This window comes from Astyanax mexicanus, chromosome 21, assembly GCF_023375975.1.
Source record: "Astyanax mexicanus isolate ESR-SI-001 chromosome 21, AstMex3_surface, whole genome shotgun sequence".
NCBI lineage: Eukaryota > Metazoa > Chordata > Actinopteri > Characiformes > Acestrorhamphidae > Astyanax > Astyanax mexicanus.
This window is the reverse complement of record NC_064428.1, coordinates 29,777,574-29,849,662: the sequence shown is the minus strand read 5'-3', so window position 1 is coordinate 29,849,662 and position 72,089 is coordinate 29,777,574.

Here is a 72,089-nt window from a genome sequence, read left to right as displayed (position 1 = left end):
AAGTCAGATTAGTGTGAGGGAAGTTCACTGACAGTTGAAGCTTATGCTGGATTTGGTGTTTGCTGGGAGTTTATTGACTCACATATTTGTCAGGGTTTTAGTATTGACTGCAGGAGTTCTGACCATACACCCTGTTTACTGCCTCGTACACACACACACACACACACAAAAAATACAAACATAAATAAATACACCCACACAAATACATACAAGTATACAGTGGCATGAAAAAGTATTTGCACCCCTACATATTTTTTTTGTTTTTGCATTTTGGTCTTGCAACCATTTTGCAGATTATCAAACTGTAAAACATAAATATAAAAAGCACTTTTTAAATGATGATTTAATTTATTAAAGGATAAAACTATTCGAACCAACTTAGCCATTTGTGAAAAGTGTTTACAGAATGGTTTTAATTCAGCCACAATAAAAAGGTTTTCAAGCATCAACGGCCTGTTTAAGATCAGCCACAGCATCTCATTTTTAAGCCATTCAGAGCTGGTCTTGTTTCTGTGCTTAGGGTCATTGTCCTGCTGCAGAACCCAAGTACACCTGAGCTTGAGGTCACTAACAAATGGCTGCACATTCTCCTTCAGGATTGTCTGGTAAACAGCAGAATTCCTGGTTTTATCTATTACAGCAGTTTGTCCAGACCCTTAAGCAGAAAAGCAGCCCTAGACCATCATCATACTACCACCACCATGTTTTACATTCAGTATGATGCTCTTTTACTGAAATGATGTGTTAGTTTTAGGCCAGATGTAAAAAGAAGTTCCCCTTTTTTTCACATCAGTCTAAAGAATATTTACCCAAAGTCCCGGAGATCATCAAAATGTTTTTTTGGTAAATGTGAAATAGGCTGTTGTGTTGTTTTTGATCAGCAGTGTTTTTGACTTGAAACTCTCCTATAGAGACCATTTTCACCCAGTCTCTTCCTTATTATTGAATCATTAACACTGATCTTAACTGAGGTGAGTGAGACCTGCCGTTCTTTAAATTTTTAAATGTTGTTCTGGGTTCTTTTGTGACCTCCTGGATGAGTTGTTCATGCCCTTTCGGAGTAATTTCGGTTCGCCGGACACTCCTAGGAAGGTTCACCAGTGTTCTATGTTTTGTCCATTAGTGAATAATAGCTCTCACTGTGGTGGAGAGCTGGAGTCCCAAAGCTTTAGAAAGCCTTCATGTTGTCAGACAGGTTCTATTTAAGTGATTTCTTGATTCTACAGATCTGGCAGTAATCAGGTCTGACTGTGGTTAGTAATGAAATTAAACTCAGCTTTCCAAAAAGTGTAATTAATCACGATTAAAATCACGTCCACATTCAATGCTGGAGGCCCCCACACACACATAACCCACGGTTCAGAACATGGCAAAGTTCATGGAATGTTAGGAATACTAGATTCTGTCCCTTGACTTTTGTCATTTCAGTGTACATACAGTACACCTACTATAAAACCTTTAAAAAGATACAAATTTACATACAGTGCAATTCAGTACACACAAATACTGACACAGTTTCATACTTTCAAGCCTGGACGCTAGTAATATATTGAAAAAAAACAAAACAAAAAACAAATAAGTATCAGAAATTAAATAAAATGATTTAAAACAAGAAATGATTTAAATCAACATTATATTAAAATTGATACTTCTTGTTTCTGAGCTTCACCTGCAATTGAGAAGTGGACTCGTTCCAAATGCTTTGAGACACTTCTAAAGAAGAACACACACTTTACACATGCATTTCTGGACAAGCTGAGAGATACAGAGATATAGAAAAAAAAAAAACTAACTCAAACAAACAGTACCAGTCACCTTGTATTTCAATGGTTTTATTACTAAAGTCATCCAGACTATGAAGGAACACATAAGGAATCTTGTAGTAACTTAAAAAGGTTAAACAAGCCAAAATTTGTATTTTAGCATTTTAGCATTTAAGTGCTCTTATCTGGGGAGATGTTCACTTTTAGTGGTTTCTGAGACTGGTAACTCATAACTGATTAACTTAACTTTTGCTCTTCCATTCCTGGGGTGGTTCTGATGAGTGCCAGTTTCATCATAACGTTTCGGATGGTTATTGCAAATGCACTTGAGGATACTTTCGAAGTTCTTAAGATTTTCCGTATTCGTATTTGGATTGACTGACCTTCATTTTTTAAAGTCATTTTAGACCACCTCACAACTGCTGAAGCTGAAGATACTGAAGATACTGCATCTGTTTTAAACAATTTAATTAATTATTATAATAATTAATTATATTAAACTGACGTTATTTTTTATTTTATTAGATATGTTAATGCTGACTGATGGACAAGACAAAGTAAGATGCCCTTTCTATTAACGTAACTGCATAATAATGGTTTTACAATCCAGTTAGTAGCCAATAATAAACCCTTATTTATAAACACTTTATAAACTCTTTATAAGGGAGCCTTATTTTAAAGTGGTACTTAGAGCCATACAACAACTGTCAACTTATATAACCCCTACACAGCAAAAACAGGAGAGTTGAAATTTCAGAGTTAAACAGCTGAAAGTTGATTTTCACTCTCAAAGAGTAATTTTACCTCTTTCAGTGTTAAATGGTGTTCAGTGTTTGAGTTATTTGACAGAGTTGAATATTTCAGTGTTAATCCCACTAAACCCAATAAATACTGGCCAACTCCACAGAGATGTAAATAAACCCCGCCCAGTTAAACACGTTATTTGCATAATGGGCGTGTCCCCCAGATCCTAACTTACCATCAGTGTGAAATCTTGCCCACCAGGGCTACCTTCCATTGGGTATTGTGTTATATTTTGTTTAACGGTTGTTTGTCTAGCCAATATATTGTAGGCTATAAGAGCAAGTTACCATGCTTTGTACAGTAAATTGTGATAAATTGTTGGTAATGCACTAAGAAATACAATGGAAAATTACACGTTAACCTGTCCTGAATAATAATTAAATAATAAAAAGTCATATAAATAGATTAATCTTCTTTTCATTTATAATTTTTTTTAACTCTTTCCAGTGTTAGTGTAACAATTTAGGAAGTTAAAGAAATACAAACGTGAGTTATAAAAGAAGCTTAAATTTCAACAGTTAAATCAACACTTTCAAAATATTTAGACATTTAACACCTTGCCAAAGAGTGTGGAGCTATATAAACCCTGAAAAAGAGTTCAAATCAACTCTGTGGGAGTTAAATTAATGCTTGCCTTTTTTTTCTGTGTAAGATTAATACAAAAAAAAATGTTTTAAAAAATACAGTTTTCTGGCAGATTATCAAAAAATACTATTTTTCGACTGCTCAAGCTGAAGAAGCTGAGTGCATCTGTTTTAAACAATGATTAGCATATGCAGGCTCCTCTCTTCTCATCCCTTCTTTCTCTCTTCTTTCTCTCGTCCTGATTGGCTCTTGTCAAGCCACGCTGTTCTTCATTTCTGTTTATTTTGAAGAAGCGTGGCGGCTCCTCTGTTTCTATGGGGAACTATATTTGTCCGTGCTCAGATGCTCCCGCTGCCAGGACCCTTTCATTGGAGAAGGCTCTCATTATACAGAGAGAGTCCGCATTAGCGTAGCGGCTACGTCGCACTGTTTGTGACATCTGGCTCCCAATGCCTCTCTAATTGCCCCATGAGAAATGCGAAGCTCATTCTGCATCTGCGCTCTCGTCATTACCGCCGCGCCGGCTGCATGTATCACCAGCCATTCAGCAGCCATTCTCTCTCCACATGTTCCAGGACACACAGATAGATACACTCGCCGGAATCCGCTCCTCTTTTCTTCATGATACAAAAGCCCATATTTTAAAGCTCCAGTCCTTCAGATTGTCGGGTAACACCTATGACCTATGAGTTATGAATACATTTATAGGACACAATAGGCTATTCACCAGCTACCACTTTAACCCCTTGAGCATTTCTATTTAAGAATTACCTAAAAAGCTTTCATGTTTGATAAGAAACTTTACTGAAAATCTTTATTGAAATATACAATATATGCAATATATCCAATGAACGTCTCCTCGCTTTGCCAAACATTCACACAAAGCAATCCAGACTGTTCTCATACAGAGTTCCCCAATGGTGGAACAAACTACCTTCTACTACCAGATCAGGAGAATCTCTCACTATCTTTAATAAACTCTTGAAGACAGAGCTCTTCAAAGAGCACTTACTCTCCTAACACCTCTAACACACTAACTACCTTCCTCTACCAGATCAGGAGAATCTCTCACTATCTTTAATAAACTCCTGAAGACAGAGCTCTTCAAAGAGCACTTACTCTCCTAACACCTCTAACTAACTACCTTCTACTACCAGATCAGGAGAATCTCTCACTATCTTTAATAAACTCCTGAAGACAGAGCTCTTCAACGAGCACTTACTCTCCTAACACCTCTAACAAACTAACTAATTCTAACCTCATTTCCTTCTTCCTCTTCTCTACTCCTCTATCCCATTATTTCCCTCTGACCTCCTTAAGGCCCTATCTATAGATTCTTTAATTTTAACTTCTATTATTTTTGTACTTAACCTCTTGTATTATTTGCACTTCAATATTTTAAGTCGCTTTGGACAAAAGCGTCTGCCAAATGTAATGTAATGTAATGTAATGTAATATCAATGAACACATGTGTTAGGAACATATATGTTATCAATTTCAACAATTTAGCTACCCAGATTAATTCATATTTATCTAGTAATCATAATGTGATGTATACACACATACTAACATATTACATTTAATTTAATTAAGTTTAATTGTATTAAACTGACTTTCTATATTATTTTATTAGGTATGGTAATACTGACTGATGGACAAGACAAAGTAAGATAAGCATCCAATCACTCCAACTGCCAGAAAATATACATTTTTCAACAGAGATTTATTTTGTCTGTCAGAAATAATATAGATAAATAACAGTGTTTTTTTTAATACATGAATTACATGTCTACATTGTTTTTATTATTGTTTTAAATGTAAAATAACTCTAAATTCATTTGATTTCATTGTTTACAATAAAACTTTAAACTGCAAAATCCTTACATTAAAGATAATTACATTTGTATGCACACTACTATAGGTCTCACTATAAAAAAAAAATATATATTAAAATGATCTTAGTATTGATCTTAGTACTGTCATGGTGGGGACGGAATACAGACACTCGCGGAACCAGTAATGAGATTTTATTAAAAACTCACAGGGACAGCAATGAGCAAATAACGCCAGAAAACAGATACCTGGAGGCTAAGACCATACCAGAGTGGTGAGGCAGTCCAGAGTTCATACATGAAGTAGCCAGTGTAAGAGGTCAAACATATAACAGTCCAGGTCAAACATATATAATCCACCGTGAGGGCAGAGGCAAAAATCGAGAAACAAAGAGCAAGGTCATACACAAGAAAACAATCACAGAGAATAACGCTTTGTAATGTGGGCGAAACCAGGCAATACGCGCAACAGGTGTGTGTGCGAGCTGTCCCAAACTAACCCCACAGCATCATTCATGCAATGCTTTATTGTGACAAAACTTTAAAATGACAAAAATTTACATTTTTAACTGACATAAAATGCATGTAAAAAAACAGTAACTGTTTTGCATTTTTTGCTCTAAAAAACAGTATTTTGACAGTGATATATCTGCACAGGAACAATATTCATTTTGCAAAATTACAAAAAACTAAACCCCCAGGTCCAAAAAATCACAGTGTTTTCTCCAGTATAAAAAGACTTGTTTTGAGTTTGGAGTGTCAGTAAAGGACAAGCTGAAAACAGAAGAGTAGAAATTTCAGTAATTGATGGTTGAAACCTGCTTCCTTTTGTGATCGTATTGATTGTGTCATTCTGGAAATGGTTCTTGGTCAATAGAGGGTTTTCTTTCCATTGACTGGAAAAACTGTCTCCAATTATGATCAACCCAGACTGGAGGTCCTGGAGGGAGACAGAGATATGAACTCTCAGCAGGACAGACTCAGAGACACACAGACTGAAGACAATATTTAACCCCTTAAAACACAAGATTCAGAACTGAGTTATTCATCTAAAGATGTATTATTTATAGAGACCATAAAAATGATTCTACAGTAGAATGTATGTTAAACTGTTTTAATTAATAATGAAGATTTTGTAAAATATTAACAATGTAATAACAAAAGCAATGATGCAATTTTAAAACTCCAATAACATAGCAATTATAAACATGGTAATAACAAAATAGCAATTACATTTTATTACTCAATAACAAAGAAATTAAAAATGTAGTAATAACAATAATAATAATAATAATAATGATCGTAATAGCACAGAAAACAGACTGTTAATAACACAGCAATAACCATAGTGATAATAACAGTAATATATGGTTATAAAACATAGTGATAAATGTTAATTACCTCATATTAACAACACAGGACCAATACCACAGTATTAACCTTATAAGATATTAACACTGTAATAAGATTGTAATAACAAAAGTAATAACAATGGAATTACAAAACTCTAATAACATAGCAATAACTAAACAGTGATGACACTGCAATAACACAAAAGTAATAACATGGTAGTAACACAATACGCAATTACATTCTATTACTCAATAACAAAGAACCTAAAAGGCATTACACTAACATTGTAATAACATGGTAAAACACATAGTAGTTATATGATAGTAATAGCCTAAAAACACAAAAAACATTATTAATATATAAACAAAAATAACTAAATTATTAAAACCAGTAAAATAACCATATAACCAATAACATTGTAATAATATGGTAATAATCCATAGTGATAAATGCTTATTACCTTATATTAATAACACAGGACTAACACCACAGTATTAACCTTATAAGATATTAACACTGTAATATGACTGCAATAAACAGAACTCTGATAACACATCAATAACACAATAATAATAATAACATTGCAGTAATACAAAAGCAATAACACAGTAATAATACAATAGCAATTACTTTCTATTGCTCAGTAACAAAGAATCTAAAAACATAGTAATAACACTGTCATGATATGGTAATAACACCATCACACTAACACTGTAATAACATGGTAAAACACATAGTAATACTTTGATAGTAATAGACTAAATACACAATATTAATAACAGTAATATAAGCATATAACCAATAATATTGTGATACTATGGTAGTAATCAATAATGATAAATGCTAATTACCCTATATTAATAACATAGGAATAACACCATAGTAATAACATTGTGATAATATGGTAATAAGACATAGTAATAAATGGTAATTGCCTTATATTAAAAACACAGGAATAACACCATAGTAATAATATTGTACTGATATAATAACACAATATCTGCATAATTGCATCACTATAATAATGTGGTAATAATATAATAGTAATTACATGGTAATAACACAGTAAATAACAATAGCAGAGCTTTAGCAGACCTCCCCCAAGGGGAATGAATGAGTATACAGTGATGGTGAATAAAGGGGGGCATGTCCAGTATGCAAACAGATGTTGCCAAATATCACTGCACTGCACAAATTCTGCGCATTAATTCCTCATCATGCCCTGGAAAGGTACTTTCTAGCCCCAAATTGTCATTGGCCAATAAAATGCCAGATCATATTTTGTGGACACAAGTTAATTGAACTGTTTAGTCTCATTAATTTGGGTTGAAACAACATTATGAATTTATTTTTGGGTTCATAATGTGTGTTTTCCTCATATTTTCTATACATAAAAACAACGACCATTCAAAAAATAAAAATAATAATTCTGTGCAGCTGCATTCCAAGTTTGTCACTGTTTGAAATATTTCTACAAAATTAATGACAATGAGGATGCTGTGAGAAGACGTCTTGGCGTTGGCATTGTAGAGTTGTAGAGGTTCCTAATGGTATCCTGCCATAATCCATCCAATGCAGCTTGAAAATTCACACAGTTCCTTCAAATTTGTGGTTGGTGTGGAGCAGTGGATAACACCACTACTTACTAGTGAGCTACGACATAATGACGGAGACAGGGGTTCAATTCCTGTCCACTGGTTGCACGACCTTATTAATGCAACATTGGAATATCAGAGTGCCTGTATTAAAAAAAACAAAGACCTGTAGGTGACGAATCTGGCATCGTTCAAAATTGCACCTTTTTACTGCATCATTAAAGTGCCATAAATTCTAGCAATATAATTCATCCATGAATTAATATTCATTCAGAAACATCTGAATTAAGTTGATACTGAGTGTAAAAGCTCAAAGCCAGTGAGTGACAGATCCTCAGCCACGGTCATAAACAAAACCAGCGCCAGAACACCAGCAGCAGCAGCAGCAGCAGCACACACACTTCCTCCAGCTCCAGAGCTCCAGCACGGTTTGGGCATTAGCCAGCACAGACGCTTCCCACATATGGGTGATGATTCTGGGCTGTGCCTCAGGTCCTGCCTCCCTGAGCTCCAGACCAGTGCTCATCTCCCTTCGCACACCACACACTGCTAAGCCCCAATCTGCCGCCACCACCGCGACAGCTTGAGCACATGTCGGTGGCTTGTTAACGAATGCTACGATGAAGAGAAAATAGAGGATGAGACAGGCATGCAAGGGTTTAATGGTCAGAATTTCTGGCCCACAAGTAGGAGGAGGGGATTATCAGCCAATCATATTGACGAGGGGTCCGGGAGAACACACCTGGGGTCTTTTACAATGCCAGATTTCTCAGATAAGCAGATCAATTAGGCCACAAATTCAACGTTTGGCCAAGAACAGAGATATGGTATTTATGGTGGCGTGAAAAAAGTATTTCCCCCCAATGGGTTTCTTCTGTTTTAGTCATACTGAAATTTTCCGGATTATCAAAAAACTTTAATATCAGACAAAGATAACCTGAGTAAATTTAAAAAAGCACTTTTAAAATGATCGGAATTTTATATACTAAAGAAAAAAACCTTGGTAGCAACAACTGCAATCAAGCTTAACTGATATCTGGCAACAAGTCTTTCACATCTCTGTGGAGGAATTTGGTTCCACTCTTCTTTACAGAACTGTTTTAATTCAGACACATTTAAGAGTTTTTCAGCAAGAACCACTTGTTGAAGATCATCCACAGCATCTCAATCAGACTTTGACTTTGAGTCCACTCCGAAACCTTCATTTTTTAAAGCCATTTATAGGTGGACTTTACCTATGTATTTGTGTGCTTTGGGTCATTGTCCTGCTGCAGTTTTTTGAGTGTTGGTCGGTTTTAAGCTAGAAAAAAAGTTTAAACATAGTGCTTATGATGAATAGGCCTAAGTATTGGCTAATTACAATACCATTAATGATGCTACAATACCAGTACATACGATATATTGTATATCATTTTCAGCTTTAGTCTCCATTCTTTTCTTTTCCCACCAAAAACCCTGAATCAGTACCAGCAGACTACTCCATCCCTGTGGCCTTGAGGCGGAGGGCCAGCACATGCTGAACACACACACACACACACACACGGGAGTGCGATTCCTATGTGAAAACATTCTGCTGCAGTGCTGGCAGGTAGAGCAGCCGCTGTGCACACACACCTCTCTCCGCTAAATGAGCATGCTAATTGCTTTCTCGCAATCCACTGTTGTTTTTCGTTGCAGGCGATTTTGTGCCGTGCCTTGCTCAGCGTCTGCGCTGTGTGTGTTTGTGTGTGTGTGTGTGTGTTTGTGTGTGTACAAATGTATGTGTGAGAGAATAAATTTGCATTATTGTTTAAATCTTCATCAGTAAGAAATACATTAGCAAACAGATATTTGTTGAATAAATTGTGCTCCCAGATGCTCATATATCCAGTTTTAAGTTTTTTTTTTAGTTTATTTAATTTTAAATTAGATAACTTACTCAGTAAGTGGATACAAATGTAAACTAACTGGTTGACTTGCAGAGTTGGGGAAATTCTAGGTATGAGCTAACAAGTGATACAGAACTGTCACTGTCATAAAACAGAACTAAAACAGAATTAAAATATCACTATGAAAACAACAAAAAAAAAAATTATAAAAAAAAAAAACAAAAAAAAAAAATCATTATTGCCTAAGTATGCAATTTAGCTTTATGTATAAATATCTATTTGTCTTTTTCTTATCTTTGCAAAGTATTGCCAACTGTTCCTATTGCACACAGTATGTAGCATTTCTATAATTATCTAGTTTATGTCCTGATTTTCTATTGTCCAGTTTTGTACTCTTTTGTACTCGTTTGCTATTTGACTCTGTGGTCTGTTCATAATCATGGATTCTGATTGGCCCACATCTGTTTTTTTGTGACTTTTTTTGTTGCTCGCCCTTTTATTAACTGACTTTTAACATTGCACTCATTTCATCCTTTTTATCGGCAAATGTCTGATTACTGTGAGCGAACATCAGTAAGATGTTATTTTCACATTTGTGCCATTCAACGAAATATACTTCCTTACATTTTTTATTTATTTGTAATTTTTACCCATTTTCTTCCTTTTTTTTCTGGCCAATTGTTCCACCCATTCAGCTGATGGTCAGCTGTTTATCCCCTATCACTAGTGACCAGGAAGGTGAAGACTATCACCCTAGGAGTGATATGGGGAAAGATCAATATCTACCCACGCAGGGACAATTGTGCTCTCTCAGGGCTCCGACAGCTGATGCCAAGATGCATCACTGGGATTTAAACCAGCGACCTTCTGATCATATTGGCAACACTAGGTTGGTTTTTCCAACTTTTATTAGAGCAATTCGATAGCAAAAAAGGTGCACCATGCCGCTATAATGCCCATTAAAGAGTTAACTTCAGATGTGTGTCTATATATGTATGTGTGTCTGTATCTATGTGTATGTGTGTTTGTAACATCTGATCAGCATCAAGTTTCACTCTAGCATGTTCCAGGCCATTCACTCTGACTCATGTAAAATATACAGCACTGGTGTACAATTAGACCCGTACTGCTTCCCCACGAAGCTCCAGCATGAATCAATAGTCATTCCCAGCCTTGATTATACAAAAGCCCATCTATCTGCTTTGCAATTCCAGCAGCATCGCTCCACTGGGCCTGTGTCCCTTTCCTCTGCCCCCAACATGATGGGGCCATAACCGTAGAACATCGATGACCACCACAGACACGCCACATTCCTCTCTATCTGTAATTGTGAGGTACCAGAGAACGGGACACAAACTCATGCATTTCTGCTTTTGATTAAAATATGATTGTAAAATGTATAGGTTTTATTTGAACTAACCAACCAACCAACCAACCAACCAACTAACCAAACAACCCAACAAGCAACCAACCAACCAACCAACCAACCAACCAACCAACTAACCAAACAACCCAACAAGCAACCAACCAACCAACCAACCAACCAACCAACCAACCAACCAACCAACCAACCATCCAACCAACTAACTAACTAACTAACTAACTAACTAACTAACTAACTAACTAACTAACTAACTAACTAACTAACTAACTAACCAACTAACTTACTAACCAACTAACAACCAACTAACTAACTAACTAACTAACCAACCAACCAATCAACCAACCAACCAATCAACCAACCAACCAACCAACCAACCAACCAACTAACCAGCCACCCAACCAACTAACTAACTAACTAACTAACTAACTAACTAACTAACTAACTAACTAACTAACTAACTAACTAACTAACTGACTAACTAACTAACAACCATTAACCAGACAGATTTAAGCCAAAAAAAACATGCCCTGCAATCCATAACTCACTGACATACCCTCTTCTTCTGCAGCCATGCTATTATAATGTGTGCAGCATGTGGTTTAGCATCATCCTGCTGATGCATGAATTCAAAATGATGAGTTTCTTTGATTTTACAGAATTGAAAACCTCTGGAATATAATAAAGAGGAAGATGGATGATCACAAGCCATCAAACCAAGCTGAACTGCATGATTTTGTGCACCAGGAGTGGCAAAATGTTATCTAAAAATAGTGTGTAAGAATGGTGGAGGAGAACATGATGCCAAGATGCATGAAAACTGTGATTAAAAACCAGGGTTATTCCAACAAATATTGATTTCTGAATTCTTAAAACTTTATGAATATGAACTTGTTTTCTTGTTATGGACAAATCTCACCCTGGACACCATTTTTTGAGTTGTTACCATCAGGCAGATGGTAAAGAACTATCAAAACCAGAACAAATTGACTCAAAAATATATATATTTTAATTTACCGCAGTAGGAACACTAAATATCACTGATATATATATATATATTTATTTTACATCTATTTACATGCTGTGAAATATTTTGATATTTTATTAGATGCACTATTTTATTGTTTATAAGAGCAATGTGCAGTTTAATCACAGGTTTGTACCTGGTTTGTTTGTGTGTTACTGTTCTGTATTTTTTGTAAATCTTTTCAAATGTTTGCATATTATATATTTGAATTCCTTGTCATTTATTTAGTAAAATTATAGTTTCAAATAGCACTGAAGAGGATTGTATCTTTATTAATATCTTTATATCTGGTATAGCAAGATTTACAGATATATTTAGATTCGGTAACACTTTACAATAAGGGTCACTAACAACAGAACTTTTACAGTAATAACACCGTTAAGTAGTTAAGTAATGGCTGGATTAATTAGAAATTAGTGCTAGTTAAGACATTATAAAACAGTACTAAAGTTATGAAGTTAATGCTTCATAAGGTTATAAATAAATTTATTATGAATAAATTGAGACCTTAATTAAATTATTTTGTAATGGTTAATAATGTCTTAATTCTTGTCAATTAATAATTAGTAGAGACGTTGTGTAGTAAGTACTGTAAATTAATGTACCCTTATTGTAAAGTGTTACCGATGATTCTGACTCTGGACCTTGAAGCCATTTTGAACTTCTTTGCTTAAGGAAATGCTGGCAGACACACACCCTCTACACACACACAAGCAAGCAAATGCGTATCTCAGGTCACACCGCACTGCTCACGCTCAGAAAGGAGATGATGCCTTCTGCTGAGACAGACAATTTCTTCTTTGGACACTGAAAGAAATGAAGAATAAATAAAGTTTATTTAGGCTGGATCATCCCCCTCATTCATCCTTCTCTCTCCCTCGCTCCTGCCTTTTCATTGGTCATTAATCTTAATCACTGCTCCAGATATGGCCGCTGAATTTTAAAAGGCCAAATCAATATTAAATGCAATGCTTTGGGGATTATTTCTTTGGCCGGTGTTTATCTGTTTGGCCGGGGCTGATGAGTTAGTGGGGTGTAATTGCCGAGCTGAATACTCTGTTAATGTAGGGGGATTAAGCGCCAGGCCTGGTTTATTGCAGAGTGGCTCAGGACTGGTTTGGGGGGCTGAATTGGTATTGAGGGTGATGGTAAAGGCTGGAGCTGTGTGGGAGAAATCAGAGCAATCGGAAGCAGCTGGGAGCCACTAGGTGCCATTAGTTTGCAGTTTATGTTAAAATGTTTTGAAGCGATCCAGAAATAAGGACATTATTTTGAACACATTTGAGTTCTGTGCTAGTTCCTGATGTTTTAATCTTGTATTTTGATATATTGCATTCATGTGACTTTTTAAGATTTTTTCCCCTTATTTTTCTCTAATTTACACAGCAAATTACCCATCCCACTCATTAGGACTCCCCCTATCAGTAGTGATGCCTAACACATTCCTCCTCTGATACATGTGAAGTTAGACTCCACCTCTTATCGAATAACATCACTGTGCACTCGAATACATCAGCTCACAGACGCCTTGTGCTGAGTGACATCACCCTTTGGAGTGATGCGGGAGGAGAAGAGAGCGCCATCTACCCACCCAGAGAGAGAGCAAGGATGTTCAATTGTGTTCTCTCAGGGCTCCTGAACTTGCTGATGGCAAGCTACATAAACAGGATTCAAGCCGGCGATCTTCTGATTAAAGTGGCAGAGCTTATTTATTCCGCTGGACCAGATTATCTGTATTTTTAAGCTTTTATTGATTTTTTTTATTTAAGTGTTTTATACTAGAAAAGAAGAAAAAACTAAAGTCATCCATGATCCAAACAAAACAAACCAAAATACTCTATGAAGAAGCATCTCGGTGGCTCTTATTTGGGGTGCTGTTAACTTTTAGTGGTTTCTGAGGCTGGTAATAAACTTATCCTGTGCAACAGTGGTCCTTCTCTTGCCCTTGCTCTTCCTTTCCTGCATTGATCCTGATGAGTGCCAGTTTCACCATAACGTTTTTTTTGTATGGCAATTTTTTGACTGCACTTTTTTGTGCTTTTTGTTTTTAGGTTTGACGAAATTTATATTTCTAAAAAATTCCTTCCTTAAAGTATTTTTTTCTTTACTTAGTTGAGTATCCTATGCCATAATCTGGATTAGAACATTACTCAAATAGAGTTATTCACTGTATTTGTAATATGAGATGATGATGATAGTCCACCACACACACACACACACACACACTGTTCCAATGTCCTGCTAAGTAAAGACAGCTCTACCTCTCCATATCCCCTAGCCGGTGCTATGGTAGCTATGGTAGCATATCTAAAAATACTCCCCTATGTGTGTTTCCGAAGCCTCTAGAGAAGGCCTCTCTGTAGGCTATGCTTGCGTATGTGTGTGTGTGAGTGTGTGTATGTGTGTGTGTGTGTGTATGTGTGTGTGTGTTTATCTGTGGCAAGAAATGCCAGCATAATCCCCGTACACTCAACCACTTAAATTTCTTCAACCATCAGCGCATAGAATAAGTACTTACATTCTCTCTCTCTCTCTCTCTCTCTCTCTCTCTCTCTGATATTTTTATGAAACCACAAACGCACTTCCAGAAAGTACAAGCATCTAATGCCAAACCACATGCAGGTAAAGGAACCTACTTAACCTACTTAACCTTCTGAAGTCTCTCTTCCTTAAGCTGCATAATTCTATTGATCAAATCCTGGGAAAATATATTATTCTAAATTATATATTTACTGTAATGGATTTGATTAGCCTCTGCTGATTGGTAGAGATGGCACAATCATGTTGAGTTCAATTCAAAACCGTCTTTATTGCTATACATTGATTCTTGTACATCCATGAGCGTCTGTTTCATCATGAACACAATCCTTCCTGGACCAGATGCAGCAAAGCAGGCCCAAACTATAATACTACCACCACCATGTTTCACAGATGGAATGAAGTTGCAGTGCTTTCCATTTCCAAACAGAACACTTTTTAAAATTTAAACCAACAATTTCTATTTTAGTCTCGTTTTCCACAAAACAGTCATCCAATATAGTTGCTTTTTCTTGGCAACCCTGCCATGCACACTATTGTTGTTCAGTGTTCTCCTGATGGTGGACTCATGAAAAATTAACATTAGCCAATGTGAGACAGGCCTTCAGTTGCTTAGAAGTTACCCTTGCTCTTGGAGTGATCTCTTTAGAGATGGTTTTGTAACTTTTTTGTAGGTCACATTTATGCATAAATACAAAAAAAAAATTCTAAAGGGTTCACAAACTTTCAAGCACCACTTAGTAAAATTACAGTAAAATCAAAGCTTATTGTTATTATATGCTAGTCTTCTTACCAGCTAAATTAAATGTAATTGAGAGCTTTTATGGTTCTAAAATGCATGTATATTATTAACTGTGTTCTGAAAGCTTCAGCTCTAAATAAACCACAGTAACTTTCTCCCCGTGACCCACTGACAAGTGGAACACCCATGTTTCTTTCCCAGATGCAGCAAAGCACACCTAAACTATAATACTACCACCACCATGTTTCACAGATGGAATGAACTTGCAGTGCTTTCCATTTCCAAACATAACACTTTTTTAAATTTAAACCAAAAAGTTGTAGTTTGGTTTCATTCATCCAAAAAACAGTCTTCAAATAGCCTTCTTGCTTTTCCATGTAATTTTTAGCAAACTGCAAATGAGCAACACTCATTTAAAAAAAAAAGCTGTGGCTTTTTGCAACCCTGCAATTTACACCATTGTTGTTCAGTGTTCTCCTGATGGTGGACTCATGAACAATTAACATTAGCCAATGTGAGACAGGCCTTCATTTGCTTAGAAGTTACCCTTGCTTTTGGAGTGATCTTTGTCGGTGGAGTCCAAACTCTTTAGAGATGGTTTATTAACTTTTTTGTATGTCATTTTTATGCAGAAATATAGACATTTTTAAAGGATTCACAAACTTTTAAGCACCACTAAGTTAAATTTCATTAAAATCAGAGCTTATTTGTATTATATCAAATTGCCTGACCTTGTTTCTAGTCTTCATACCAGCTAAAGTAAATGTATTGAGGGCATTTATGGTTCTAAAATGCATCTACTGTATGAACTGTGTTTCGAAAGCTTTAGCTCTAGTTAAAGCGCACTAAACTTCTCCCCGTGATCCCGCTGACAAGAGGAACACCCATGTTTCTATCGCTCTCTTTTCTCCCTGCTGCTTTTCTGTCTATTTAATTCCGTCTCCCTCCATCACTGCAGATGTCTCTCTCTCTCCGTCAGCCTCAATTTGGAGCTGTTCTTTCCATCGCTCTCAATCAAGGTCTCGCTGTCTGCTGGATCACTTATACAAGTGTTTACAGTATAGCCTCTCTCTCTCTTTTTTTCTCTCTCTCTCTTTCCCTTCTTTCTCTCTCCCTCACACACACACACACACACACACACACTCTTCCTCTCTCAGAGGCTATGAATATTTCATGCTGTGGAGACCGGTGGGTCGAAGACAAACCCTCAGCAGTTCAGCATTGCGTGCAAATATTTACTTCCACAGGCTGAGTGCGGGAGGGCGAAAGACATGCGAAAAGCGTGTGCTCTCCACACACACTCATACACACTGTCACGCGAACCGATTACGCCTGACATCATCACACGGGGTGGGGGCATAAAAGGTGTATGTTAAGACTAGAGTTGAAGGGCAAAACAAACCAAAGCATTACAGGCTCTGGAGGATGTGCATGTGTCACCATATATTTATCACTCTAGCCACTCTAGCTTTCGACTAGAGATCAGATTTTTAGGCTAAAATCCAAAGCAAGACCCTAGTCTTTGGGCTAGAAACTAAATCAAGTCACTAGTCTTTAGGCTAGAGTCCAAATTAAGTCACAAGGCTTCAGGTTAGAGTTCAGGCCAATTCATGAGCTATTAGTTTAGAGTTTATTTTAGTTTAGAGCTGTCTTTATGCTGGAGTCTGATTGAATTTACCTGTCTTTAGGCTGGAGCCTGAGTCATGTCACAAATCTTAAGGCTACAGTCTAAGTCAACTCACTAGTCTTTAGGCTAGAGTTCCCATCAATTCACAATTCTTTAGGCTAGAGTTCCCATCAAGTCACAAGTCTTTAGGCTAGAGTTCAGATCAAGTCACAAGTCTTTAGGCTAGAGTTCCCATCAAGTCACAAGTCTTTAGGCTAGAGTTCCCATCAAGTCACAAGTCTTTAGGCTAGAGTTTGCATCAAGTCACAAGTCTTTAGGCTAGAATTCAACTCAAGTCACAAGTCTCAAAGTTAGAGTTCAACTCAAGTCACAAGTCTTCAGGCTAGAATTCAAATCAAGTCACACGTCTTTAGGCTAGAGTCCAAGTCAAGTCACAAGTCTCCAAGTTAGAGTTCAAATCAAGTCACAAGTCTTTAATCTAGAGTCCAAGTCAAGTCACAATTCTTTAGGCTAGAGTCGAAGTCAAGTCACAAGTCTTTAATCTAGAGTCCAAGTCAAGTCACAATTCTTTAGGCTAGAGTCCAAGTCAAGTCACAAGTCTCAAAGTTAGGGTTTAAATCTAGTCACAAGTCTTCAGGCTAGAGTCTATGTAAAGTCAAAAGTATTTAGGCTAGAGTCCAACTCAAGTCACAAGTCTCCAAAGTAGAGTTCAACTCATGTCACAAGTCTTCAGGCTAGAATTCAAACCAAGTCACAAGTCTTTAGCCTAGAGTCCAAGTCAAGTCACAAGTCTTTAATCTAGGGTCCAAGTCAAGTCACAAGTCTTCAGGCTAGAGTCCAAGTCAAGTCACAAGTCTTCAGGCTAGAGTCCAAGTCAAGTCACAATTCTTCAGGCTGGAGTCCAAGTCAAGTCACAAGTCTTCAGGCTAGAGGCAATGTATTTATGCAAGAGTCTGATTGAATTCACCTGTCTTTAGGCTGGAGTCTATGTCATGTTAAATATATTTAAACTATATTCCAAGTCAAATCACAAGCCTTTAAGCTGGAAACTAAGTCAAGACACTATTTCTTAGGCTACAGTACAACTCAAGTCACAAGTTTTTAAGATAGAGTCCAAGTCAAACCAAATGTCTTCAAGTTAAGTCAAGTGTCTTTAGAATAGAGTTCAAATCAAGTAACAAGTCTTTAGGCTTGAGTTCAAATCAAGCCACAAGTCTCAATGTTAAAGGTAACATTAAGTCACAAGTCTTTAGGATAGAATTCAGATCAAGTCACAGGTCTTTAGCTAGAGTTAAACTTAGGTCACAAGTCTTGGGATAGTGTCCAAGTAAAGTTAGGAGTCTTTAGGCTAGCGTCAAAGTCGTCACAAGTCTTTATGCTAGAGTTCAACTCAGGTCATGAGCCGCACTCTACTAGTCTAGGCTTTATGAAAGAGTTTCCAGACAGAAGCCTCTCTTCAGTAAAAGACACATTCATGCTCACCTGGACTTTCATCTAAAGGTTTTTTTTCTGTTATGAAACCAAGATTAAAAACTTTTTGGTAACATCCCAAATTGGAGTGCTGTAGTGATGGGCTGTTGAACATTATGGTAGATTGATCATGGATTGGCTTTGACTTGCAGCAAGTAGCAGAAGGGAACATTTCCCTTGTAGAAGGAAGAATGGATTCAATTAAATACTACCACATTCTGAAAGCAAACATAGCATCTGTAAAAAAGCTTAAGATGAAAAAGATGGCGTCTACAGCAGGATAATGATCCTATACACCTCCAGAGGCACAAGCTGAAGGATTTGCTTTGGCCCTTAGTATTCCCCAACCTAAACATTACCATAAATCTGTGGATGTACCTCAGAAGAGCAGTGCATTCATGGCAGTTCAAGAATCTCACAGAACCAGAAGCCTTTGGCGGAGTAGAACGGGCCAAAATCTCCTAAACAAGAAGTGAAAGGCTCTTAGCTGCTACAAAGAGTGATTACAAGCTGTGATACAAGCTGTGAGCGGGTGTTAGAAAGTACTGACCATGCAGGGTGCCCATAAGTTTGCTTCAGGCCTTTGCCTTTTTGTTGTTTTGTAACTGGAAAACTGGAAACAAGCTACTAGTTTGATCTGGGGTGCCCCAGCAATTTGTATACCACTGAAAATACTTTTAAAAGCCTCAGTCTATCGTTTTTTCATTCATTTAAAAATGTCTAGGTTTGGTCTCTAGTATGAATTAATGCCACGTGAGCCATTTCTTGTTTAAAAAATTGCTCAGGTGTTTCTATTTAGCCCTGCTTTAGATCACTGAATTGGTGGTCTCTGAAGAAAGACAGGATTTGGGTTCTTGCTCATTAATATTCATACATTAATATTCAAAAATATCGTCTCTGATTGGCTAACAGCAGTGCAGCCGAGAATGCTACCTGCCTTCCCCCTACAGTCAGATTTATAGCTCTAAAACTCAAACAACAAAATGTTTTCAGAGATACAGCCTTAGTCATAAAGATATAGCACTGAGTGCTCATGCTACTAAACTCTTACCTACTTGGTAATTCGGTGCTATAGCACAAAATCCGATGTGATCCGATTGTGCTGCCTTGTCAAACAGTGCTTTCCTAGTGTTTATTTAAGGTCTCGGTAAAATGCTGAATCAACCGGAGATCCAATTTAAACCTACAGTTACTTACACAAAATAGTTAACAATAACTAGCTGTTGTAAAGAGAAACTATAAATTCCTTAGCTAACGAAACAGTGTTGGCTCTGCTGCAGCCCGGGTATAGCGATGTGGGCAGTCCTGAGCCGAGGTGAGTCAGGCTATGAATTCACGGGTTGATGTAAACACAGAACTTTTCCTGATCGACTAGTTTTTCTGAGGCTTTTCTTTTACTAGCATAGTAAAATAATAGACTGTTTGGTGGCAGACAATTCTGTCAAACCGTATTAACCATCCTGCTTCTCTTAGCCCAATGACGTCAAGAAGTCACCAGGTCTCTCACCAGGAGGTACACTACCCACACATTATTTTGGGCAGCAGAAATGTAAAGAAGCAGTTTTACGCCCTCTTGTAGCAAGACTCTTTAAAGACAAATTTAACCATTGACGTATCTGCCTGTGACTTGTTTTTGTAATATTTTCTTTACTGATTGAATTACATAAAACACATATTATTATATATTTTGTGTAATCTTGCAGCTGAATTATGTTAAGAGTATGATAATGAGTGAACAGCAGGACTGTCTGAGTGTGTGTGTAAGTGTGTGTGTGTGTGCTGAAATAAAGCAAAACTGGCTTGATGCATGCGACTGGACAACTCTCTGCTGTGCTTTTACCTGCTGAGAATGGAGCTCTATCACAAGTCCTGGAGAACATAAAAACACAATTAAGGCCAGTGCGCGAGAGAGCACAGGAGAGAGAGAGTGCACAAGAGAGAGAGAGACAGAGAGAGGGGGAGAGATAAAAGGAGCATGGAGATATAAACTGTGGTGACAAGCCCAAGTGTCTTCAATATTCAACTGTGACTTAGATCCAGAGCAGTGTTGATGTTTTAACGCACACACACACACACACACACATTGTGCGTCTCACGCTGCGATCTTCCATTCAACACACTCCACAAGCAGCTGCTATCCAGCCCACTGTATTCACACGCATTCTTACTGCTGTCACTTCAAACCAGCTTTCAGAAAGCTATTAGCGAGCGCGGTGGCGGCGAGGACCGCTGGAACGAATGGTGTAAATAGAATCTCACCAGCGGCGTGTGTTAATCAGCAGGTTTAGCTTCACGTTTTGGTAAACATAGACCTGACCTTTTCACAGGCGCTTCTTGTGCTTGTTATCCCGGTAAGGCAGCGTTCACACGCACCCTGGTAGAGCCATCAAAGGCTGGTTAGTTCTGTGAACTAGAGGACGAGAAACTGGGAAAGTAGTAAGATATACAGTAGACGTCGGCCAGAATGGGACGTTTAGGGTACTTCAATCTTGTTTCTTATTTCAGGTGGTTGTTAAGTTGTTGCTTAGTGCTTGCTTGGGTCCCTATTTTAGTAATCTATAGTGCACCGGCCAATTGCATATCATGTAGCTAGATTGTTAAAGTAAACATGTAGATTTATTTCTAAACTTATTAACAGCAGGGGCGCAAGGCATGAAAATCAACTGTTCACAGGGTGTAAGATACACTGTAAAAATATATATTTTCCTGAACTATTTTTTAAATACTCATAGAAAAGTAGAAGAAAGAAAACAGTAAAGAATAATTAAAAGTACTGAGAGTACAGTAAGAACACAGAGTTATTGCAGCTCAGTAAATGATGTTCTACAGCCTACAACATTTATTTAATCATAAAGTATTTAATCATAATATGTGATCTACTAGTTTACCTAAGGTAGCCCCGGGGGAATCACTACACACTGATGGTGAGTGTTAGTCAGAAACTGTTGGACACACCCAGTATGCAAACAGATTGTGACAGAAGCCAATGGAAAAGAAGCTGTTAATGGCAACAGACTAAACTCAGTTATTATACGTTGAGTATTGTTTAGAATTCTCCAATTTTATGTAAAACAGACCTAATTTATTTGAGTTCAAACAACTTCTTACGACATGCCTCGCGCAGGGTGTATGATAGGGCCCCTGGTATTGCTAGGTGGTTGCTCTGCAGTTACACAGTTATGCCAGATACCAGGTTGCTTTAATGTCTCAGGTGGTTAACAAGGTGTTGCCAAAAAAAATGATTGATATGGTACCCAGTGTGGTTGGTTGGGTTTTGGGTTGGACCTTTGTACCCTATTAACTTAACTATTAACTTGAGACCACCTCAAATAGTCCACTCTAGTTTCAGTATAGGTACAGCTCTGGAAAAAAAACTTGAGTTTCTGAATCAGTTTCTCTGATTTTGCTATTTATAGGTTTATGTTTGAGTAAAATGAACACTGTTGTTTTATTCTATAAACTTACAGACAGCATTCCTTACATATTCCAAATATAAATATTGTCATTTAGAGTTTTGCATTTATTTGCAGAAAATGAGAAATGGCTGAAATAACAACAACAAAAAAAGATGCAGAGCTTTCAGACCTCAAATAATGCAAAGAAAACAAGTTCATATTAATAAAGATTTAAGAGTTCAGAAATTAATATTTGGTGGAATAACCCTGGTGGTTTTTAATTACAGTTTTTATGCATCTTGGCATGCTCTCCTCCACCAGTCTTACACACTGCTTTTGGATAACTTTATGCTACTCACTCCTGCTGCAAAATTTAAGCAGTTCAGCTTGGTTTGATGGCTTGTGATCATCCATCTTTCCCATCTTCCTCTTGATTATATTCCAGAGGTTTTCAATTTGGTAAAATCAAAGGAAATCGTAATTGTTAAGTGGTCTCTTATTTGTTTCCAGAGCTGTAAATGTTTGCTGTGTAGAAGTAAGCAGAAGAAGTTTTTTTTTTTTACTGTAGAACGTCAGTGGAGAGGATGGATGGATAACAGGTGTGATGAGATGATGTGCCAAGTAGGTGGGAGTGACAAGCAGAGTTTTAGACGTTTTTTTCGTGTGGAGTCTGTGAATGGAAGATGCCAGCTAAAAAAATGCCAGCCAGAAAAGTGTTCTACAGTGAGATGATGATCAAGAGAGATTCGGGGAAGGTCAGATCAGACAAGATAAGATCTCCACAGGGTTCCTCACACAAGTCTTTTGTACATGTCCATCATCGTGTGCTCTCCTGAGCCTTGGTTGTTCCGTCTGAATGGGTTCTTCTTTTTAAAACTGGACCTTTTCTTGTTTCATTTCAGGTTGAGAAAGCAGCTTCTGTGGAGGCAAAGCAGGAAAGCTCGAATTAGATTGGTGTCAGCTGTTCGCAAGACATGGGGAAAGATGCTGAGCGTTGGGTTTTGCGAGTGTGTGTGTGTGTGTGTGTGTGTGTGTGTTTGTGTGTTTATGTGTGTGTGTGTAGGTATGAATCCTTGATTCCACCCATTTAATCTCTGAATGGTTTCTGGCCTGGACCTCCAGTTGCAGCAGACCTGTAATTGTTTTAGAAGCCTCTCACATTTTGTACAGGTTCATTAAACTTTGTAAAAGTTTCTTTTTAACAAACTCTAATTAGTGAATTGGGCTGCTTTAAGGTGCTCCCATTGCTGACACAGGTGTTCAATTATGCACATGCAGCTTGACTAATCTCCACTGAAAAGCATCACTAACAGAACTAACAGAGTGCTCTGGATCAGCCAGACTCCAGCCTAAGGCCACCAAGCCTGATGCCAAGCCTTGGCTAGAGCAGTTGTTCCCAGCCCTGGTCCTGGAGGATCTTCTGTCCTGTGGAGTTTAATTGGTACTGTGCTCTCAAAAATATCTGCTCCAACTAATCGGCTAATTAACAAAGCCCTTTTTTGAGTTGTAGTTGGAGCAGGAGGTGACTAAAATGTGTAAAACAGGATCAAGTCATCCAGGAGAAGGGTTGGGAACCACTGAACTGGAGTGGCTTCCTAGAATTTGACTGTGGAGCCGTGACTCAAGTTTATTGAGTTACTTTATTTCAGTGATTCAGTTCAAATTGTGAAACTCATTCATGATATAGATGTATTTAACACACAGAGTGATCTATTTTAGGCGTTTATTTCTTTTCTAGTTGATGATTATGGCTTACAGCCAATGAAGACCCAACAATCAGTGTCTCAGAACTTTTGGCAGTGGTACTTTTGGCAGTGTGGGCAGTGTGCCAGGTCCTGCTGGAAAATGAAATCCACATCTCCATCTCCAAGTAAGTTGTCAGTAGCAGAGGGAAGCATGAAGTGCTGTAAGATTTTGTGGGAAAACAAAACTGCACTGACTTTAGACTTGATAATAAAACACAGTGGATCAACACCAGCAGATGACTGACATGTCTCTCCAAACCATCACTGATTGGTGGAAACTTCACACTAGACCTCAAGCAGCTTGGACTCACTGTGTGTCTCTCCACATGGTTGTTGGTGATGGTTTGGAGAGACATGTCATCTGCTGGTGTTGATCCACTGTGTTTTATTATCAAGTCTAAAGTCAGTGCAGTTTTGTTTTCCCACAAAATCTTACAGCACTTCATGCTTCCCTCTGCTGACAATTTAACGGAGATGTGGATTTCATTTTCTAGCTAGACTTGGCACACTGCCCACACTGCCAAGTACTACTTGGTCTTATATAATGTTCTAACTTTTTGAGACACTGATTTTGGGTTTTTATTGGCTGTAAACCATAATCATCAACAATAAAAGAAATAAACTCTTAAAATAGATCACTGTGTGTTTAATACATCTATATAATATATGAGTTTCACATTTTTAACTGAATTACTGTAATGAAATACTTTTCAAATACTATTAATTTTTTTTAAGATGCACATGTACATTTAAATGTTAAACTTATATTATAAAACTTATAATTACTGAGTTATTATAATATAGTTATTATTATAGTCTGTTGCTATTTGCAGCTTTTTTCTGCTGGCATTCAAAGTAGAAATATGCAAATGTAATGCAACCAATTAACACCAATTAATTAACTTACTATTTAGGAATAATAACTCTGAATAACTTTTTTTGTTTAAATAAATGTAGTTTTTCCAGCCTCAACGCCAGGAGGATGAAGACTAGAACATGCCTCCTCTGATACATGTTAAGTCAAAATCCACCTCTTTTTGAACTGCTGTTGATGCAGCGTTGCCGAGTAGCATCACAGCGCTAACACTCGGATAATACATCAGCTCACAGATGCAGCCTTGTACTGATCAGCATCACCCTAGGAGTGATGAGGGGAAAGAAAAGAGCACCATCTCCCCACCCAGAGAGAGCTACTGTGAGAGAGCTACTGTGCCCTCTCGGGGCTCCAGCAGCTGATGGCAAGCTGCATGACCAGGATTCGAACCAGCGATCCCCTGATCATAGTGGCAGCGTCAGAAGATGACTATATAGTGCCTAGTATATCAGACCCCAGCTCCCCAGCTATAAGCCTGAAGTAAAAACACCACCATTCTGTCCCATGAGAAATACTGTATACAGTTAATAAAACATTTATGAACTACATACAGTACTTTCTTCTATCAGTTCTAAAGCAGCGCATTCAGATCACAGCTGAGCTCCTGCGATAAACATATAAAACATAAAAACTCTTACTGCTTGAAACACATACGCATATTTTTAAGAGACACACACACACACACACAGACACAGACTGTAATACACACATGCATGCATGCAGAATACAAATAGGCTCTGATCATCTATTGTGCATCATTTGGAATGGGTGTGTAAATTGTGCGCTGCTTTTGTGTTGGCATTAAATCAGCTCTGGGCTGTCTCCGCAGGCCGGCGGAATGACTCCTGCGAGCCTATTACACATTATTTATTCTTCTCTTACACACTGCACCCCGAGACACGCACCCATGCGTCCTGGAGCCTTGCCAATATCATCAAGACTCAAACAGAACAGCCGAGTTACGGTATTCCACAGCGCAGTCTTAATATAGCCACAATTACTGTAAATTTCTAAGCAAAATACCCTAAAAGATCCTTTACAACCTGTGAACTGAGGAAATGCTGCTAATTAAATGGAATTAAATGAGTTTCAAATTAATCGGACTGTGATTTTCGTTTAATAAAGCTGTCTTCCACACAATAACTGTCTTCAAAACAAATCTGGTGCCGTTGCTTGCATTAATTGAGTGCATTCCAATGCATTTACTCATTTTTTTTAAACTGTTCTTTAGGATAATATATATTATATTAATATAATAGTAAGTGTGTGACTTTTATTTTTTTTTTTTGGGGGGGGGGGATGCTCAGATGTGTTTTAAATCCCTGCTATTTTTGTTTTTTAATTTTATTTCTAATTTTTCCCATTTTCTCCCCAATTTACATGACCAATTATCCAGACCACTCATTAGGACTCCCCCTATCACTAGTGATGCCCCAACACACCAGGAGGGTGAAGACTAGCACATGTTTCCTCCGATACATGTGAAGCCAGCCACCGCTTCTTTTCGATCTGCTGCAGATGCAGCGGCTCGGTTTTGATACGTCAGCTCACAGATGCCCTGTGCTGCAGACATCACCCTAGGACTGATGTGGGGGAAAAGCGCCAACTACCCACCCGGAGGGAGCAGGGCCAATTGTGCTCCCTCTGAGCGCCGGCAGCTTGATGGCAAAACTGCATGAGTCGGGGTTCGAACCGGTGACCTCCCGCTCATAGTGGCACAGCTGGACCACTCAGCGCCCCAAAACCCTGTTATCTTGTCTCAGAATGAAACATGCTAACTTGCTGATTTTCTGTTTATAGTAAGCTAAGCTAATGGCTGGTGTTGCCATGTGGGTCAATTACTGATTAACCCTTTGAACCCTCTGCTGTTTTGGTGTGTTTTTTCTCTGCTGTTTTTGTCAGTTCCTTTTTCAGGTCTTAAAACACAGTAATTATATCAGACAGTCACATGAGCCATGATCTCTTTTACTCCAGAAGACATACGGCTGCTCAAAAATATAATCATTTAAAATGTAAAAGGAAGCAGAATTGTTAGATTTTTCTGGAACTTTTTTTGGTCAAAATTTTACCAAGCGCCTATTTTTACAATTTGTGAATGTATAGACTTTAAATACATTCACACTTAAGATATCTTTTCAAAAATGGTTAGACTAGAGTGTTTATGAGTTTAAAGTATAAGAATATTAGACACTCAGAGCAGTAGTGTATTTTGATCAGGACCAATATGGCCAATAATATTCCAACTAATAACAAAACTGATTTACTGTACTAGATATTTACTTTTAGCTGCTTATAATAACAACAACAAATATTATAATAAAGAGTTATTCCACAAAATGATGAGAAAAACACTTTTATTTAGGAGACACTAAGAAAACTATATACAAATATGTAAACTTTTTAGTCTAAATAAATAAAAATGTTTAGGGCAAGTAAAATAAAAACTATATAAAGTAGTGCGCACATGATACCTAGCTTTAGTTTGAGTAAAGCAGGTAGTTTCATACGTTTTCTGTGGACGCTGTGGAGTCATTTACTGAAATTATTTGAATATAGTTTGAAACATCATATAAATATGTTTGAAGCACTAAAGGTAAATAATGTTGGTTGGGGAAAAGCAAATTGCATGTTTTTTTTTTGGTTGTTGCGGGAAAAGTCCTTTTTTTAACACTTTGAGGACTCAAATGTGGTGATGATGACATCATGTGATGTACTCAGAGACCTTAAATTTAATGGAAATACTGATTAATGGAAGAACTGATTATGTGTTTTGAGCAAATAAATCGAGTTATAATGGAAGAATAAAACAAGGAACTTTGAAGGAGATCTTATTTTTTTTGGTTTTCTCAATGGGTTTCTTGTAGACGCTTTACTTCACTGGGATGTAGCTGCTATTTTTAGAAAGAGTAAGTTCCGCCCTTTCTAACCATATATGGATTATGTTTATGTATGAAGGGATTCCTGGGTAATTAAGCTGAGAATCAAGGTGTGATTGTGGACGTAAAATCCGTCCATAGGGTTCTTAGGGTTAATCCAATCACATTGTGTTGATATATGACTTCATCTTTGCATGATACAGCTTTAAGTAGCAATAATCCTGTATAAATGACTATTCTTGACAGTAGATTGTATCTGCATCCAAAAAAATAATTTAATTAAAAATAATAAAGATAAAATCTACAACCTCATTTCAAGCAGATTGAGGGTCCAAATATAAGTCTATCATCCACATAGAATAACCAGCACTGACTCTTCTGAGCACTCTTCAGTTGAACCACCATCAGAGGTCCTAGATTTCCACCTTTCTAAGGAAGAAAAACAGTAAAATCTTCTCTCCTTCTGAAGATCCGGACTCCAGACCCCCTGCAGCGCTCGGCACCGGCTGGATTCAGTCCATGCACCTGCAGCTTTTATAGGCAGGGCTTTTAGTATAGCTCCACCTGCCAGGGCCTCACCCACATGCTGAGTTTATCATGGTGATGAATGGGTGGTTTGGTGTTATGGATAGCAGCAGTAAAGCCATAACTCAAGCTGAAGCCTCAAACTAGCTCTGCGGATGAGCCTGGGCGAGTGACAGTCGCTGAGCACGTCCACGGGCGCTGAAGGTGGAGCGTACAAGTGCATTTTTCAAGGAGGGGAAACAAGCCGGGCTACGGACACAAGATACAAGTGTGTGTATTGGTGTGTGTGTGTGTGTGTGTGTGTGTATAGGTGCGTTTAAAAAAATTAAAACCTGAAAGTCAGCATCTCAGAAAATTAGAATATTAAATAAGACCAATTTGCACTTTTGGCAGTGTAGCTTTGTGCCAAGTCCTGCTGGAAAATGAAATCTGCATCTCCATAAAAGTTGTCAGCAGAGGGAAGCATGATCCTCTGAGTGCGGATCAAAACAGGCTGGGCCTTTGTTATTATATCTGCAACTAAATGTATCAGTTAAGCACCCCATTCATTTTTAATGGAAAAAAAATATATATGACTTTTCAAGTGTTTACTGTATATAAAACATATATAAAAACATATATTTGGTTTTATGTTTGTAAAATCTTTTGTCCTTCTGAGAGCCTTTATTTACTGTTTCACATGACAAAAAGCGTATTATTTCAAAAACGTTTAAACATTTTTATAACACTTTTTATTTTGAATAATTTTATTTCATTTTAATTAATCTAATTTCACTGTCTCAACACGTGGATGGCATGTTCTACATTTTTTTAGCATACTTAAAAGAATGTATTACATGCCATTCATGTATTGAGGCAGTGTAATATGTGTGTTTTCACAAAAAAATATATAATACATTATGTATCATAAATTATTTGAGTAATATTGTATAAAATAAATAATTGTAACACTTTGCAAGTGTTTACTGTATATAAAACATATATAAAAACATATATTTGGTTTCATGTTTTTAAAATCTTTTGTCTTATTGAGAGCCTTTATTTACTGCTTCTCATGAAAAAAACATATTTTGTCAAAAACGAGCGTTTAAACATTTTATTTTTAATAATTTTATTTCTAATTTTATCCCATATTGACTCAAAGGCTATTTTTTTAACCCCCTCATTAGGACTCCCCCTATCACTAGGGATGCCCCAACAACAGGAGGGTGAAGACTAGCACACGCCTCCTCCGATACATGTGAAGTCAGACTCCGCCTCTTTTTGAACTGCTGCTGATTCAGCATTGAATTGCAGCGACTCTGTTCTGATACATCAGCTCACAGACGCAGCCTTGTGCTGATCGACATCACCCTTTGGAGTGATGAGAGGAAAGAGCGCCATCTACCCACCTAAAGCAAGAGAGCAAGGATAGTTGTGATTTATGAGGGCTTCAGCAGCTGGCTAGCTACATGAACAGGATTCGAATCGGCGATATCCTGAACATAGTGGCAGCACTTTAGACTGCTGGACCACTGTCTACCTCTGTCTGTGCACTCTCAGTGTAGTTAGCTGCTATGTGTCAGCATCCCCAGACTGGAAAATGTGTGTGTGTGGGTGTGTTCAGGTGTGTGTGAGTGTGAGTGTATTTACGGGCTCTTCTTTAACTCCAGCAGATCCCTTAAGTCTCTCTCTCTCTCTCTCTCCTCAGGCTGTTGGGTGATGAGTGTGCCCGGCTCGGCGGGGAACACGTCCGCGTCAGTCTCGCTGAAATGTTTACAGCCAGACAGGAAATAAAGGCAACTCCACACGCCTGCAGGAAATGAAGCCTCTTATTATACATGAATAAAACAAAGCATTTAAATCAAGCCGCTGCACAGATACAGGTCTCTTAAGGGACCTGAGGGAGGCCTATTCATAAAACTCGCTCAGACGAGTTCCTCATTCACATTCACTCTCCCAGCTTTTACTTCTTCCACTGGAACCGAACTCCAGAAGATCAGCCATGCATTTTATGCCCTAATGCATATAATTATATCACGAGGCGAAACGCACCTCACTGCAGATTAGCCAGATGCCCGATCCTACATCATTATTATTCTTAGGTGCTGGATAAACAGCCCAGAGATCAGAGCAGACAGTGTGGAGTTTACTGTTGTACATTATGTTATATGAATAATGGTAATGAATAAGAAGGAAAAAAAATAGAAAAAAATAAGTGATAGCTATAGCTAAAGCAAATGTTTTGGTAACACTTTACTTGGATGGTCCATTTGATGGCCTCTTTGATGCTCAACTGACATTCAACTAACATTCAACTACATTTCTATTAAATGCAAATTAACTAAAAGGTGAAAGTAAATGATTCTCTATTGAATAAAACCCTACATTCAACTCTAATCCAAACACTTATCTTAATATTTTAGGATTGGGTTTAGGGTTAGATTTTAAGCTTAGGTTAAGGTTAGGGTTAGGTGTAGGGTTAGATTTTAGGGTTGATTAAGGGTTAAGGTAAGGGTTAGGTGTAGGGTTAGATTTTAGGGTTGATTAAGGGTTAAGGTAAGGGTTAGGTGTAGGGTTAGATTTTAGGGTTGATTAAGGGTTAAGGTTATGGTTAGGTGTAGGGTTAGATTTTAGGGTTGATTAAGGGTTAAGGTTAGGGTCAGGTGTAGGGTTAGATTTTGTAGTTGATTAAGGGTTAAGGTTAGGGTCAGGTGTAGGGTTAGATTTTGTAGTTGATTAAGGGTTAAGGTTAGGGTCAGGTGTAGGGTTAGATTTTGTAGTTGATTAAGGGTTAAGGTTAGGGTCAGGTGTAGGGTTAGATTTTGTAGTTGATTATGGGTTAAGGTTAGGGTTAGGTGTAGGGTTAGATTTTAGGGTTGATTAAGGGTTAAGGTTAGGGTTAGGTGTAGGGTTAGATTTTAGGGTTGATTAAGGGTTAAGGTAAGGGTCAGGTGTAGGGTTAGATTTTGTAGTTGATTAAGGGTTAAGGTTAGGGTTAGGTGTAGGGTTAGATTTTAGGGTTGATTAAGGTTTAAGGTTAGGGTTAGGTGTAGGGTTAGATTTTAGGGTTGATTAATGGTTAAGGTTAGGGTTAGGTGTAGGGTTAGATTTTAGGGTTGATTAATGGTTAAGGTTAGGGTTAGGTGTAGGGTTTGATTTTAGGGTTGATTAAGGGTTAAGGTTATGGTCAGGTGTAGGGTTTGATTTTAGGGTAGATTAAGGGTTAAGGTTATGGTTAGGTGTAGGGTTAGATTTTATGGTTGATTAAGGGTTAAGGTTAGGGTTAGGTGTACAGTTAGGTTCTATTTTTAATCATTTACATTCAACATATGTTTAAGTTAAATTTAATGGACATTCAATTCAGTGTTAGTTGAATGTCAGTTGAGCATCAACAAGGCCATAAAATGGACCATCCAAGTAAAGTGTTACCAATGTTTTGATAACCAGTGTAAAATTCAGACTATCCAGTCTATGAAAGAACACATAAAGAACCAAACCACATTTTTCTGACTGGTTTTAGAGTTCTATGACTGTAGCTTCCATTTTAATAAAAATGTTGTATTCAGTCGTAAAAATCAGTTTAGCTTTAAAGTTCAATCAGAAGGTTTAGAGTTTACGTTTTGTTCAGATTATCCGAAGAACAACAACAACGTCTAAATCACTTGAATATAAAAAAAGCTTCAGAATAAAAAATGAAATCATCAAAATTATGATTACAATTTGGTTAAAAAGTTGCATAATATGTGCTAGGATTTAACACTATAAATAGGATATAACTGGAACTAGGGAGAAACAGATAACAAGAGCCGAGAGTTTTTCGATTACAGCTTTACTTTTACAGTGTGGACTGTAATTAGGAAGCAGCAGTTCAGGGGAATTGTGGAAGTCAAAATGTGGTGTAATGCCAACAAAACCCTTCTGGTATGCTGCAGAGATGTATGTATCATTTCTTGATAAATGATTGGCAGTGTCTTGACCTGTAATGAACCAGCAACATGGTACATTAAATGGATTAAATGGATTAAAAGTATGAAGTTATTAAAAAGTAACATAGGGACAGTTCATGTCAGTTCAACTGGGGAGGTCAAAATGTAATGGTGCAGTGTTGGTTTAGTTGTTAAACCACCAGATTATTATTGACAGGATTGTGGGTTTACTCAGGATACCTGAATTGGCTAAGCTGCCACTTTAAAACCAGTTGTATGCTGGTAAGTATGCACTTGTATGCTGACATATGACTGTCAAAGAACAAAAATAAATAAAATCTTGATGTATAATACTGTATTTAACCCTTGTGTGGTGTTCATATTTTTGTTACTTGTTTACTTTGTTACTTGTATTTAATTCAACAAAATTGAGCAGTTTTACATTAAAATGCTTTACACATGCTTGCTTCACCTAAATTGCGAGCAATATAAACAGCTTACGTGGTTAATATTTGCCCTTTTCCTTTCTTATGTTACATTTCTTTCAAAAAGTGCTCCTCTTTTTTTATTAGTTTTTTAATAAAATGTAAAAGAAAATAAATTAAACTCAAGATATGAGTAGAAAATTTGTTTAGTTTCAAATTTACAAATGAAGCAATGTTTATTAGCCCTTGGCCAAACATACTGTATGTAATATAAATGTGTGTTTATCGAAAATGTGTTTTGATATATGTTTTTCACAAAAAATGAGCCAATGCCAATGAGTTTGAGTTAGAAATCTTTTTTTTTTAGTATCATTTGATGAAAAATGAAAACGGATCCCACAGACCTGAACACCACACAAGGGTTAAGTCTATTAGATGTTCATCCAAGGTGTAAATGTGCTAAATTTCATCACATCACACCAATTCAATCAAGTTCATTGGCGTTTATCTGTGCACTTATCGTACTAAATTGGCCAACAATTGAGTTGTTGGACATGAGTGAGTTTTAAAAGAGCTACTTGTGGAATATGTGACCCAGGCCGAGCTGCTGACGCTGAGTAGCTCCCCATCAGCTGTGCAGAAGTGGCTTCCACTGCAGCTGCGAGCGTCAATGCCAGCGCTGATTACTCTGACAGAAATGAGTCTGTAATGAATCTTTGTGAATTCGGACATGTGCGCCAATTCTGGGCGTAATTGCTTTATCCGAACACATTTTTGAAAATGAAAAATTTGGCAGCGCTTTTAGTGAGTTTAGCACTCGAAATAATGTTCGTTTTTCCAGTGCATTCATCCAGAACATTCCTTTCCGTGGTCTAACCAATCGTACCAGGGGCTCCAGCGGAAATCAGACACAACTTTCCTGTTTGTGTGTCACTGTCTTTTCGTCTTTTCCTCTTTTTATCTGGTTTGTCTTTTTAACAATTACAGCAGATGCTGGAGAAAAGTTTCAAAGTCATGTCTGAGTGTGTACTGAGTGAATGAATAATAATGACGGTATAAAGATGTTATTGTGAAACACACTGACAGACAGTGGCTTCTTTTGTTGGGTTTTGGTTTTGTAGTTCAGTACTGTCAAACACTGCCAAAGAAAATGCCCCCCAAACACACACTCAGACACAATCATATACAAAGAAAAAGTTGTTAAAAGACACAAAATAGCACCCAGAAGAAAGTGTCAGATTGCAGTGCTGTTTGGTAGTAAAATAAAGGTTGCCAGTAACAAAAAAAGATTGAATATTTAGGGCCCTATTTTAGCGATAAACAGCTCTGCAAAAAAAAAATAAGAGACCACTTTAAAATCATAATCAAGAGGAAGATGGATGATCTCAAGCCATCAAACCAAACTGAACTGCTTGAATTTTTGCATCAGGAGTGAGTAGCATAAAGTTATCCAAAAGCAGTGTGTAAGACTGGTGGAGGAGAACATGCCAAGATGCATGATAAGTGTGATTAATTGATTTCTGAACTCTTGATGAACTTGTTTTCTTTCTATTATTTGAGGTCTGAAAGCTCTGCATCTTTTTTTGTTATTTCAGCCATTTCTCATTTTCTGTTCATAATAAATTATCTAAGGGAAAATATTTTTATTTGGATTTTGGAAGAAATGTTGAAATGTTGGAATGTGTGTTCGAGTGGAAATGAGGTTTGTTCAGGTAAATTTCCGGCGTATTGCTATCTTGGCAACATAAAAAAAACACTGAAAAGGTGCTCCACTGACTGATTACAACCTAGACAGACATAAACAGTCAGATGTTCATTGCTATCTTGGCAGTGAATTGTCAACAAAAGCACACTCCCAACACTCGTACACCCCACTTGTAATGTTGGTGGCTTTGTAAACTTTTACATTAACAATAAACAAATCGAGCAGCTGAGTTTCCTCTGCTGAGAAACGTTGGACACGTACGGGTAGCTGCGCCATTAAAATAGCAATGTGTCAAAGTCAAAGCACATCTGGCTTTTAAAGGGATTTCCTTGCTTTAATATTAATTTTCTTACTTTATTATAAAAAATAAATAAAGTGAGAGTTTTGGAGTTTTGGAGAACTTGGGGAATTAGAGGACATTTATGGACCAATAAGAATTTGACAAAATTACCTGAAACAAACTCTTTTTACATTGACTTCCATTGAAACCTATAAAGTTAGGGCTCTGGGTGGTAGAGCAGTCTAAAGTGCTGCCACTATGATCGGGAGAACGCTGGTTCGAATCCTGATCATGCAGTTTGCCATCATCTGCCAAAACCCTGAGAGAGAGCACAATTGGCCTTGCTCTCTCTCTGGGTGGGTACAGTAGATGGCGCTTCTTTCCCTCATCACTCCTAGGGTGATTACGATCAGCACAAGGCATCTGTGAGCTGACGTATAGAAACCGAGTCCCTGCACTTTCCTCTGAGCAAGCTGTGATGCTACTGGATAATGCTTCGTACAGAGGAGGTGGCTGACTTTACATGTATCGGAGGAGGCATGTGCTGGTCTTCTGACTAAAGGGCGAGCATTGTCCTGTTGGAATAGTGCACACCGGAGGTTTCCTTCAGGTAAGGTAGAGCCACTGGTCTCATCGTCTCATCGTCGTAATAAGACAAACTGACAGACAGTGGATTTTCTTTGTAGGTTTTTTTTTTGTAGTCCAGTGCCAAGTGTCAAGCACTGTCAAAGGAATATCCACTCTTCCAACACACACACACACACACACACACACATATATATGAATACACACACTCTCAAAGATTCTCAGAAACACACACACACACACACATTCACAGCAGCAGCCAACTTGTAGAACCAAGAATACGATCAAAAACCTTTCAGAACGTCTTTTTCTTCTTCTTCTTTTCTCCTGGCCTGACCAGAGATTCCAACCTGTCAGAACGTAGAAGACGCAAAAAAAAGAACCACCAGAATAAGTCTTGTCAAGTCCAACATGAGAGCTTCATACACACACTTATATACACACACACTTATACACACACACAGAGCCTCTAACTCTCCCACATGCAGCTTCCTGGGTTCACGTACGGCAGTGTATTTCCATGTACTTTCATGTAACTCAAACTGAAAGTGCGCATGGTTGCTTGGTTCTTGTCTCATGATGAGAGCATGGCACGTGGGTGGGCTTTAGAAAAGCGTGTGGGATTACAGGACAAACTGTACAGAGTTAAAAAAAAAAGAAAAGAAAATCACCTCAACATCTCCACCTCTCCTCCTACTTACAGCTCTTTCCAAATAACTCAACAGAGTTCCTGTATCAGAGAGAAGCCAGTTTAATAACCGCCAGCCGATATTAATAGTGACCCGCCGAAAATAGACTCCGCTACAGAGAGCCTGGAAAGTGTTGTAGACCCACAGCTTTCCCCATCGCAGCGCACCCACTTCATACTGCATGTATCAACTCAAAAAGAAGATGTTTACTCAAAAAGAGAGCTGGGAACACTGAAGCACTGGTCAAAGTTCACTCTGACCCTGTTTACATCAGGTCAGTTCATGCAAAGCCTTGTAAAACCCCAAAAAACTCTCTATTTTCACACCGTCCAGTCTTCAGTCGTTTAAATAGCATCAGTGCTTCTGAATATACAGTATCTACATTGATGCGTGATGGCTAAGTGAAATGGGTGGAATAACACAAAAGATGCAGAGCTTTCAGACCTCAAATAATGCACATAAAGAAAGAAGTTCATGTTCGTAAAGTTTTAAGAGTTTAGAAATCAATATTTGGTGGAATAATCCTGTTTTTTAACTTCATGCATCTTGGCATGTTCTCCTCCACCAGTTTTGCACACTGCTTTTGGATAACTTTATGCCACTCCTGGTGCAAAAATTCAAGCCGTTCAGCTTGGTTTGATGGCTTGTGATCATCCATCTTCCTCTTGATTATATTCCAGAGGTCTTTAAGTGGTCTCTTATTTTTTGTTTCCAGAGCTTTATCTTAAGAAGCACTGTTGCTATTTTGACAACATGGGTGAAAGGCATGAAAATAGACCCAAAATGTTTTATTATTCATTTATTATGCTCTTGTGTCAATGTGCTGACCTACAGCGGTTGGACAATGAAACTGAAACACCGGTCATTTTAGTGTGGGAGGTTTCATGGCTTAATAGGAGCAGCCTGGTGACCCATCTTCATTAATTGCACATTGCACCAGTAAGAGCAGAGTGTACTGTAATGCACACAACATTATGGGTGACATACCAAAGTTCAAAAGAGGACACATTGTTGGTGCACGTCTTGCTGGCGCATCTGTGACCAAGAGAGCAAGTCTTTGTGATGTATCAAGAGCCACAGTATCCAGGGTAATGTCAGCATACCACCAAGAAGGACCAACCACATCCAACAGGATTAACTGTGGACGCTGTAAGAGGAAGCTGTCTGAAAGGGATGTTTGGGTGCTTACCCAGGTTGTATCCAAAAAAACATAAAACCACAGAACTGTCCGTCACCAAAATAAATTATTGTGGTCTAAAACCAGGTGTTTCAGTTTTATTGTCCAACCCCTGTATATTACTCAAGCTGGCTCATCCCCATATTCACATTGGGTTGATTTAAATTGTCCAAAGGCGAAAAGATTCCATATTATCATGTATATTAAGTTTCTTCAAAAGCCTCCAAGCACATACTAAACACCTGATCCCTCCTGTTTCCATCTGACCAGAAGCCTTCACCCCTCTTGACCATGAGATCCTTCAGGCAGGTTTGGCAGGTGTTCTGGGAGCCAGCAGGCAGAAAAATAAAGCACTCAGCGTGACCTCCAGTGTTTAATCAGCGTCGCGGAGATGCCGGCGGGGTCTGTAAGGGATTCAGTCACTCCGTCTCCGCAGTTCCAGGGGTTCAGGCAAAGCCCCCTCCGTCCCGGGGCACGTCAGGCGCGGGGCCCCCCTGCCGCCCCGATTTCCTCCGGTGCTTAAGCTGGAAATGCACATCAATAAAAGTGTCTAAGCGCACACAGGCAGGCTCCCGTTGACAGTATTGATCCAGAGCGCCGGGGGTGGCTGCAGCGCGTGGATTTCACTATCGGATTTGAAGAAGAAGAAGGCAGGTGAGGGGGAGTATTGAAAGCTCTTGACGTCCTTCAGAAAATATTAGATACGGGCCCGCGGGAAGCCGCTGCAAAGCACTATGGGTGCTAGAAATGACGGAGGGAGATAAGAAGGAGAGCGCGGCGGCGGTGGACGGGCGTCGAGTTTTTCACCTCTGGAAAAAAGTGGGCAAGGTCACGCTCAGGTGCTGGAGAAAGTGAGGGGGGGAAAAAAAGTGGATTTTCGGGAAGAGTGCCAATCGGATGGTTGATACGTAACCGCCCGCTGTAGCCCACCTCCAGCTGCTGCTTCCCGAGAAGGGAAATCCGGGCTCAGCGGACGGCAGGCCAGAGGCTTTCAGGATTGTTTGATTGTTGAAAAAGCAGATGTTTCCCACAGATTATCCAGATATTCATCTTAAGGCTTATTATACAGTAACAACTGCTGTTTTTGTAAGTTATGAAGAGTTATGAGAGTGGGAAATGGCATTAATGTGGTTTGAGCCCACATACAGATGTTTATGGGTTTATAAGTTTAATAAATTGGCGCTCAAATTAGAAATCTCTTCTACGTCCCTCATGAAATATGCTGTATAAATATGGAATACATTGTTTTTTTTTGTATGTCATATGATTTCCTTACTTTTAGCCCAATAAAACACCAGTTTTACATGAGTAAGTAGCCTACACTGGCATGTTAAAACCTATGGGACAAGAATGAACCAAGACCTTTACCATGGAACACTAAGAAATGCTGCACTGACCTATGGGATATGTTTATAGGATCTTCTAAACTTAATGTGGATGGGACCAATTTATGCTTAAATTGCTTGAACTGCAGACAATTCTAGCCAGATGCCACCGATTTAGAGTTATCTACTGCGTCTAATGCGGGTGGTAATAATAGCATTCTATGATATACAGCTCTGGAAAAATGAAGAGACCACTTCAGTTCTCTGAATCGGTTTCTCTGAATTTGCTATTTATAGGTTTATGTTTAAGTAAAATTAATACTGATGTTTTTTATTCTAAAAACTACGGACAACATTTCTCCCAAATTTTAAATAAAAATATTAGAGAAATGGCTAAAATGACAAAAAAGATGCAGAGCTGTCAGACCTCAAATAATGCAAAGAAAACAAGTTCATATTCATAAAGTTTTCATGCATGTTCTCCTCCACCAGTCTTACACACTGCTTTTGTATAACTTTACACCACTCCTGGTGCAAAAATTCAAGCAGTTCAGTTTGGTTTGATGGCTTGTGATCATCCATCTTCCTCCTGATTATATTCCAGAGGTTTTCAATTTGGTAAAATCAAAGAACTCTTTTTTTTTTCTTCAATTTTTAAGTGCTCTCCTGGTTGACATGTAACATTGTGAATCCTCCCCCAACTATTGGTCCACTTTTGGTCGTGCAATTGAGAGTTTTAAGAAGCGATACATCAGTGTTACGAACTGAAGAAGATTTTAGTAATATCAATATACCTTTTCTTTTTTTAGAACCATAAATCCAAGGGTGACTTACGAATCTTTGGGACGTTTAATCTCCACAATCTCCACAAACCTGAAATTGCAAGACGGCTTTCCACAGCTTCTTCTATATTCAGCTTATCTTCTGCATTCACAACCACCAGAGTTGTGAACACAGCACCGGGAAACAAACTTACAAACTTACCACAAGTGACCTTAACTCACCGAGAACAATAACCTCAGATATAACGACCTCACAGGAACGTAGGAGCGCTATCTCCAGAGATTGCCTGAATTTGAAACACAGCCCATATTTTAAGCCCACCTCTCACACCGACCCAGAGCTGAATGAACACAATAATTACTCCAATGCTTCTCAATTCTCGAGGCCTGGAAGAATGACGGAATAAATCCGCACACAGGTTATCAAAAGCGGACATTTAATCGATTCCTAGCGTCCCTATCAGCGCATATTCCGCTTCGCCTGGCCGACCACGGCATTGCCAACTCATCATACCTCTCAACACAGAAGATACCCACTGCAAAGAAGCTGTAGGATCACCTTCTGCTGATCAAAGCCTTTGCTGAAGGTAAAGGAACTTTTTTTTTTTCAAAATCTGATATTAGGTAAGGAACACCTACAGTATATTAAAATTATATTACATACAGTTTCTTACATATAAGGTTTTTTGTTTGCATAAAAAAGTAGGGCTGTCAGCGTTAAAGGATTGAAGCATTTTTTTTTACATAAATAATTACCCCACCAAATTTGACTGAAATTTCCGTCATAATATGCCATATTATGCCCCTTCCTCCAATCCAACTGATCTGCTGTTGATACAACCCAGCTATCAAATATACTTCTTTTTTTCCTGCTATTGCAGGAGGGTGCAGATTATTTTGACATATTAGCCAGATTTTGTACTGCTTTGAACAAAATCTGTCTTCATGCTGCTCCATGCTGTTTACACACTGAACGTGGTATGGGCAGCATTCACTGCTTACAGACAGCTATGCTAAACACTGTTTAAAAGTGCAGTAAAACATTTTCAGCATTTAGCGTTAAAGCAGCTTTAGTATTTTAATTAACACCACTAATATAAATATATTTGTAGATTTCTTACATTTTCTTTTTTATTTAAGTTTAAATATCCACTATAAAATATTGTGAACAAGTGCGATAATGTTTTGTAGTACTAGAACTATATTTTGTAGCTATATATAAAGGGTTATCTATGCTATAAAGTGTCCATTATATGGACAACAGTATTAGGACAGATTCTCATTAATCGTTTCTTCTTAAATCAAGGATATTAAAAAGAGTTAATCCTGCTTCTGTTGGAGTAACTGTCTCTCTTCTGATCAGGGTAGATTTTGTACTAGATTTCACAGTATTATTGTGACAATTTTGGGTCTAGATCTTGTAGAGATGTATTGCCAAAAGATTAGGACTCCTCTGAGAAGATAAACATGATTCTATTGGCTCCTTACCCAATGCCAGGCATTTGATAGGGGCTATAAACCTGCCACTTTTCTCTGGAATGATGGTGGTACTCCAACCAGTGGTTTTGGAATGAGTTGGAGAGTTGGGGATGAGGTGGGACAGTGATTATCCAACATTAAAGACAGGTATTCCAGTAGGAGCAGGATAACATTTTTTATTTCCATACAGTACAGTCTACCATTATTATTAAATATTTGGAATGGTCTTCTCAAAGTTCAGATCTCAAATATGTGGACTATTTGCCAACCGTTTGGGTCCATGCCAGAAAATCATATTTTACCAGTTCTTCCAAGAAGAATGGACAATTATCCAACATGAATTCTGCTATTAGCTAATGGTTGGGACGATATATCCAAATACCACCATATTGTCACAACTGTATACTGTATATTAGAAAGCAATAAGCAGGTGCATCAACTTTTCTAAGTGTGTTGAAATTCAAAATGTTTTTTTTTATTATTATTTTCTACCTACCATGTTTGGTCTGGAACTTTAGAATTTTTCTGTTTGGTGTGAACCAAAAAGTAAATATTTTTAGCATGTGTGTGTCCTACGTTCATACTGAACGTAAAACATGGGGGAGGTAGTGTGATGGTCCATAGTGTGATAGTCCATCTGTTCATGACCTCAAGCTCAGGTGTACTTGGGTTCTGCAGCAGGACAATGATCCAAAGCAAACAAACACAAAGTCCTCCTCTGAATGACTTTAAAAATAAATAAATAAATAAATAAAGGTTTTGAGTGGCCTAGTCAAAATCTTGAAATTGAGAGAATGTGGATGATCTTAAACAGGAGGTTCATGCTGGACAAGCCTCCAGTGTGTCTGAATTAAAACAATTCTGTAAAGAAGAGCGAAAGAAAATTCCTCCACCATTACTGGTAGAGCTTGATTGTTTTTTTCCTTTAATAAATAAACGTATAATTTAAAAAGTGTTTTTTTTATATTTACACAAGTTATCTTTGTCTGATATTAAAGTTTGTTTGATAATCGAAAAAATATCGGTAAGACAAAATAGCAAAAACAAAAAAAAAAACATTATAGGGGGCAAAAACTTTTTTTATGCCGCTGTATACGCTTATATAAATTAAAAATTGAATTAATTAAAATATTACTAAATAAATATTACATTTAGACACAAAAATCAGAAGAACTTGACTAGTGAATTGACTGTATCTACAGTGACTGTAGATGTACTCTTATACAGTATATAAACAGAAGTAAATTAAAGCAGAGGATGATCTGCTATGCTTATTCTGCTGTGAGATGCATATGCACTCAAGAAATCGGATTCTGGTAAAAAGACAAGTCACTAGATTAAAAACACGCCAATGTTAGACACATGTCCTTCTTCAAACCAAGCAATGTCAGGTATAGGGAGATGACAGGATGTAGCAAAGTTGAACCTTGTTTATTCTGAACTTTCAGGTGTGAAAATAATTAATTAAGTAATTAGAAGAAGAAGAAGAAGAAGAAGGAGAATTAAGATGCATTTAGTATTTGTTAGACAGTAACTACTACAATATTAATAATCAGTATTTGTGTATAATGTGAGTAAAGCACAATATACAGTAAATTCTGCGGTTCTTCTGAAAGAGCTGGATTAAGATGTGAGTCTGCATGCGGACCCTCAGTTTGAGGGGTTAAACAGTGTAAGAATTGAACAGGGAAGCGAGTCTCCGTCCAGCACAAAAGGCCAGCCTGCGCTGACCCCTATAACACTTTCTGGAATACGCCGGCTGTCCGCTCTCCTCTGCTCTCTGCTCGTCGGTTAGAGGCGGCGGGGTCACGGAGGGGACAGCCGAGCGACGGCAGCGCGGCGTTCTTCCATTTTCAGGCTTTGTCACGGTTCCTCTCTCTCTCTGCATGATCCAGTTTTAGTCAGGCACTAATCTGCTTCTGCCCCGAGGCCACAGAAGATTCCAGAAATCATAACCCATATTCCCCCTGCTGCTGCTGCTGCTGCCACGGCTGCACACTTCCTCCTCAACTGCATCCGAGTGTGTATTTGTGTGTGTGTGTGTGTGTGTGTGTGTGTGTGATTGAGAGTGTGTGAGAGAGAAAGAGGGAATGAGTGTGTTACAGTGAGGGGAATGCCAATCAAATTTTTCAGTCAATCTTCTCTTTGGGATGCTCTCCTTCGATAAATCACACTATAAACACCAACCGAGCTGAATTCAAGTAAAGTTTCTCAAGCAATAAAGGTGTACATCTAATACACTGGCACATCCAACAGGATTAACTGTGGACGCTGTAAGAGGAAGCTGTCTGAAAGGGATGTTCGGGTGCTAACCCGGATTGTATTCAAAAAATATAAAACCACGGCTGATCAAATCACGGCAGAATCTATCATCAAACTATGGTAAAAAAGTGCTAAGCTTCACTTTTAACAAGAGAAATACTCACATTTGAGGGTTTCTTTTGTCACTTGTCCACCATCTTACCAGTGCATCTTAAAAATCAAGCCCTATCCCTTCCCTGAACCGTAAAACAGAGGGGTATAGGGGTGAAATGGGATTTGGCCTAAATCTAGCTCTAAATCAGATCCAGATTTAATTCACAATGCATCTGGTGCATTTGCTGTCTTGGTAAACAAACTTTTGGTTTTTCGTGTTAGAAGACTATTTACCAAGCTCAATTTTTTATGATCAGTATGAAACATCTTATTTTATATTTCTTATTATAGTAAGAAAACAAAAATAAGCTCTGATTTGGTGGCTTGGCATTTTTCATGATGTACTGTTAGCACGCAGAAGAAATCCAGAAAATTTGAATTTGGTATTATACTGTACTATACGGCTAAAGTTTATGGACACTGGATGTCCTACTATACATGTATAGTTTTTTTTCCAAAATCAAAGTAATTAAACTGTGAATGTGGTGCAGCGCAGGCTTCTGCTGGCTGACGTATCAGAGCTGGGGATCTGGCTCTTTCCTCTGCTGCATTGTTGGCAGTTCCTAAAAAGATGGTGGCTGACTTTGTTGTATTGGAGGAGGCATGCGCTAGTCCTGATTCTCCTAGTGTTGGGAGTATTGCAAGTGATAGTGTGAGTATTGGCTCATCTAAACTTGGAGAAAATGAAGTATAAATGAAAATAAGTCAAAAAGTCTCGAAATCTATAAGCCTTACTTCCATTATTTATGCTTGGGAGTACAAATAAAAAGGTTCAGATTCTGTATTAATGCTTTACACATCCCCAAATGTATTGAGCTAGAAATACCCTTGTAGAACATCCTTAATGGGAACCAACGTAATTTTTTAATGCGTTAACAGCTCCCGTATTTTATTGCGCCTTTTAAACCCTGTGCCTCACCAGCATTATGCAGTTAGAAGGCTGTTCAGTAAGCTATGTGCAGTTTGCTTGATTAGCTCCAGCGCAGTAAATGCTAACGCTAATTTTAGATTCATTGTATTCATTGTGAGCATGCATCCAGGCACATTTTACACCGTGTCTTCTAACGGCATGTACTGCACATCCAGCAGCCGTAGCCGTAGAGATATTAGGAATTCTGAAAAGTAGTTTCAGCATATAGAGTATGATTTAGATTCAGTTTTAATAACGCAGTCATTGCTTTAAGCGTCCCAGTTCTCGTGCATTATATGTGAGAGCAAAATATAAATTGATTAAAACATCATTTATTAAGCTTTCTTAATAGGCCTTTTAATCTTTTAGGTTGCAAGTTCAGCAATCGAGCAAAACACTATGACCATGGATATTTCTACATCCTTTCTTCCCATTACCCCTGTTTTTCAGTGGTCAGTGGACCAGGGCACGAATTGCAATAGGTATTTGGGGGGGGTCTGACCCCTCTAATTAAGACATGAACCACGCCAATAAGAGTTGGAGAAGGAGATCTTTAGGTTTTTAGTTCTTCGGGTGCAGTTTACTCAGTGAGAGTTCACGCATCAGCGTTTACAGACCTGTCGCAAATCACCCCCTTCAACCTGCTGTATTCCTATAGATTCTACCCTCTGGTGAGGTCAACAATACAGTGATATTGGGCAAGAGATCCACAAGGGCATGTGGTTCTTACAGTTTTTCTCCATTGGTTTGGCTCATTTCTTGAAACTGAGATGACATTCTCAAAATAACATGGACAAATTCCCAAACTAACTTGCAGTTTCTCATAACAGAATGGCATTTCTCATTGCTTTCATCACATTTCAAATGCTTTGTACATGTCTCAAGCACTTAGTACATCTTTGCAAATGGTTTTGTACAAGTAGCCTACACTTAACACAATCATCCTACATTTAGTACATTTTCCAAAAGAATGCATCTTGTTGATCTATCTTAATTGGTTAGTTCTCAGTGTAATGGTTGTTCTCTTCAAAACATGTCAGCACAATTTCATCATATAAGTCATCATCTGCAGAATAGTCTGCTCAATTCTCAAAATGAATTAAGAAATTGTAATACAATACAGAACACATATTTTGGAACATTTCATAAATTCATTACAATCAGGTGAGTAGGTAACAGGTGAAAGCAGGTTTTGACGAAAATGAGTGTCCCACATTACTGGTGACCAATCCATCAGTTTGTTGTCTATTATTTTGAATGCTGGCATTGCTCTATATACAGTGGATATAAAAAGTCTACACACCCCTGTTCAAATGCCAGGTTTTTGTGTTGTAAAAAATTAAAGCAAGACAAATAATTTCATAACTTTTTTCACATTTAATGTGACCTATAACCTGTACAATGCAATTGAAAAACAAACATAAATCTTTACAGCGAAAAAATTTAAAACAAAAAACTTAAAATCACCTGGTTAAATACATATAACTAATACTTTGTTGCAACATCTTTTGCATTTATTACAGCACTCAGTCTTTTTGGGTAGGAACCGTGACACAGTGACACGTGATCAGCGTGACACATCTTGATGTGGCAAAATTTGCCCACTCTTCTTTGCATAACTGCTCAAAATCTGACAAAATGTGAGGGCATCTCCTGTGCCCAGCCCTCTTCAGATTACCCCACAGATGTTCAATGGGATTCAGGTCTGGATTCAGGCTGGGCCATTCCAAAGCCTTAATCTTATACCGCTGAAGCCATTCTTTTGTTGATTTAGATGTGTCCTTTGTGTCATTGTTGTGCTGAAAGATGAAGTTCCTTTTCATCTTCAGTTTTCTACCAGAGGCCGAAGGTTTTTGCCAATACTGACTGGTATTTGGAACTGTTCAAAATTCCGTCCACCCTGAATAAAGCCCCAGTTCCAGCTGAAGAAAAACAGCCCCAAAGTATGATGCTGCCACCACCATGCTTCACTGTAGGTATGCTGTTCTTTTGGTGACGAGCAGTGTTGCTTTTGCGCCTAATATACCTTTTGGAATTATGTCCAAAACGTTTAACCTTGGTTTCATTAAACCATAACACATTTTCCCACATGCGTTTGGTAGATATCAGATGAATTTTTGGAAAATTAAGTAGAGCTTAGATGTTTTCTGGATGTTTGTTTTGCACAGACATATGAAGAAGTCGGCAGATTGTTGTCACATGTACTACACAGCCAGTACTTGCCAGAAATTCTTGCAGCTCCTTCAGTGCTGCTGTCGGCCTCTTGGCAGCCTCCTTGACCTATTTTCCTCTTGTCTTATCATCAATTTTTGTCAAATGTCTTGTTCTTGGTAATGTCTTGTTGTGCCATGTTTTCTCCACTTGATGATGACAGTCTTCAAAGTGTTCCCTGGTATATTTAATGACGTTTGTAGCCTTCACCTGACTGATATCTATGAATAATGAGATACCTCTGATGCTCTGGCATCTCTTTGTGGACCATGGCTTGTGCTGAAAGATGTGGCTACAAAAATATCAGGACAAGCCTACTAGAACAGTTAAACTTTATTTGGAGTTGATCAGAGGCACTTTAATTGTTGACAGGTGTGTGCTGACTCCAATTTAAAGTGACTTTGAAGGTTATTGGTTAAATTTGAACACAGCAACACCCCTAGTTATAAAAGGGTGTGCACACTTATGCAACCTCAATATCTCAGTTGTTTATTTTTACTTCACCTCCCTGAAAGATTTCTGTTTGTTTTTCAATTGCATTGTACAGGTTATAGGTCACATTATAGGTAGAAATTACAGTTTTTCTGGATTGTTTACACACATTTTCTGAGAACATGCCTCATATTCTCAGTACTCTAAACACAAATCCAACAAACAAGCACACAGTAGGCAAAACCCTTCAATTATCCTGCAAAATGAAACTTTACATTCAAAACAGTGTTATCTCTTCACAAAAGGCTATTTTGTGTTTAGATGATACACACAAACCATCATATGAACAGACACTCAAAAGAAGCAGCTGAACACTGATGTGCTCAGTGTAAAACACAATTCTCCATTCATCATAATGACTTTTGTCATTTTTTGTTCAGTGTTACACTTACTACAGACAGTAAATACATAAGTGCGTTGTAAATATTTAATAACATTGTTTTTATACTCAGAACACACAAATACACAGTAAAAATATATTTTATTTTTCCAATAAAAACAATGCACACAGTGTACAATGCAACCAACACAAAGATGCAGTGATTTACATACAAAACAACAGAAGAATTTATTGTATAAAGTTAGAGTAAAAAAAAAAACTATGCTGCATCCTGTCTTCTGTTTCGGTCTGCTAAAGTTTTGATTGCTGATTGTATAACCTGTGTGAAGGGTGTTTGCCCATGTGACCAGTCAGTGTGCAAAGTAGACTTTTAAACTTTAGAGTTTTGAATAACAGTGTGTTCCTTGTGAAAACAAGAGATTTTATTCATGAAAATTGTGCCAAATGCAGAAAATTGTGTATGCAGCGTTTTGAAAATGTGTTTTAGAACTGCAGTTTGAGTGTTAAGCAGGAATTGTGCTTGTAGTTTAGCAGAACTGGTTCAAGGGGTTGGTACGTAAGTTACATGTTGTGGTCATTGTGTCTCAAGTACCAGAAATTGTGTGTAAACAATCCAGAAAAACTGTATTTGTCTTATTGTAATTTTTTTACATCACAAAAACCTACCATTTGAACAGGGGTGTGTAGACTTTTTCTATCCACTGTATACATCTTGGCCTGGTGCTAGTTCTTTGATGCTAGTCCAGTGATTATATAACGATGATATAGTCCTGTGATGATATAATGATTATATAGTCCTGTGGCGATCAGTGTAGAGGATGGCTCAGGCATTCTTCCCACAGTGCATTGCTAAAGAACATATCAGATGCAATGTTGATGAGAATTTATGGCCAAACAGACTGCAGCGGATGGATGGCCAGGAAGGTGATGGAGAGAGGGGAGTGACACAGAGTAGTCAGAATGTTACTGTATTGCATTTGTGATGCTTGACTATTTTTTTACCTACTGTAATGTATTTTGTTTTGTTTTTGCAGGTTTTTGTAATTTGTATACATAGTATATTTGATACATTTTCCTTAGTATTTTCTTTTCTTTCTACCTACAGTAATGTGTAAAAATGTACTTGTAAATAAAAATAGTTACAATTTCCTCAGCAGAAAGAGTGCAGTGTGTGTGGTGTGAACATTGTATTCCTTTAGCTAGACCTCTGCCATAAAGACAAAACATCTAAGCATTTTGACTTGCAGTACTTACACAATGCCAAAGGGACAATGCATTTTGGGGGCACTGATGATTTGTGTGAGAAAGGAAATCAGTTTTGACACGTGGGTAAACTGTTTTTGGAGTGATATGAGCAGTGATGAGGATCCATGTAGTTTTGCTGCACCGTCCAGTTTATTTTGACAGATGGACAAAATGAATGAAAATGTGCCGAAGCAATTGAGAAGGATCTATGCCATTTTTATGGTACTGACTATTTATATGGGAGAAAGACTTCATTTTGAAGCAAGAATGAACGTTTTGGGAGACATATGACATTTTGCTGGTTATCTGAAGTGTTGTGAAGAACTGTAAGTCTGTTTGGCCAATTTACCTTTTAGTTATAGGAATGTCATCTCAGTTTCAAGAAATGAGCCAAACCAATTGAGAAAAACTGTAAGAGGCATGGCTGTAGCAGTATTGAGGAATTAGTTGCTCGTAGATAGATAGATAGATAGATAGATAGATAGATAGATAGATAGATAGATAGATAGATAGATAGATAGATAGATAGATAGATAGATAGATAGATAGATAGATAGATAGATAGATAGATAGATAGATAGATAGATAGATACTTTATTGATCCCAGAGGGGAAATTCTAGACATCCAGCAGCAGGTATGTATAGTACACACATTTACAAAAAGATAAAATATAACGATACATGATAAAATTAAAAGTATAAAAATATAGTCTTTAGTGTGTGTGTAATGGAGAATGGAGGTTGTGCAATTGACCACAATAGACAGTGAACACCAGTTGATGTGCATAAAGTGAACTCAATATATATTTTTTATGTATTTTGTGAGTGGTTCTACAATAAACTGAAATATTCCTGCAGTAAATTAATACAAATTTAGATTTTAGGTTGTTTTTTAGATTTTAGGTTGGTATGGTTGAGTGAATCAGACACTGTAGCAGTGCTGGTGGAGTTCTTAAACACCTCAGTTTTACTTCTGGACTGGGAATAGTCCAACACCAACAGCATCTTGTGGTCAGTGACATTTCCAATATGAACAAATTCAAAGCTTCTTTCTTTGAGTTTACTGTATCTACATCTGAAGCAACTAAGTTGGAGGGTCTAAAAAGAGTGAATAGCGAAGTGTTCAAAAACTCCAGCAGCACTGCTACATCTGATCTACCATGGCAGTGTTGCTTAATGCAGTGCTGAGAATGAATGAATGCTCTCTGAAAAAAAAAAAAACATAACTTCTTAAATTTTAAAATCAGTTTATGTGAATTTGCTATTTATAGGTTTATGTTTGAGTAAAATGAAAATTGTTGTTTTATTTTATAAACTACAGGCAACATTCCAAATTCCAAATATTGTCATTTAGAGCCTTTATTGGCAGAAAATGAGAAATGTCTGAAATAACAAAAAAAAAAAAAAAGATGCAGAGCTTTCAGACCTCAAATAATGCAAAGAAAACAAGTTCATATTCATAAAGATTTAAAAGTTCATAAATCAATATTTGGTGGAATAATCCTGGTTTTTAATCACAGTTTTCGTGCATCTTGGCATCATGTTCTCCTCCACCAGTCTTATACACTGCTTTTGGATAACTTTATTTCACAGCTTGGTTTGATGGCTTGTGATCATCCATCTTCCTCTTGCTTATATTCCAGTGGTTTTCAATTTGGTAAATTCAAAGAAAACTCTTCATTTTTTAAGTCGTCTCTTGTTTTTTCCAGAGCTGCATGTGAGAACATGTAAAGACACAGTTTGACTAAAGTATCATTTATTTATGCACTTCGATAGGCCTTAATATCTCTTTCTATTCTCATGTATTTTTTGCACCACCTGTCTCTCCGAGTTTCTCCCCGAGCCGAACTGTTGAAACATCATAAAGCACGGCTGCATAATTTTACAATGAGCCAAAACAAACACCTTTTACAACAATCTGTACCCCTCTCCCGAAGCCCACCTCCGCTCCTCTCGTTTTATGTGGCGCACACCTGATGTCTTCAGACGCGAAGCGGCTCACGGTTTAATGGAGTGCTCCAATTAAAAGCCTCCTTCAGCTTGACCTTTTCCAAAACGGCTGGGGAGGAATGGAGATGGCAATTATGCTCATTTCCGCGCCCGTGTTTATGTGCGGGCTCGTTACAAAAGGAGAAATATACGGAGCAGGAGTCGGGGGCAATTAAAATGCGTTAGCGGAAACACGGCTCGTTGTGTTTGTTCACTGTTTTGCCGCATTAAAAAAAGATTTGCCTTCGCTTTCAGGTGCCGGGAAAAGAGAGTCGTAATGCAAACATTGCACTTTATTGACTCGGGGGCGAGTGCATCCTCTTTCAGTACAGTAGCTATTAGAGAAGGGGTTCACTGTGGAGCTTCTGCACTGCAAAAAAATCTCATTGGCAAAAGCTACAAAAAATATGTGTAAATTTGGACATGCTTAAATTAAGCAAAAAAAGCTCATTGTTCTTAGTTAGAATTCTTAAAATTAGCCACCACAATATCTCAAAATGAGCGAAGTAAAACTTAAATCAATCAAAAATTTATTTTTTGTTTCTTAAATTTGTACACAAGATTTAGAATAACTTGACAGATGACTTTTTGTCCTTAAAATGAGGTGAAAATTCTAAGTAAGACTTGAATAAGATCATCTTCATACTTAAACCCAACAACAATCATTGGATCAGTCCGAGTTTCTTTCTGACAAACGTAGGCAATGGTGGCCTGCATATGCTGATGGGTGGCCAATATAGCAGACAGTTCTTTGAAACATCATGACCTATTCTGTTTTTCTCTTTTCTTTTTACAAAAGTATGACCCCTCTGTCAACTGGTCAAAAAGTTTTTGAGTGCATCATAGAGGCATGTCTATCAATTAAACGATCTCTCACCAAGAGATACACTAACCAGAAGTAGAGTTTAGATTTCAGGTTGGGCCGAAATTTCCCACCACTTTCCTCAGACCGGATTGGGTCGGGCTCAAGAAAATGGTCTGTGATGTAGGCTTCTGTTTTTTTTTTGAAGACCTCATGGTAAGCGATTCATGGTAAGCAAGTGACGATTGTCATATGCGATGGCTTGTGGGATGACATGATTACATGAGCAGATAGAGTAGGGTGTCACTTCACAGGTCGGATTCGGGTTGGGCCGAAATTTCTCACCACTTTCCTCAGGATGAATTGGGTCAAGGCTCAAGAAAATGTTCTGTGATGTAGGTGTCTGTTTTTTTTAATGCTACTTTTATTTTATATAAATCTATGGTGTTAAACTTAAACAGAGGTGGAAAGTAATGAATTTAAAGTAAAGAAAGTAAAATTTAAAGTAGTTTTTAAAATGGGTAATTTTACTTTTATTCAAGTTCATTTTGACACAAGTAATTTACTTCGCTACATTGGAAAACTCCCCGTTACCGAGTAAAAAAAAAATGCTGGGAAAAAAACAATTGTCTGAATTAAAAATAATAATAATTGGCACGGATGCACCTACGCAAGGATGCTCGCACGTGGAATAACGAGGCAGTAACGTCCTCATGCAATACAAAATGTGCCCCGCCGGACAGAGCTGTTCAGCTTTCAAAACTTCCTCATCAAACCTGCGAAAGCATTTGGTGGTGAGTATTTTTATCATTAAACATTTATCTGCTTGAATGTTAAAAAAAAAACATGTAAATAGCAGTTAAAGCACAGCAATGGCAAGTTAAAAAATAATAATGAACTGTAAAACTATAAAAATACTGTTTAAAGTCACCTAAATGACCATAACCTTTTAATAGTAAAGAAAAAAATGGATCATAGAAATCTATACCACTTGTTCGTGAAAATGTTTTATGGGGTGGAACAAATACTGCCTGAAAGATCCAAATTATTATAGTTAAATGAAATAATAGTTAATTTATGATTTGTTGTACTTTTTTACATCAAATAAATAAAAGTAACTATGTAACTTTTACTCTTTTAACTTTTAACTTTGAAATAGAGTACTTTTTTACTTTTACTCGAGTACATTTTTAGATGGGTACTTTTACTTTAGTAGAATTTTAGCAAAGTAAAGTTACTTTTATTTAATTACAATTTTTCTGTACTTTTTCCACCTCTGAACTTAAATAACTTGTTCTTAAATAACAGGTCTGTGCTTCTTCAGTGTTGCAATGTTAAATAACATCATTTTGAAAGGATTTCGCTCATTACTAGAAAAATGTTGGGTTTAAATCGAGCTTGGGCTCATAATGACAGTTTATGGGGCGGATTAGGCCGGGCTTGGGCTGGATGAGGCTGGATTTTTTGGGTCTGACCTAAGCTCAACCGGAAGTAGCCTCTGAGAGACTTTATTATAGGGCAGGACTTGTAGGGCAGCTTGGGAAGGACATTTACGCCCTTTTGTGGCAATACCCACTCACATTTTAAAATTGTATCAAGTTCAACAACAAAAAAGTATCAACAAAACTCAGTTAAGTTGAACAAACTTAACTGGTTCAAGTTATCATCTAGCTTTGACTCAGTTAAGTTTAATAAACTTAAAAGTGTATATATTTACAACTTAACTGAGTAAAATCTAAATCATAACTTGACTGAGTTAAGTTGAGCCAATGAAGGATTTTTTTACAGTGCTGTCTAATCAGATTACACCATGTAATCATTTACATATCTGCCACATATAGAGACATAATTGCATTTAATTCACAGATTTGCAGTTAAAGATCTTAAAGAACCACCAACTAAAACGTTATTTTAGCTAAGGTGCTTCAGGTGTTCCCGGGACCTTTGTTGGCACCTTTATTTTGAAAAGTGTCTGCACAGTAAATTCAGCAGTATTAAATGAACACCTACACGGTACACTGGAGGCCCTTTCGAACCGCACAGCGCACCAGCAGGTGCTAAATCATAGTAACACGCACCGTTCTGCCATACAGCATCACACAGCTTCACCAAACCGGGGTAAAGGATGCAGGGCTGTCATTTTACCGCAGAGAAAGTGGTCATTACTGCAGTTTGCACAAATGTTTCCCTGCTGATATAATGCGTGCTTGGCGTTCAGACGCTTTGCCCGCATCTCTGGTGTGTGTGTGTGTGTGTGTGTGTGCAGGAGGTAGGTTACAGAGTTTGGGCATATTTCTCATATTTTCTGGTTTATTTCTTTATAGCACCATAAAAAAAGACTCGCCTTATTTATAAGGTTTTTTTTTTACATTTTAGAATATCAGTGAAGATATGAGACACCGTGAAATAACACATCACAAATAAAGATGACAAAAACTACCGTAAAACCGCCACTGTTCGTTCCGTTAAGCTTTATAAAGATAGGCTGAATGGTTCATTGTAGAAAGAGTGATGCAGAAAGTCATGGGACTGGTGAGCAAGATTGAACATTGGGCAATGAAAGGGTCTTTCAGAGCAAGACATCTGAGAGAGGTTAAATGTCATAGACGACATTACCATCCTCAGTGTGGCAATGATGGTAATGATCGTGTCCGGCAGCTTCCGGCTAAAATTGTCCATGGGAAAAGATAGATAGATAGATAGATAGATAGATAGATAGATAGATAGATAGATAGATAGATAGATAGATAGATAGATAGATAGATAGATAGATAGATAGATAGATAGATAGATAGATAGATAGATAGATACATCAGCTCACAGATGCCTTGGGCTGATCCACATCACCCTCTAGGAGTGATGAGGAAAAAGAGTGCCATCTACCCAACCAGAGAGAGCAAGACCAATTGTGCCCTATCAGGGCTCTGGCAGCTGATGGCAAGCTGCATAAATGGGATTCGAACCAGGGATCTTCCCAATCATAGTGGCATCACCTTAGTCCTCTGGACCATGTCACTTGTGTCTATGTTTTAATTTTTAGTTTTCCAATTTTTTTTGATTTCCAAAATGTTAGCACTCATCTAGCTAGGAACATGATGTGAGAAACTTTCTAATAATGTTGTGATGCAAACCATTAGTATATCTTCATGTTGTATGTTTTTATGTCAGAATGTTCCTGGAACATTATTTCTATAACTGTGTCTCTCTGTAATCTATGTCTCTGATTGGAGGAGTTGACAGTCTTGATAGCTGTGGGGACAATGAATCTCCTCAGTCTGTGGGTTAAGCAGCTTTGTGACAGCAGTCTGCAACTGAACACATCTCTTTTCTCTGTTTTTGGCGTGTGAATGTATATCATTTTATATTCGATCATCTTTTTCAGACATTGTGAAAGAAAACTGCAATTACAAAAAGCCCGAATAGACTAAGGAATTGTTTGTATCCTGTTTACTGCACGTGGAAGCCAGTGTTTCAGGCTGCCTCCATGTCTATGTTACCTTCTGGCTCTCTCTCTTTAGCTGTTATATTCAGATCTGCCAGAGTCCTTTATATATCCTATATCCTATATATATATAAATATACTCCATAAATCCAGTTAAAACTAATTCTAAAACTAAATCTTACTGCTTTCCTCCGACGAATAGAGTTTTTTCTTGAATTTGTTGTTTGTTGGGGGTTCTGCGTTGATTCTTTTTCCTGCTACCACATTTCTGTAAAGCTGCTTTGCAAAAACATTAATTATAAAAATTAGTATGTAAATACAGCTCTGGAAAAAATTAAGAGACCAAATCAGTTTCTCTGATTTTGCAATTTTTAGGTATGAACAGTGTTGTTTTATTCTATAAACTACGGGCAACATTTCTCCCTAATTCCAAATAAAAATATTGTCATTTAGAGCATTTATTTTCGCAAAAAAACAAACAAAAAAGGAGAGCTGTCAGACCTCAAATAATGCAAAGAAAACAAATTCATATTCATAAAGTTTTAAGAGTTCAGAAATCAATATTTGATGGAATAACCCTTTTTTTTATCACAGTTTTTTTATGCATCTTGGCATGTTCTCCTCCACCAGTCTTACACACTGCTTTTGGATATCTTAATGCCACTCCTAGTGCAAAAACTCAAGCAGGTCATCTTGGTGAGATGGCTTGTGATCATCCATCTTTCCTTTAATTTGGTAAAATCAAAGAAACTCATCATTTTAACACTGTAATACTGTAAATTGGATTTGATTTGATTTGACTGGAGTACCCCTCCTCGCTTACAGAAAAAAAAATGAACGTAAAAACTTAAGGACAGGATCCAAACTTTCCTTCCCGTGATTGCCATCCTCTCCTCCTCTTCCCCTCCTTCACTCCTGCCTTTTCCTCAGGCTCATTGCCTCTGTGGGCACAAACTCATTATGGTGCCGTCTCTCTGACTCAGCCCTGACCGCTGTGATATAGGCAGGGTTCGCTTCATTGCCCTCTCCTTTAATTATCCACGCCAACCTCTTTTAAAATGCTGAACTCCTGAAAGAGCTCCCGACAACTTCAAACAACTTCATAGCATCCTGGAGACGCCAGGCACTGGATAGAAAATGGGTGTTAACAGGATTGAAAAGTGAAGTTGGAGTTCGCAGCACTGCTACACCGCTGTGTATTGTGTTGGGGATGCTTGTAGAGCTTGTGGTGCCTATTAGACAAAAATATCACCACTGTCAGATCAAAAGCTTTAAAGCTGCACTAGAATAGGAAACTGTATCAGTTTAAAACAGGGGAAAAATTTGTTTTGGAAAATGAAGGGTAATGGGGTGGAATGCTACAGACTAGTAGCTCTCCAGCCCAGAGGGTTGTTGAACCCAACTGCAGAACAGTTGATCACAAAGCAGGTAAATCCAGGAAAAAATAAAAAATAAATAAATAAACACAGAGCTCCTCATGCGGGATCGAACCCGTGTCATCAGGGTCACGGTCCAATACACTACCGCTGCCCCGGCTAGTGAATTGGGACATGGCCGGGGAAAAAAAAACACCCTTATAAGGAGATAGGGAAGCCAAGAACAGGCGGAAAAACGAGAGCGGGCGGAAACTAAAGGTCACGCTGAGCGCGACAGAGAGAAAGGGGAGGAATGTAAGCAAAAGCTCACCAGAGAAGCAATTTATTTATTTATTTTTAATTATCGTTCATTATAGTTAGAACAACCTCTCGGGCCAGATGTTTCATGCTGAGCATTTTTTACCTGAACCAAAGTCGCACACTTACTATTTATGCGTAAAAAAAAAACACTAAAGACTTGGTCAAACAATACAGTTTTTGTTTGCAAAGCTATAAGAATATCAGGATGAGTAAGACGCTTGTAACAACACTATAAATAGGCTGATAAAACCACATCTGAGCATTTTTTTTGCTTAAAAGGAAGTCTCACTTTTTAATACGTAAAAAAAACTAAACAAATGGCCAAAAATGGTTTTTAAATTGATTTTACTGGCAGAGACTTAAGAATAATAAGGTTGTAAACAAACTTGTAAAAAGGTTGCAAATAGGTTTGTAAGCAATCTGAGCATTTTTCCTTTAAGCACAGTTACATATTTATATACATTGAAATTCACTCTTTATCAGTTGTATCCTCTTGTGATCATTTTAAAGTTATTAAATACATTGTTAACAATTGTCCAACATGATTTTAAATATATTAAACATTAACATTATTTTAAACAGAGCCTTAAGAATAACAGGGTTGTAAATAGACTTGTAAATCCACATCTGAGCATTTTTAATAACAGGTTACATTTCCTGATATTTTACAGGTTAATAGTCAGTAAACATTCTACTTTCTTTTCATTTATTATTACATACAGTTCTTAACTCTGACCCTGGTATACATTTGCAGTTTTCTTTTTGTTTACATTAATAGCTGAAATGTATTTATTGGCAGTAATAAAACATACAGTCCTGCCTAAGATTTTATAAACTTTTGCTAACCTTAAAAAAACGCTTGATGATATGTCCGTGTACTTTGGTAAGCAGTCAATAAATAATACCCCCTGCTGATGTCCAAATATCTGTGTCTCACCGCTGTCAGAAGGACATTCCTATCAGAGAAACCTCCTGCCCTGCCTCTAAACCCATACATCACCCAGTGCCCCTCCCAAACACCCCCCTTCCAACCCATTAATAAATCAGAGGGTTTAGTGTCCCTTTAATCTACACAAACTTTTAGTTTAATAAGGCCATAATAACCACCTGTTTAGTAGAATCCTTAAAACCCCAAATATTCCATGTAGATGTGCAGATTAATCCATTCTCAGCACCGCTGTGGAGTTCTTGCATTAGTAAAAGCATTGCGTGGGTGAACCGGCGACGCCTCCTTAAAGTTTACAGGAAGTTCTCCTTTTGATCGCGAGACAGAAGATGGGAAGACAGCTTTGGTGTAATCGTTCAGGTCCGATGCACTCGAAAGCACCCCAAAGCGAGCCCCGGTGGTCCGAGGATGACCCAATAACGTCTCCAGCACATTGTGAGGAAGAAAGACCACGAGAGCATGAGACGGATCTCATCTGATTAAGACTTTCATTATATATTTACTTCAAAGATCTCCTTTGTGAGACACTTCCAAGCCTTCCTGGCCTGGGTTTGATCCGGGTGTCCTGCATGCTGATGACCTGGAGTTTTAATTAAGAGGTTCTTAATGAGTTTACGGATGGCTGGGGCTTTGTGTTTACTCCGTACAGAAAAGGGGGGCTTCGAGGAGAGGCGGCCACCGCCGCGGCCCGTCTGGAAAGCAGTCAAGGTGACCGCTGTCACAGAACCGACAACTCCCTCTATAAAAATCTGTCATCTGTTTAATTAGTAGTGGGGTTTGACCAGTAAGGTCATAGATGCACTTCTCCCCCAGGCTCACGCTGCCCAAGCGCAAACTCAGAGAGGAAAACACACTTTCACACACTTTTATCCAGCAGTTTTTAATCCAGCAGAGTCTCGCCAACAGTTCATATCCCAGGTTAGAGGTTCCAGACCTGGTCAAGGACCACCATTAGCTGAATGCTAACAAGCTGTTCCTCCTGCTGCTGCTGCAGGTTTCTGTAGAGGCCTATTCCCATCACTTACTCCACATATTCCATAAAGTACCTCTAAATAACAAGACAATATCTCCAAATATAAAGACAGTATCTCAAAATAAAAAGTATGAATAAAATCTAAACATAATGAGTGTTTTAGAAAAATTAAAAAAGTATTTTAGAATTACGCTAAATATCTATATATTAAAAAAAATAAGATGATATCTCAAAGTAATGAGATTTCAAAAAAATGAGAAAGTATTTCAAAAATATGATAAATATGAGATAATGGTACAGTATCTTAAAATATCAAGGTAGTATCCTTAAAAAAGACATAGTATCTCAAAATAATGAGATAGTATTTTAGAAATATGAGAGAGATTATTTTTAATTATCATAATATCTAAAATAATATGAAATATGAAAAGACTCAGTATCTTAAAATAACAACTTAGTATTTTAAATCAATAAGATAGTATCTTAAAATAATGACAAAAATAATGAGATAGTATTTTAAAATATATATATAAAAAATTTATAAAACAATTACAAAATATTAGATAATGAAACAATATCTTAAAATAACAACTAAGTATTTTAAAACAATAAGTTAGTATCTTAAACTGAAGATAGTATCTCCAAATATTGAGAAGGAATTTCATAAAAAAAAAGATTAGGTTCTTAAATAATGATGCCATATCTCAAAATGAAATATCTGAAAATAATGAGGTAGTATATTAAATGAAAATGTAGTGTCTACCATGAGATATAAAATAATAAGTAATTTATACAATTTATGCAGTTACAGGTATCTCAAAGTAATGAAATATTATATAGTATTCTAAAAAAATGTAACTTTCTTAAACAATGACATACTATATTTCAAAATAATGAGATCATTTTTAAGAAAATGAGTATTCTAAATACTGATGTAGTAGCTAAAATGATACAGTAAATTAAAATAATAAAAAATCATCTTAAAATAAAAATATAGTTATTCACAATAATTATAGGTATTTATCTTAAATAATAAATAATAATGTAATTACTGAGAAAATCAGATAGTATCGTAAATAATAATATGGTTCCAGATAAAATGAGATAGTATTTTAAATTATGATGACCTATCTTAATATATGAGATATTATCTTAACTAATGATGTGGTTAATCAGACAATTTGATAATTACATCAAGTCTTAAATAATGGGAAAACCCTGAAATCATGAAATATCTCAAAATAATGAAAACTGATACAGTTTCCTTAAGTAATGATATAATCTTTAACAATGACTTATCTGATCTCAAAATAATACTAAAGCAATTAAATTAAAATAAAAAAATAGGTGTATATTTAAAGCAAAAATCCAGTAAAAATCAAGGTGTCTAAAGGTTAAATTGCGGATTATTTTAGGTATAAGAGTGTGAAGTGTTTTAGTGCAGGGAACAATGCAGAAACACTCTAAACCCAGGTTCAGAAAGCACTGCCCTAAGCATGTTGCGTTAGGCGGAAGCAGCAAAGTCCCCGGAGTTTCAGAAACGCTGATTTGTTTGTTTTATAATGGGAGTGAATTGGGACAAAATTTAGGCCGCAGTTTGGCCTGATACACAGCTCTTGCATTATATTAGCATCCTGAAACTCCAGACATGTTCTTCCAGAAATATCCTCACCTACACCTCCTGAAAACCAGCCTCGGCCTCAGCCTCAGCTCGGAGATATACGATATGATAAATATGAATAGATATGTGTTAACCTGCTGAACTTTCCCTTCAATTCCATTCAGGGCCGGTTTTCCTGGGACATGTTGGGCCTTGTCCTAGATTAAATAGCGAGGATCCTCATTGACAGGCTAATTTAGCCCCAAAGTAGGGCTGTTTCTAACTGACTCGTCCCCTGAGGATCACGCTGGGGAGAAAGGAGAGCATAGTGATCAAAAATGATGTAAAAGTTCCACATATGGAGTTCTGAAGTTTCATGTTTACAGCTTTTAAAAATCTCCTTTATTATATTATAATAGAAGGTAACTGAAGAGATCAACTGATAGGAATGACACTTGGTGGGTAGCCATGCCAGACTGTCATTCTACATTTTTCTTATAGTGGAAACAACCAATAAATCCATGTGTGGAGGCACCATAATCAGCGCATGATTAATTAATAGTTAGTTTCTCACACATTATTTATTTTTCTTACAAGTCACTTTGACAGCTCAATGTTACATTATAAAACAATATAAAATGTGAGCTATACCACAAAATAAATTACTTTTTTTATCTTATCTATGTTTTTTTAAGGACGGGAGATTATTAAAAATTGCCCCAAAAAAACAAAAAAAACAATGGTTTTCTCATAACACAATACAATAACTCTTGGGTGGAGACCCTTATCCACCATCCAACCCAACACCAAAAGCCCGAATAATAACCCTTACGAAATCCCATTTACCTCCAAACACATATAAAACATCACTGTTGGGCACGTTACTTTGAAAAGTAATTAGTTATAGTTACTAGTTACTAGTTACGGCCTTCAGGCCTTCAGGCCGGAGGTACAGAAGTGTGAAATGCAAAATCACGAGGCTAAAGAACTGCTTCTTCCCCACTGCTACCAGACTCTTGAACCTACCTCAAAAATAACCATGCACCTTACTCTCTCTACACGTTTACATGTCAAATACATTTTACAGAGGCACATGCTCACACTACTGAACTTTTTGCACTTTTTTCATATTCCACTGCTGTAGATAACATGTACTTACTTGTAAATTATATCCATTCCCCATTACTGTTTTTGTGTATATATTTCCATCCTGGATGTAAATTAACACCAATTTAATATTTATATTTAGTTAGTTTATTTCTTTCTTTATTGTATATTTTCTATTTTTATGTTTGTGCGGCATACTTGGCGAGGAGCAAAGAAAGAATTTCACTGTACGAGTTACTAATTGAGTTACTCCACTATAATAATATATAGTTACCAGTAAAAGTAACTATTCTGTTACAATTGCGTTAAAAAAAAGTTAATTGAGCTTCTAAAGTAACGTGCAATAACGGGGTGTGGGAAATGGTAACGGCGTTATAGTGACAGTCAGAGTAATTAGTCAGATTACTCGTTACTGAAAAAAACGCCCTTACTCCCATCACTGTAAGACACACACAAACACATAATACTAAAAATAATAACATAATAATAATAATAATAATAATAATAATAATAATAATAATAATAATAATAATAATAATAGAGAGTTAAAAACATGTTTACACAGTGATATATAGCTCTAAAACATCAGCTAATAGACTTCTGTACTGAACAACATGACACCAGAAGTCATATGGTGGACGAGAGCACCATATACTGAAACTACCCAGAGAAAGCAAGGCCAACTGTGCTCTCTCAGACTCCGGCTGCTGAGGGCGAAGAAGCATGATCCAGGATTTTATGCTTGTTTCACAGCTACAAGCGTCAAATGATTTCAGTCGAGCCACCCTGTGCTTTTGTTGTGCAATTTGTCACCAGTAAAACCAGTAAATCCTGTGAAGTAAATCAAAGAAAGCTCTTGATCTAAAGAACATTGGGGAAGTATATGATCAAGAGATAACTGCAGCAATCAGAACCGGGGGAATAAAAGTGAATTTGTGACGCTTTGTGTTTTTTTTTTTTCTACCCTGAGGAAAAACACCAGGGTGTTGAAAGCTTACAATCAATGTGGAGCTTCGAGATCTGTGTATTTTATCATAAGTTATAAACTGAAGTGAGTCATGGATCAATGTCACATTCCTCACAGCTGGAACCCGGTTTATGGACCCCCATTCCTGAAGAGAGAAGATGGGACTTCTTGTGCTTCTTATGAAGAGAGAGAGAGAGTTTGGACACACCTTCTCTTTTTCAATGCGTTTTCTTTATTTTTTAATGACTATTTACATTGTAGATTCTCAATGAAGGCGGCCACCTGAAATGGTTTTCCAACAGTCTTGAAGGAAGGAAGAACTTCCCATAGGTGTTTATTAGCACTTGTTGCCCCTTTGCCTTCTTCACTCTGTGGTCCAGCTCACCCCAAACCATCTGCATTGGGTTCAGCTCATTTTTTGTTAAGTACATAAAACTCCACATGTGTTCATTTATAGTTTTGATGCCTTCAGTGAGAATCTACAATGTAAATAGTCCTGAAAATAAAGAAAACTCATTGAAAAAGAGAAGGTGTGTCCAAACGTTTGGCCTGTACTGTGTGTGGCTATGCATGTGAGTTGCCTGTCTGTGTGTGTGTGTGTGTGTGTGTGTGTGTATTCTGCATACTGAAGATATCCTTCCCCGCAGCGGCGCACTGAAAGCCATTTGGTATTCATTATCATAATAAGGCACCTTTCAGCATGCCACATTAATAAGGTCCACTGTAGTCTTACCCGAACAGCCAATGAGATTCTATTGAAAAGCTACGTCCCTGAACTGCACAATGACGGCAGGGCCAGTCAGAATGCATTGAACCCCGGGGCAGTCTATTAGCTTAACCTTATTTGACTTTAGACCCTATTTAAGGACCTCATAAAATTTATACGATCCGCTATTGCCCTACGATCTCACCACTGATAGACAGGAGGCTCAATCTTTCTCTCTCTTTTTCTCTCTCTTTCACTCTCTCTCTCCCTCTCTCTCAGGCAGGCCAAACACTTCTAGCTTTAGTCTTTTAGTTTAGGACATACTACAGTGTCCTAAACTGGTAGGACATAAAGTAACAAGACTAAAAGAATAAGCCTAAAACAGTTTAACACATAAAGGAAAAATGTTAAAATTGGTGTAACCATAGACTGTGTATAGCTGGACAGAGCATCGTCTCTCAAAAGTGAAGCCACCACAGGTCGGGCGCCCCCTGCTGTTCGGTTTCAGAAAGCTGAGTAACCCCACCCATTCCCATAGGTTTCAATGGCAAAACAGACAACTTTCAATCACGTTTTTTTCTAATATACTGTAATCCTACCTCCTTTATTTAAATGCAGCAGCTAGTGTAACCTCTGCTTATATTGTCAAATTTTTATATCCCCACAAAAACAGCTCTATTTAAAAAGGTGTGGTTATTGTAAAAGGGCTGGTTATGGGCAGGACCAGTAACAGACCGTCAGCTCCGCTCCGCTCCGCTCTGCAGCCTGTGACCTCGAGGCAGCCCTCAGGTCAGGGGCGGGGTTATTTAAATGAGTAGGCTGTCTCTCTCCACAGTCTTTCTCCCTCCTCTGGTCTCTACTGCACAGACTCGGGTTTCAGGATCGCCAACGTGGCGGAAGATTTTGGCTTCATTTTCATTGAATGAATGGGAACGGAGACACGGCGTCCATCTTTTTTTACAGTCTCTGGTTTAACGTAAGAAATGAGCTTCAACAGAATCACTAACTATTGTTCAACACGCTTAAACTAACATCAAGAGATATAAGCTTTAGATATTCTGTTCCACAAGCTTAAAACAGTATTCTATTATATGAGCTTAAGACAAGCTTAAGATGGTAAAGACGTAAACAAGCTTAATATAATATGACATAAACAACATGCTCATGGTCAAAATATGACAAGCAAAACAACTTTCAGACCCTGCGTCCATTACAATGGGCATCATGTATTTTCTTTTTTTGTTTTATTGCACATAACACTATTTGAAACCATGAACCAGCCAATGAAAAGGTCGCAAGCCAATGAAACAGTAGATCAGCCCCGCCCACTGTACTGGAAAACACAAGGGCTCCTTTTTTTCTAATTTTATGTCATTTAGAACCATTTTTATTAATATAAAATAAAATGTTAAACAAGCATCCAATACAATGAACATTCAATATTTGAGTTAATTAGATTAAATTTTTTATATAGATTTTATTTTATTATTTTTTGTTGCACATTACTGACAGAAAACATTTAGACCATTTTCTGTCATTGGAACACAATTCAGATATGAGAGGTTTAAATGGTATGAAATAAGCAAATATGCAACAGCATTAACAAAAAGATAAGAATGGTGTAATAACAAGCTTGAAACAATGTCATGTACAACACTAAAAATAGACATTTATACAAAAAATTACAACAGTATGATGTTTAACAAGCTTAAAATGGTATAATATTAAAAAAAAAATCCAACAGAACATTAACAGCAGGCTAAAAAGTGTATGACTTAAGCAACACAATGTACAAAAATTGTACAATTAAATCTACAAGCCTAAAACAATATGGCATTACTGAATACATATGATATTTCTAGATTGTGGGTCTTTAAGTGTTTGTTGTAGCATAAAACCCCTTTTATAAAGTTCACTTTTGCATCTGTAATCATAAATGGTTTGATAAAAATGAAAGCTTTCTTCCAGAGCTGTGTTCAATTGTAATGTATTTTGTATAGTCCTGCAGCTGCTCTCCAGAACACAACAGAGACGTCTGCCATATTTCAGTTTCAGCCACTAGTTGCAGTGGGCCGAGTCTCGCCGAAGCCCCCGAGTTAGAATACGCTGCTCTGCCTCTATTTGTTTCTGCCCGGGCCTCTACCCTGTCAAATTAACCAGGCAATAAGACATGGAAATCAAACTATGAAACTCCTGATAAGCTATTTGACGGCGTACACGGCCTCCTGTGGAAAAATCGATCAGCGCAATGAAATACAGGCAGTGGAGAAAATCTGATATATTATGTGTAATTGGAGCGAGCAGAAAAGACCTCTTTATAAAACACTGTGAATTTTCCTCCTGCAATCGATACAGCAGTCATGAAAAATACAACAGCCCAAAACAGATTTAGGGAAAATCTAAGCACACACACACACACACACACACACACACTAGCTATACTCAACATATTTGGTCTTAAGATTTTCTGAACTCTATTCCTAGAAAGTAGATTAACCCAGAACAGAATTCAATTAAATAAAAAAAAAGATAATGAACAAATTAACTAAATGTTAAAGCCTAAAAATAAATATGTTTCATCCCAATTTTAACACTGATTTATCTTTAAAAAAATTGTGACTGAGTCAATTATGAGTGCATTATTAACCCCTTATAGACTACAGAATACTGAAAATAAAAATGACACCAAAAAAACATGATATTAATAATGCACTCCATCTACCCAAGATTGAGGTGAAATAAATAATCTTGGGCAGATTCAGCTCTGGGAAAAAAATGGAGACTTGCTTTTTGCTATTTATAGGTATATATTAAAATAAAATTAACATTGTTTTTTTTTATTCTATAAACTACGGATAACATTTCTCCCAAATTAATAATAAAAAAAAAAACATTTACAAACAAATGCAGAGCTTTCAGACCTCAAATAATGCAAAGAAAACAAGTTCATATTCATAAAGATTTAAGAGTTCAGAAATCAATATTTGCTGGAATAACCCTGGTGGTTTTTAACCACAGTTTTCATGTATCTTGGCATCATGTTCTCCTCCACCAGTCTTACACACTGCTTTTGAATAACTTTATGCCTTTACTCCTGGTGCAATAATTCAAGCAGTTCAGTTTGGTTTGATGGCTTGTGATCATCCATCTTCCTCTTGATTATATTGAGGTTTTTAATTTGGTAAAATCAAAGAAACTCATAATTTTTACATGGGTCTCATATTTTTTGTACAAGAGCTGTACAAGGATAGAGCAAGCAGTGAACATTTTCCTTTTTTTATCAAGCAGCAAAAAATAAATAAATAAATAAAATAAATGAGCTAAACTGAATTTAGTTTGTCTTGACATGTCATTGCACTTCCTGTGACGTGACTCTTGCTCACGCCCACATGATACCTCAGCTTCATGATTCAGTAATAGATCTTACATTTACCTTTTACCAGATTTTGAATGTGGAGTCCCACAGGGTTACATTTTAGGACCCATGAAATGTTAAAAATGGTAAAGTATTAAAGTACTAATGAAGTAATGAAATGTGGGCTCACTAATGTGAGGTTACATTGTTTGATGGGTTAATCTGAGTCTTTGGTTTCTGTCTGTGGCATGTTTTTCCTGCGTCCATGTGGAAGCAGTCTAGATTCCTCCAACCTTCCGAAAACACACCTGATAGAGGAACTGGATGTAATCATGTGGTGATGTCGATCAGCACAAGGCTGCGTCTGTGAGCTGATGTATTGGAACCGAGTCTTACTTCACCTGTTTCGGAGGAGGCGAAGGCGGAGAAAAAGACGGAGTCTGACTTCACATGTGTCGGAGGAGGCATGTGCTAGTCTTCTTTACCCTCCTGGTGTTGTGGCATCACTAGTGATGGAGGATATACAACTGATGCATAGATAAATTGGGAGAAAATGGAAAAATTTGAATAAAGAGATACTGAAAAATAAGTCCAGGCCTTCTGATATTAAGGACACTGTGTTCAGTGTCCAGTATCCACAAATTTTTCCAAAGTCTTCTGTCCGACTGCTCTGAGTACGCTGAGTATTGTCTAGCTCTGACACATTTAAATACGTCTTTTCAGCTAATTATCAAGCCCTGCATGTGCTGAGCTGTGAATTTAAAGAAAACGACCCTAGGTTTGAAACGGCAACGTGTTCACACTTACAGAACCCATACTTATCTTCTCTCAGCGGGATTTAGTCATGTGTTGTGTGTGCTGAGCTCTTTTTTATTTTTAGAAATGAACAAGCAAGTGAAACTTATTCACACTGTAAATTCATACTGAAAACGTTTAAACAATAGGACTTCTCATTTAGTTACTATTCTTTACGGCAAACCGGTGTCAAACCATCTAATACACTGTTAAAAAACACGACTTTTTAAACTTTCCTGTGCAAAACAGAAGCTAAGGACACCCTACCTTACACCCTGCGCAAGTCGTGTTGCAATGCTCATTGCTATCTTACACTCCACCAACAGTCTATCTTCACATCTCCCACCTGCATTTGTTTAAATAGCAATAGTGCTTCTAAATATACTGTATCTACAGTATACTGATGGGTGTGGTAAATTTCTGGTGCATTGCTATCTTGGCAATGGAAAACACAGGTGCGCTACTGACTGAATACAACCTAGCCAGACATTAACGGTCAGACGTTCATTGCTATCTTGGCAATGGAAAGCACAGGTGCGCTACTGACTGAACACAACCTAGCCAGACATCAACAGTCAGATGTTCGTTGCTATCTTTAAATTGTCAACACAGGTCTATCCCCTCTTGTTATGAACACATGGATACGCAGCAATAAACCCATAGCGTGTGCCTTTTGCCAGCTATTCAAACTTTTACATCAACAATAAACATTGGGTGTTGGGCACATCCAGGTTGCTGTACCATTAAAATAGCAATCCGCCAAAGTCATAGCACACCTGGCTCTTAAAGAGAATTGCAAATGGCATGCTCATTGGTTTATTTCACGTAAGAGCCTACAACCAAAACACCCATGATTAATAGGCAATTGTTTCTATTTTTGATACTGATTGTTGCTAATTATACTGCTTAAAAACTGTTTTTATGTTGGTGTGTCCTGTGTGTCAAATTTAATAATAAATACCATGAATTGATTATCTGGAATCTGGGAACTTTAAAAAATGAAAACAAAAATGTCTTAAATCTCTGTCTAGAATCTGGAATTATTAAACACTTTACGTCCCTTATTTTTTTGAATGTGTAGCATGGTTACTGCGTAGAAATGTGTATACATTAATAAATGAAATGTATGGAAAGTAATCAAATAAAAGTCAAAGGACATCCCACTGCACGTCTTAAGAAAATTTAGCTTTATTTCATTGAGTTTCTACCTCGGTGGGGAAAGCACAGCTGAACCCACCGCTAGTCCCTCAGAGTGTAACTTTTATAACAGGCTCTTCTGATTGATTTTAAGAAATTTCCCAAACTGCTGTTTGTAAGTGCTGCAATAAAGAAACCCTCAGAACGCAGGAAGCAGAAGCAGACAGTGAGGATCTTTTGGCCTCCAGCAGCGTCTGGCTACAGACTTAGCGTGACTGGTGCGGCCCCCTGAAGTACTGAAACCTTCAAAAGCTGTGGAAGTCTGTCTCTAAAAAGAATAAACTTCAATATCTGACACAAATCGGTCTAGAAGTAGAGAATCAAGGAGAAATTAGTTAAAATCGAATTGGTTATATACACTAAAATCTCTAAACAATTTACAATTGTAAATCCACTGCCACCATATACAGTATATACAAGGGGTTGGACAATGAAACTGAAACACCTGTCATTTTAGTGTGGGAGGTTTCATGGCTAAATTGGTGCAGCCTGGTGGCCAATCTTCATTAACTGCATTAATTGCACCAGTAAGAGCAGAGTGTGAAGGTTCAATTAGCAGGGTAAGAGCACAGTTTTGCTCAAAATATTGAAATGCACACAACATTATGTGTGACATACCAGAGTTTAAAAGAGGACAAATTGTTGGTGCACGTCTTGCTGGAGCATCTGTGACCAAGACAGCAAGTCTTTGTGATGTATCAAGAGCCACGGTATCCAGGGTAATGTCAGCATACCACCAAGAAGGACCAACCACATCCAACAGGATTAACTGTGGACGCTGTAAGAGGAAGCAGATGTTCGGGTGCTAACCCGGATTGTATCCAAAAAACAAAACCACGGCTGATCAAATCACGGCAGAATTTATTGTTCATCCTGCACTGCAATCTTTGCTGATATTTGATAGTAATGATAGTCAATAGTCATCAAATCTATTTAATTTCACTGTAGCTTGTATTGTTTTGTGTACTGTACATCCAAAAGCAGAAAGGGGCCCAAGCACTGTCTTCAGCTGATGAGAATGAAATCAAATTTTCAGATCATCAGCACTTTTCACCAACCCTCTCCAGTCCACATCTGCGTAAACACAGCCACATGCTACATTATGCATCCATAGATGAAAGGCGCTGTCACGGTGCTCGCAGTGTCTGAGCAGCCGGCATGGTGATATTAGTGACAGACGTGAATAGAGAAAATGCTGAAGCGATATTATAGAAGGCCTGATGCTGCAAATCATATGTAAAAGCAAAATCCTGATTCAATCAAATAAAAAAAAACACAAAACTGTAGGGGGCTCCATTCGCGATGCGAGCCGCCCATATTCTATTCAGCGCTTTAATCAAATTAGGGTTGATTCGGGGCCGTAATGTTTAATACACGGCCCAATTACGGAGGCGGCACGGAAGCCATAATTCTGCATGTGCGTCAAATACACATGAAATTGAGGAAATGTATGAGGCTCTTAGAGGGTCTAATGTCGGCAGGAGCAGCGATATGACAGGGTTTTGGAGTGTATGTGTGTGTGTGTGTGTGTGTGTAAGTGTGTGTGTGAGAGATGTTGTGTAACTGTGTAGTGTTTGAAGCGGTTAAAGCGTATGAGTGTGTGAGTGTGAGTGTGTGTGTATGAATCATATCCAAGTAAATGGATAAACAGCTGAAGTATACAGCGATGCTATATTGTGAGCTGCATGCTAAAGCGCTAAAGCTCTTCATAAATGCTGTTGAGATGAAAAGGCAGAGCATGAGAGAGAGAGAAAGGGAGAGAGAGATAGAGAGAGAGAGAGAGAGAGAGAGAGAGAGAGAGAGAGAGAGAGAGAGAGAGAGAGAGAAGAGAGAGTGTGTGCTGTTTTTTCATCTGTATTTACCCATTGCTAATGTGTGCTTTTGATTAGAGCAACATATGCTGCCTTCAGGACTACATCTTTTCCAGGGATGTTCATCCATTTTTCAAAAAGTAAAATTGAGTAAAATTAACATTTTTGTTTTATTTAAACTACGGACAACATTTCTCCCAAATTCCAAATAAAATAAAAATATTGTCATTCAGAGCATTTATTTGCAGAAAATGAAATAAGAAATGGCTGAAATAACTAAAAAGATGCAGAGCTTTCAGACCTCAAATAATGCAAATTCTTTTTTTTTTTTAAGTTCATTAAAAAGAAATCAACATTTGGTGGAATAACCCTGGTTTTTAATCACAGATCATAGTTTTCATGCGTCTTGGCATGTTCTCCTCCACCAGTCTTACACACTGCTTTTGGATAACTTCATGCCTTTACTCCTGGTGCAAAAATTCAAGCAGTTCAGCTTGATTTGATGGCATCTGTATTTACCCATTGCTAATGTGTGCTTTTGATTAGAGCAACATATGCTGCCTTCAGGACTACATCGTTTTCAGGGATGTTCTTACATTTTTCAAAAAGTAAAATTGAGTAAAATTAACATTTTTGCTTTATTCTATAAACTACAGACAAACTTTTTTTTCCCCAAAATCCATATATATATATATATATATATATATATATATATATATATATTTTTTTTTTTTTGTCATTTAGAGCATTTAATTGCAGAAAATCAAACAAGAAATGGCTGAAATAAAAAAAAGGTGGAGAGATTTCAGACCTCAAACAACGCAAAGAAACTGGAAAAGTTAATTAAAAAAAAAAAAATCTATATTTGGTGGAATAACCCTGGTTTTCAATCACAGATCACAGTTTTCATGCGTCTTGGCATGTTCTTCTCCACCAGTCTTACACACTGCTTTTGGATAACTGTATGCCTTTACTCTTGGTGCAAAAATCAAGCAGTTCAGCTTGGTTTTATTGGCTTCTGTATTTCCCATTGCTAAAATTAACATTTTTGTTTTATTCTATAAACTACAGACAACATTTCCCCCAAATTACCAATGATGTAAAAAATATTGTCATTTAGACCATTTAATTGCAGAAAATTAGAAACGGCTGAAATAACAAAAAAAAAAGATGCAGAGCTTTCTGACCTCAAACAAGGCAAAGAAAACGTAAAGTTCATATAGTTCACATTCATAAAGGTTTAAGAGTTCAGAAATCAGTATTTGGTGGAATAACCCTGGTTTTTAATCACAAATCACAGTTTTCATGCATCTTGGCATCATGTTCTCCTCCACCAGTCTTACACACTGCTTTTGGATAACTTAATGCTGCTCACTCCTGGTGCAACAATTTAAACAGTTCAGTTTGGTTTGATGGCTTGTGATCATCCATCTTCCTCTTGATTATATTCCAGAGGTTTTTGTAATTTAGTAAAATGAAAGAAACTCATCGTTTTTCGGTGGTCTCTGTATGTTTGTATGTGAGTGAGTGTGTGTATGGGAATTCTATCCAAGTAAATGGATAAACAGCTGAAGTATACAGTGATGCTGTACTGTGAGCTGCATGCTAAAGCGCTACAGCTCTTCACAAATGCTGTTGAGATGAAAAGGGAGAGCACTAGAGAGAAGGAGAGAGAGAAAGAGAGGGAGAGAGAAAGAGAGAGAGAGAGAAAGAGAGAGTGCGTGTGGTGTGTTTTCATCTGTATTTATTCATTGCTAATGTGTCCTTTTGAATGTGTGTATGTGCGCAGTGCTTTTTTTTTGTGAAGCGTTTGTTTTGCCTTTGCTTTGGTTGGCTGGGACGGTCTGGAGTGTTTATGTGGTGTCTAGTTGTGTGTGTGTGTTGTCTGGTTGCGTGTGTGTTGTGTCTATGTGTGTGTGTGTGTGTGTGTGAAGGGGAGAGAGCCTCAGTCCGTTGTTTGTTTGGCCCTGTTGTGGCTGGCTAGGCTGTACGTGTAGACTTTGTTTGCTGCTGTTTTGATCGCTGGGCTTTTCCCTGCGGAGCGCGAATGGAGGACAGGGTGAGTGAGTGAGCGAGAGAGTGAGTGAGCGAGAGAGAGAGTGAGAGAGAGAGCAAGAGAAAGAGAGGGAAAGAGAGAGAGAGAGTGTTCCCAGGCTAAGAAGAAGCGAGTTAAGGCCACTAGCGTGCCAAGTGTTCCCCCCGGACCACCTGCCTACTGCTTCCATCTCACTCTCCACTTAGTGCACGGACCCGTGAAGAGTGGGGCGAGAGACACAGTGTTTCCCCCACCCCTCTCTTTCTCTCTCTCTCTCTCTCTGTTTTTTCTCTCTCTGTTTCTCTATGCTTCCCCCGGACTGACAACTGACTGAGCAGCTAGCTATCTCTCCTCCAGCAGGCCTTCATCTCTTCTCTCCATCTCTTCATCTCTCCATTATCTCCCATGATGCTCTCCTCCCATCTTTTTTTTTTTACACTCTCTCTCTCTCATGCTCATCCCCAGACCCATCCTGCCAACGTCAATCCGTCCCAGGCCAAGGATTTAAAAAAGGTTTCCTTTCAGGCCACCCATAAGCTTTTGAGAAAACACATGTGCAGCATGTGCATGTTTTTAACCATAAAAAACATGGTTTTGCATTGCCTTGTTATAAAATGCATGGACATCCCTGGAAATGATGTCATATACAGGGGTTGGACAGTGAAACTGAAACACCTGGTTTTAGACCAGAATAATTTATTGTGGTGACGGACAGTTCTG